Here is a 64,181-nt window from a genome sequence, read left to right on the forward strand (position 1 = left end):
CTCAGAAACTGGGAGAGTAAATGAAATAAGTCATATATATATGTTTTATCAGCAAGAGCCTTTCTTCCGTTCATCAGTGCCTAAAAGCCCGTAAACAAAATAATTCATTAGGAATTGGAATGCACGATAAAGTGCACTTCCATTAAAGCCGAACTGACGCAAAAAGCAATTTAAGCAATTTAAGCACTGAGAAATATTTAAAACATGAGCGGTATTATACCAGTAATCCTGCCTACCACTTTTTGTCACTAATCGAATTCAGTTTTGATGCTTTTTTTCGAACGAATTTGCCTGACGTTCTGATAAGCGGAAAACAAAATGTTGTTTGTGTGACGGATCAATGCTCTCTCCTCAATTTCGTATTTCTAACACTCTCTCTCTGATAGCACCTGCCCTACACCGCTGTCAAATCGTGTCTAAATTGGAAGATTGGATTGCTCAACATTCATTGGAATTGGAGATGCAATTATTCACGGTCAACTGTGCTGACATCTATTGCCTGACTGTCAAACTAAAAATCGGCGTTGGTGATTATTAACCGCTCGCCCGAAAATTGGGAATATTGGCCCAATCAGTGATTGCTAAGATTACTTTTTTTAGATTGGGCAATTATCACGCAGTTGTTGTACTGGAAAATTGCAAAAATTATCAGTAATGAACACCAATTGCTCTCCCAAGCGTCACAGACATTACCAAGTGAACTCAATGCACACCAAGTCGCCACCTATTGAGAAACAGATTGTCTTACACTGCATTGTGCTTCCACCTATTGGCCAAATGGTGTACTACTTGTGAAAATGGAAATTCGTGCATCAAACTTTTCACAAAGATAAAAAATGGCGCATTTAGGGGGTCAGGGGGAGGGCACTCACCCCCCCCCCCTTCGGTTTCAGAAAACACACACACACACACACACACACACACCAATATATCCCTCGTGTAATTATAATATTGACTAGCTGAATCTTAGGGCGTATTCCCAGAGCTTTTAGATCGATCTATCCCCGTGGGGAGTCTCACTAGATTACTGTCAGATAATCCGGCTTAAATGTCCGTCCCGCCTACTACAAGCTGTAAGGTTGTAATTAACTTTCGTGCCCGCTCGGCTGACAGCTATTTAGCGTGAACCCCCAGGGAGTTAGGTTGATCTAAAGTAGATCGATCTAATCTCTGGGAATGGGGTCTTAATTCTAAACAGTAACAAATGGCACAGTTTGCCCTCCAAAGCACCAAATATTTTGGAGGCCCAATAGCAAACCCCGAACGCAACACCAATGGGGCCAAGGGTAGACTTTGTAGTGAAAGACTGTCATTCCTAAAAAAAAGTAATAATAATAATCAGATAACTAAACCCCCCCCCCCCCCCCAACAGTCAAATTAGCCTGTATCCACCCGTGTCATACCAGCTGTAAACAGCTTTCAGAAGTCAAGTATGGTGTTTTCTCTGCGGAATTATTTGCCACACATGTTTTTCTCAAAATTCGCATCGTCACAATTGCTTGAATGGAAAGCGCAACAGCTTTGAAACACTTTCGAACGTTTTGTAATGATTCCCTCTTCCGGGGGGTATGCTAAAACCGTCCAGACGTGATACGCTGTAATAGGAATGCAATTCCTAGGAATGGAAGGAATCGAATTCAAGCAAGTCCACTGAAATTTTTGTTGTTAGGAATCATTTCTAAAAATTGGTGTTTAACTATAAGAGGAACTCGTAACAACGATGACGGGCGGATCAAACAAAGCACAGACGGCTGCTTGCACGGCACGACTGCCTAAAAAAAGGTTCCTGGCTCATAATTAGAGTAGGTAGGACTTATATTACTGTCGGACTTTTATTCCTGTTACACCTATGACAGTAATAAAAGTCCGGCCAGTTGAATGTCCTATCCTTAGGCAATAATATGGTTAAATGATAAAACTATAAATGTATATGAAATCCTTCTGGTGAGCCATAAATCAGACAAAAAATGAGAGGTTTGCAACTTCAGCTCGTCTCTGTAGTGGTTAACGTGCAAGACCACAAGGTAAGAATTCATGAATCGTTCTGTTACATCTATGGGTTCGAGACCTACCTTTGACATAACCTTACCCCCCTTCCCCTTATTTATTACTTGTAGCAAAATGTGTAATGGTGTTTTTAATGTCTAACATGTGTTCGAAATTCCGTGCTCATTACATTTACAACTTTTTTGTTTTGTCTTTTAGTTGTCAAAGCACCAAAATAACAAAGGGTTTTTACAGAACATTATATACATATATTGCAATTTTCAATTTTTAAACTGGCTTGATATGTCTTAAATCTCAGCCCATACTTTCCATCGAGTTTGAGTTTTTTTTTTTTTTTTTAATTTCAGCGAGTGTAAACCGAAAAATAAATCTAAGAACGGAGATCCCGCGTTTTGTGTAAAGTGACTTTTCTCTTAGGAATAAGGTTTTGAAAAAAAGAGAGGGAGAAAAAATAAGAATTTCGTCGCAAAACACAAAAGGTACACCCCAGTAGAAAAGGACTTGAAATAATATACACTGTACATATACCTCAAAGGATGAAAATAAGGGATGCCTTTGGATGGTGCCTTATTTTGTTAAAAAAATATCAGGCAAACCAGGCTCATACATATTGTGCAATGAGGGAGGAGTACGCCAAAAATATGCGTTAACAAGTCAAAATTTGCGTTTACTAGATGAAAAATACACATAAAATAAATAAATTGTTTTTGTTTCTTCATTTTAAAATATGCATATAAACTGCCTATCGGAAAACATTGTAAAATATAAAGATAAAATGTCATATAAATAGAATAAAGCAAACGTTTATTATATCTTTAAAACTAGTATGTCTCTATATCTATGTATTCATGTCATTTCTTAGTGTAAACTACATAGGACATGCGTTACTAAAATGTTAGTAACGCACGTCCCATTAGGACGTGCATTACTATACGTAGGACTTGCATTACTTGGGAGCCTTCGTCCTACGGACATTGAATCCTAGTAACGTATGTCCTAGGACTTCCATTTCTAGCAATGCATTTCCTAGGACTTGCATTCCCAGGACTTAGTGTCCGGACGGACTTGCGTTATTAGGACGTGCTATCCTGCCACACCGGCCCCGGAATCAGGAAGCCGCGAAAATGAATATATCGTGGGTCCAGGAAAATTACCTTTTGCATAAAAACGGTATACTTAAGAATAAATAATCGATTTGAGAACAATTTATTGCTGGTCATTATCATAAAATCTGCGTCGTCAATAATATGTCCTTTCTCTTCACTAAAAAGTCTTTAAGATTATGCTTAGGCGGGGATAGTCATTGATCTCTATGTTTTACCAGCTACGCCACAGATCATGGATGTCATACTGCCCTTTCATCAACAAGTCCTATCTTCTATCAGCAAGAAGTTTTTTTTTTTTTAAGTAACCTCGGCACTATTGCTTTACCTAAACATACATTTTGTTTTTATGCCCCCTCCCTTTTTGGGCCCCTGCCTATCAAGACTGTTTGTATGGCCATATACATACCACGGGGCTGATATCTAAACAAAAGGATTGCAGGGACTGATATCATTGTTACTGCCCAACCAACCGCATGGTTAAGTTCACACAAACAATGCTGTTAACTCGACCCGCTATCAAAAAGTGCTCGCTTTCGCTCGCACTTTATGATAGCGTGTCTCATGGTGACTCGGTAAAATCCTCGAAAAAAATCTCGCTTTTTTTCTCGAATTTTACATTAATAGTCACTGAAAACAGAAAAACAAGAAGGAAACAACGTCAGGCATTTAATTTATATTTTAATGAAATTGGAAATTGCAATTCTGAAATACAACCGGCTGATTTGTTAAATCGATAAGTCTACTCAAAGAAGAATCTGTTTGTGTTACACTTTCATCACTGACGTCTGTCTGAGTGCGTATTTTCGGCGGCGTCGGACCATCATCACTCCCGTCAAGGATTCTGCTGATGTGTTGTTCCTGTTGTTCAGACGGCCGTTTACATGAACGAACGCCTAGAAACATATCCGAAAGAAACGAAATAATACTAAAGGATAATATACTGGTAAAATATGAGCCCCTTTCCCTTATAAATGAGTAAATGAAAATAACATCACAATTGATTGTAACCACAGTGCATGTTGTAAAATCTGTGCATAAACTCATTAGTACTATAAAATAAAATAATACTTAAAAAGACATGGGGAGTGGGGATCTTCGTGGCAAAATGAATTTGCCTGGAGTCTAGGCCTACAGCAGTTGAGAGACAATTAAGAATTAATCTAAATTATTGTGAAATTTTAGATTAATACAAAACAGTTACACGCACTTAAATTTTGCTGTCTATGTATGGTATTGATGATATTTACCTTCGACTGAACGATGCCCTGTTTTGGTCATAATTAGCTGCTCATCGACACCTCTCCGAAAGAGACGCGTCGCAGTAGTTGCCCGCAGAGAGTGGTTGGTGTAGAATCCTTTCAGGCCAGCCTTTTCACACGTTTCTCGGGTGAAGTTTGACAGGGTATTCACACCAATCGGCTGTCGACTAAACCATACGTTTTCCCGCCATTTCTGCAAAGGCTGGAGGTAAAAAGAATCGTCTCTGTTATCTTTGGGGGATAATTCCATATATTTCTTGTAAATCCTTACATGGCATCGCTACGGGCAGTCTGCGTTAGCAAAATGGGTCACTTGCTTTGGTACTAATTTGCGATGTTTTAGGCCACCTTGACACGTTTTAGAGACGTCCTCTGAATATTTCAAATAAGCAATTTCACCTTCAGGTTCGTGGAGCGTAATTTGAGGTGATTTATATCGCAGTCGTCGATGTTCCTGTCCACCTCGTAATCCGAATTTTTTGCCATTCAAATAGTGCAGTGTACGCACGAGTACTTTGGGATTATAGTCGCCCAGCGCTTTCGATGACCACAGCTTGCTTTCATCCTCCAAAGAAATTGCTTGGGCCTTTTTGGTGTTACATCCAAGGCCAGTATGAGAAAGACGTTTCATCTCAGAATCTAATACTTGTCGGAGACCCACAAATTGATCAGAATTTAATAAATCAATCCCTCGCTTCGACTCAGTGCGAATGTAACTCTGCAGTCCCATCACAAGGGACAGGAGTGTCCTTGGAGGATATTCCGTACCGTTCTCTTTTCTCACCTCCAGTATAAATTTGGATATCCAGTACTGAAGTTCCTCGTCAGATAGATTTGTCAGTGGTTTCTTTATTTTATTCCATTTATTAATGGCAATGTCGTTTCCTTGATAACCGTGCAACCGTGTGTTGTTTCGCGCCACTGCCCACTTATTCCATGTATTAAGTGCCCACATGTTACGACGCAACGTGTTCTTAGGTAAGCTTGCTTTTGAGCGCAACTCCATTTCCTCATCTGTTACTGGGATAGCGAACCTTTTACTGCCATTCCCCTCCTAAAAACAGGATAATATCATAAGAAAACGCATTTTGTCAAATATGTCAATTTTCACGTTTTTCGAAAGCAATGAATCTCATCCGTTCAAATGTCAAGGTACAAATGCATTTTGTCGTATAATTATGTAGTGGAAATACATATGGAAAAGATAAACATAAATGAAAAATGTGTATTTTTGTTATACGCACCTTCATCTCAGCCGAGAAAGCCTGCTGCTCCTGCTGCTGCTTCGCGTCTAAATAACACATTTCTGCATTTTGACTTGCGCTTATAAGTTCGTCGTCCGAAATGTCAGAAAATTGTTGCTCAGTTTCATAATGAGATTTCTCTGCCGTTTGACTTGCGCTCACGAGTTCGTCGTCCGATACATCAGAAAACAGCATTTCTGCAATGTCGCTGTCAGCTTTGCCGAAAAATGAATGAGAGTGACTGCCACGTGCGGGAGATGGGCAGGAAACTGCCACGTGCGGGAGATGGGCAGCCAACTTCTCACAGAAAACCACTGACCCATATCTCTGCCAAAGCACACGCAACCACAAACCATTCACACAAATGAAAATAATTGGACGGTGACCACAATTAGACAGAAACTATCGGCGTAAGCGCGGGAAAAGTCCATTCTTTGATATCACCCCATGCGCGGTGATATCAGCGTGTTCTATTCAAAGTTAGGGGGTTTGGGTGAGGAACATGCACGATTTCCCTTAGTATGTATGACAAATAATGCACTGTTACCCCCTCGCCCGATATCCACGATAGCATGCCTCGCTGACGCTCGGCTTGCTATCGTGGATATCGGGCTCGTGGACAGTGCATTATTTACTACATAGTACCCCAGGCATTTGAAATGGCAAAGACTACTCAAAACTAAAACCGACAAGGTGTGAACCACTTCGAACTCTATGACGTCACAGGTGAGGTCGAACGTAATCTCAGTGTAAAACAAAATGAAAATAAAAAAAATCTTAAGTTATCTTAATAGGAACGCTTCGGGTAGGTATATCAATAAAAGCGACTGAACTGGAATTGATTCAGTGGCTTTCCAGCCATAACATCACGTCATACAGTGGCGGGTTTAGATTTGTGGAAAAAACCACACTATTATATATTCCTCTCTAGAGATAAGAAGTTTGACTAGCTGAATCATAGTTCTAAACCGTACCAAAAGGCACCATTTGCTCTCCAAAACACCAAAAAAATTCAGGGCCCTTCGGCGGGCCCCGAACCCGACGCTAATAGTGGCCAGGTCTGTCATTAAAAAAAAACGACCACCCCTTCAAATAATCCTGGATCCAGCCCTGAAAAATCACTTTGTCGAAAAATAATAGATTTGTTTTAGAAATGCCTTTTGGCTCTTGAAACAGGGTGAAGGAACACACAGATGTAATGTAAGATGATGTCAAGAAAGCGTTCCTTTATTGATGAAATAAGGCCACGTACATGTCTTGTACTCCTGTAAAAAGCAGCCTTGATAGTTTTTTTTATTTGATTTATGTCGGTGATTTTCATCAACTTGGGTTTATTATTATTATTATTATTACAGACTTGACATTTAATATGGAATATTTAAGTTTCTAAGGTAAACCTTGATAAAAATGCGTTCTTTTTTTAAAAAACTCAGACCTCATATCAGATATCTGACTAGAGAAGCATTTAGTCAGGTGTGTCGCTAACAATTTACTGACTACTATGTCTGTTGTACTGTTGCATTGTGTAGTATGCAGTAATTTAATTGGGTAGTGCTCCTTTGGAAAGGCCAAAGCTTGGCTTTGGCGAAGCATGGTTCTGTCAAAGAAGTATCCATATTTCGGCAACTACTGCATCTAAGAATTTGAATTTTTGCATGCAAGCGGTCGGTTTTGCAGTGTGTAAAATGAGTTAAGCAATGTTCTACAAAATTGTTAATTTATGCCAGAATGGAGCGAAATAGACAGACATTGCCAGACAGATTACTGTGTCACACAGAATGGTCCGTACATTTTAATAGAGTTATGCCAAATCTGATGTACCTACACAGAGGCCACGCCCATTGTATCAAAATCTTACCACCAGGGTACAGGACTCACTGTCCTTCCAGATATGCTGCTGCAACTAAACAAAATCCACCCAGTCCGTTCAGAATGAGGGGCAAATTGTCACCAAAACGCGTTTCTCAAGACTCTTAGAGAACACCAACCTGGTTTCAGCAGGTTAGGATACCAGACGACCTCTGAGGAAGCCACTGTAAACAGCAAAACAGCGTCGTCTGATTCTCTAGTGAATTGGAGCCATGGCCGTTTCTGGGTAGAACACTGAAACTGCGAGGCTTTCTTCATTGCGGTCAGATTTCACCTGTGCCGCTCAACTAGTCAAAACAGAGTTTACATACATCCTGAAGAAGCCTTCGACGGAGTGTGTGCTGCTTCTAAAGTGACTAGGGTCATTGACAGCGTTAGTATTTGGAGTGGATAGCACATTGGTCCCAAAACACCAATGGTAGTGCTCGGTGAAAACCTGAACCAGATCAAATAAAGGAATAATCTGGAAATTAATGTGTTTTCATTTGATAGGGGGCACCTTAGGAACAATTTTAGGTTGCACGATGAGATTGCTGGTTCACACAGAGCACTTTAAATAGCAGGTAACTTACAGAACCAAGGGAATGAGCAGTTACCTTGGTCATCAAAATCGCCATTTTTAATCACATAGACAATATGTGGGTAGGTCATTACTCGCCGAATCAACGGCCTGTATGCCCTACAACAAAACGGAACCAAATTGAACAAGTTCTGACCGTTGCCTGGAATTTTATTTCAGACTAAACTCTAAAAACCTATCCCAAGGAATGCCTTGCCGCTTGAAAGCTCTGGTAGCGGCCAGATGAAGTCAGGTATAACAGCAACTGTTGCTGTGACTAGACACTGACATGAGGGTCCTTTGTGGGGCGTGTAACTCTTTTAAAGACAATGATTTGGAAAATATGGAGATCCAAAATATCGCTTTCAATAGTTGTCGTATGACTTAGAATAGGCAATGTATTTTTGTTTGCTTCACTGGCGAATTCAATTAATGAACTGACATCACAATGACATCAAAGAGATTATTAAAAGTTATTAAAACACGATTTCAATCCTTATTTTCATTTATCAGTCAGCAAAACAGGAAAAAAGTAATGAATTATGCTTTGGAAAAAATATTCCATATTAAATGTCAAGTCAGTATTATTATTATTATTATTATTATTATTATTATTATTATTATTATTATTGACGACGTTAACTGACATGCAAGTCTGAAGGAAAATATGAAAATCTTCTCGTTAGTATCAAGAAACCCGCCCTACCCTTCGTAACCCCCACACATTCAACACATCGCGCTCAACATCGAAAATCGTTTACTATTGTTTTCATTCTTTTCAAGACTCCACCGCCATATTGATTGGTTTAAATTATTCATGTTTGTGCTCATACATTCGGATAATCGATTCTGCCGTTCGACACAATTATTTCTTCTGAGATGCAATAACTTCTCTATAACTCAACACCTCATAACTGGAATAATTATCATCTCGAATAAATGTTATGGAGCGATCTTTTGTGTTTTTCTTGAAATTAAAATGATTACTGCTTGGACCGAATGTTCACGGAACTCTAGTAGATATTCGGAACCCATATTGCCCGAGTTCTGCATGCTGTACAATGTTTTCAAAGATCGTACGTCAGACACCGACATGTACTTTTAACCACACTGTCCTTGGAACAGCGGCTGCACTATAAATATGTAAATAAATAAATAAATAACGTAACTTAAAAAGACGTGGAGCTTTAATCTTGTGAACGAAATACTAACAACTGTGTTCAACCACACCCACAGAGAATGTATGAATGTGAGGTTAACAAATTCTTTTTTTCTTTTAAAATGTGAAGTAACCGCACCAACACTGGAACAAAAACCTCACGCCATTTTCATCTGTGTGCACAAGCCCTCAACGTAAATGTTCATTTATTTAACAAGATAACGTTTATTGTTATAGCTTGTTCATGTACAAAGCTCAAATATTTGTGTGTATCCAAGGTACAATATGCTAACTGCGCTGGATTTATGTATAAGCAAATTAAACACGGTCTTAGGGCAGCGTGACAAAGCAAGTCCAATGTCAGGGTGTAAAAGAAATTATATAAAAAAGGAAACAAGGTTTAGGAAAAATATATCTTGGGACAACAGAGAAAAAGGATAAAAACCCGGAACGAGAATGAGAAGCATGTTTGTATGTTGAAATCACGTTTTCCGCAAGTACCCTGTTCCGGTATGGGGGGGGGGGGGGGTACAGAGGAGCTGGGAGTGCTTAGGGCACTATGAGATTTGAATCCCGTCCTGGGTGTATGGTATAAGTTCCCTTCCTTTTATAGTCTGATATTTAAAAGATATTGTTCCCAACACACAGTTATACAACAATGGTACATTTCCTCAAAATTGCTGAGTTGTAATAATGTTCACCGAAACAATTGTCAAAAATGGTGACGAAAAAAGAAATAATAATAATAATAAACTCAGGGGTTCATTTTATCAGTTATATTCCTTCTATTTTGCCATCTTTCCGCCTCCTTTCTTTCTTGACGCTTTTTCTTAATCGCTTCCAGTTTCGCTTTCAGTTTGTCTTGTTTGGGATCGTGTACTGTAGCCTGACTCTGCAGGGGGTGCTCTGCTGGGGGCGGCTTGTTGTCAAACGCTTTCTTTATCTTTATCTCGATATCTTCGGGTATAACCGTGTCTGCTACCTTGCGTCTGTAATTCTTGGTAAGAGCCAGCGGTAGAGGATGTTCTTCGAGTATGGACGCCAGGGCTGGGTCTGGCTTTCTTCTGTTATCTTGTGGTCTCGCGCCCGCACGAGATCTGGCGCTCATTCGAGAATTCCGTCCCGCTGCAGACGGCGGACGCAGACCAAGCTTCACTTCCTTGTCGCGTCTCTTGGACGCCGACCTGAAGGCGGACCTCATATTGAACGCGTCTTGGTCAATGGCGCTCTCCGGTCGGATCGGTTTCGGTTTCGGTTTCGGTTTGGGCATGATTGGCTCCTTTAACTTGGCTATGCTGACTGGGGTATCTTTCTGCGATGGATGTGACCAGGAGTTTGACCGAGGACGGCTTTCCATCTCATCATATGGTTTACTAAATGCACTGAAATATTTCTTAAGACATCCCTCCACGTGCGCCTGGTCCACACGCTTGCGTTTATTTTGTTTCAGTTTTAAGGCAAGTTCGGCCAGTCTGTTGCGCTCATCTTCTAGCGTCTTTAAGTATTCTGCCTGTTTTTTCTCCCTTTCTTCCTTTTCTTTTAGTTTTCTCTTCTGGAGAAAATTGAGTTTTTTCTTCTTTTTCTTTTTCGGTGGCGGCAGTCCTGCGTTCTTCCTCTTCCAGGCCTTGATCACAAATCTACAAAGATGACAATAATGCTTCGATGAACTTCAGATAATAAGGGTGACATTATTTCATTTTATGATTAAAGTTAATTTGTAGACATGAACACTTCTTCATGACTCATATTGGTTTTAACATTCAACAACACACTTCCGGTATATATGTAAAAGAGTTATAAAATGGCAAGCTCATTGTATGGTTTGTTTTAAAATTATTAATATACATTGTATCGCAATGTAATGTTATCTACCCTTTTTAAGAGAAGATTCGATTAAATAGTAACGTTTCCTATACTTCAGAACTCAGTCTAGCCTGACCCCCCTACCCCCACCCCCCACCACCACCACCCCCCACCACCACCACCCCGGAACCCTCTCTAACCCATTCCAGGGTTTTATTTCCTTTCACAAAATAACAATATTTCCTTACGTACCGAAGCTCAAACAAAATCAGGCCAATCACATACACCAGCGCCGCCCCGATGTAGACGAAACAAAACAGCGGGATGATGACGTAGTTAGCCAGGTTGGCCTTCTTGTCTGCCATCATCCAATCATAGGCCGGTTGAAACCACGCCATCCAATCAGGGAGGTCCGAGGCCACTGTTGTCGTCACTTCCTGTGTGGTGGTCTGGACTGCTGACGTCATAGTGGTCAGGGCAGACGCTATCATTGTAGTCACCACTGACGTGGTCAAACCGTCCGTGGTCATTGTGAGATTACTGGACAGGGTTGTGAGGTTGTCGGCCATTGAGGTGGTGGTAAGGTTCGCCATGATTGATGACCACGTGATAGTCACGTGATGGTTATCTGTTAGTGTCTGGAAACATAAATAATAATAATAATAATATTTATCTAATCTTTGAAAAGGTAATAGAAGGAGGTCTTTCTGTAGTATACCTAATATTCAGAAACATGTCCAAAAAAGTTTTAACATCTAGTGTACGGTGTAGTAGTATTTACAGGCCTACCCATGCATTATGCCTGCCTCTGTCCCAATTAGCGGAGTTGACCAAGATTGAGAAAAATGGAGAACACTGCATCACACACGTGTTAGATTCAACTGCAAAACGGCAACTGTACTCTAGGACGGATTTGTTTATCAGTGTTTTTTTTTCCATATTCACGTGTTTAACGCATAAAAGCCTAGGTCCCAACGAGTAATTGGTGAAAAGTTTCTACGTGCTGTTTGCGTCCTCCAAAAGTCGCACGATGGACGTGCTCCTCACTCACGAACTCCCACGTTTTCCCCAATTTTTTGGCCGTAGACCACACCTAGCAGCCTTTACGTTCGGTTGGGACCTAGGCTTTACCCAATGGTAGATGTTACACCTAGTTATAAGTCTTATCCACAGCAACGCAATATCCTTGCGACAATAACCAGCAGCGAGTTTGTTATTTGTTTCTACTCTAGTCAGCGTCTATTCCTTAACTGGCGTCTAATAACTTGTGAAATAATTAGCAAACAAATCTCCAAGAGCAGCCATAATTCCCTGTCAACACTTTTCCTGTCAACTGCCAGAGAACGTTCCGGTCACTAATTGTTCTGATCCGCCATCTTTGTGCCTCGGAATCCAACCCCAATCCAGAGTGACCAGAAGACAGAATAAAGCCTTGGATAGAGACTTAATTAACTCTCGTTACTTATAAACACTCACCTTAGCTGTGCTGTTTAAGAGATTTATTTCATCTTTCACAACTTTTCCTTAACATACTGTAGTCTTTCCTTTGTCACCACCCAAAACGTCCCTAAACTACAGACCAAGTGAACCGATTATTTGCCTTGTCGCCTGACAGCAGAGCTAAGCTGTTTATATCATTGTAGCAACCGACCCCATACAACACAGCAGTGCTGCGTATCACCTTTTGTTTAGATTCGATAATCGATACAAGAAGCCCTATACGCTAAGCGGCCAACAACAAGCGTAGGATAGTTTACAGTGTGTATGGATATACGTTTTGGGGAAGATCAATAAAGTATGCTACTTGTCTATGGAGTGTATGGCATTAAGGTATTGATTCGATAATCGAAAATTATTGATTTGTTATAATTATGCACATACAGGCTACATTGGTCTCGTAAATGGCATCTTTTCTATATCTAGAAATAATCAGATTATATTACCATTGTGTTTAGAAGATAGAGTCAACATGGTGTCACTGAGGGGAGAGGATCTGATACACATGTAGAATGAATTTCGGAATGTGAAGTGAATTTTTTATTAATATTGAAACATGATAAAAATATTTCCATTGCGTGTTGTGAAGAATTTTTAAAAGGAAAAAGTTTTAAAATAATTTTTAAAAGAAAAAAAGCAAAATTTGAAATATTGCACCAAGCACAAATAACGAAATTATTTGGAGCTTCACCATCTTAGCGCAAAGGAAATGCAGCAGTTGGCTACTCCCTGTCAGTGATTGTGCTAGATGTGACCACGTTCACTGTCACACCTACCGCAATCTCACCCACTGACACCAGCTAAGTCAAGGATTTTCATGTCGATCTCCTTCCTGTGTGTACAGGGAAAAGACCATGATGTCACATCCTTCAAACGAGAATTCCTTCTTCTGAAAAATACGTGTTGCTATGGTAATGGAAAACATTGTTTTATTGACAAGTTTTGTAAAATCGAGAAATTTGGGTTACCTTAAAATCGACGGATTTTGATGCCGTATCTCCAACCCTCTAAATTATGTACTGGGAACATATCGCAAATAGACCATCGTTTAAGATTTAATGAGGTAGTTTTACATTTTTCCAAACTTTTCAGCCTATGAAGATTTTGCGAGAGGGGGATGAAATGACACTGGACAAGGTTGGCAGCTACATGTAGTTTAAAATATGTGTCGCTAACCTTAAGTCCATCTGTGGTGTTTAAAGTCTTGGTTTTCCTCGTCATTATCATTTTTTAAAAGTATTCTTTATCACGGGGACTTCGCGGTATGTTCTTTCTTCTTTCATTAACAATTCTATACCAAAGGCTGAACACTTATATTTTATCGAGGCTTAAATGGACACACGTGCACCAAGCCTCATCGAAACGAAAAATAGAGCTTTTTCCACAGAAGACGACACGTGAGAACAAAACCTCCCCACGGAGGATTTGGCAAAGGTTGACATCACATGGACCTTAGAATAGAGAAAACTCATGCGATATCTTACTGTTCACACGGGATACACACGGACCGGTTCTAATCAATACCTAAATCGGTCTCTATCGGTCTAGGTCTAGTGTGAACGCTGACATACCCCACTGTGCTCTGGGGAGGTGCTTGGGTCAGGCATCGGTCAGCTCGACTCGTGAGCGCTCGCTTGATTAGCGCTCGGCGGGGCGCGTGCTTGCGCGTGTTACATGGCCTGTTTATTATGCAATTATAAAGGCTAACGTCCAGATGTGCATTCCAATGTATTTGTATAGCTATGGGGAGTTGGAGCAGGTCTTAGCTTCTTCTGGGAAGTTTTATTTTGAATTGTAACAAGAGATGTTAGGAAGTTATTTGGAATGTTGTGAGTGATATGATAACGGGGTGGATGACGTCATAATCCCCAAACCAAAAACTTTCAACAACTTCCACAATTTCTTTTTTGCATTTTTTTTTTAATTTCTAAACGGACAACGTCTGTGTTTAGTTTGTGGTAGCTAGGGACCATTTCTCACCTACGTCCTATCACCTGGTGAAAATGGGAAAATTATTGAACCCTTGTCTGTGTGTGTGGGGGGGGGGGGGGGGGGGAGGGGGGGGAGCGGATCACCATGGCACAGATTTCTGATCGAATCTACCTCAAACCCCCTGAGGTTTACAGCCAGTGGTATACACACAGCCCTATAACCACTACATATGCTTGGAAAAGTTGACAGAGTCAAGAGGGTCGCTGTCATCCCCAGGGGGTGATAACATCTACACCCAGATAAAACCAGGGCCCAAAATCATGCCAGAAAAACTAGTACTGGCATTTATTGTACATCGCACTGAGACATGGAGTGAGGTATGTTAGAATCAGACTATGTCTTTTTTATTTTGCTATCATTACTCTAGATACTGAGCTCTTCAATCGGTTTGTACATCGATTTGACATTTTGAAGCCTGAATCGGTTTGGATAAGTTTCAAATCATAGCACAGTTTTGAAGTTATGCAAGACATCGACACTTAGACAGTATGTCAGGGGTTAAAACATATGTGGAACATTTGTCAATATTTATAGAAAATAAATTATCTGAAACTTGCCAGCCAGGAGTGCGTCTACTGACCGATTTATTTTACAAATTGAAGACGACTGAAAACAAAAACAAATATACCAAAAAAGATGAGGACCAGTCAGACTTCATCAGGGTATTGAGGTCTGATGAACAAATGTAGGTATTACCACCTATCGAACCACAGGTGTGTCGGTTCAGTCAGGTGCCCCCCCCCCCCCACCCCCCACCCCCCACCCCCTAAGGAATGGAAGATATTTTCTATTGCTATTGACAAATGGAAGTATTTTTGTAAAATAAAAACACAGAACTAAGGAAACTACTCACCATTATCCAGTTGGCGAAATGCCAATACAATGACCGCTGTCCCAGTGAGATAACATGATGTATATAGAAACTTATGATGTAAACAAATATTTTGTAACGCTTCACAGTAGGCCTCAGAGATGCCGCCATTTGTAAATATGCCAAGGATAATAAACACTTGACTCTTGACTGTTATGTAAGTATCTCAAGTGCATTTATTCCAATAGCCATAAAATGCCATAACTTGTCTTGTGAGTTGTTTGTAAACAAACGAATGCACACAGTTACTTCTGCCTGAGTTCTAGTGACAAATTACACAAAACAAGTTGATAGATCCGTATATCATTTATTAACAAATAAATGTAATGGAAATTGAAGCGACGCAGTTTAACAAACTGCGAGAAAAAACGATAATGACGTTGTTTTTGTTTGTATAGAAGGTTCTATTTATTTGAGACCGTCATTGGTGACGCTCGACTGTAACAAACCGCAAATGTCGTGCGAAACAGAAATGCATGGAAAAACAAAAACGTCGTGGATTGATTCATTGGTTCATTTATTTATTCATTTCTTTTCATTGTCCTTGGTTCGTGTTGGTTCGTATATCTAGATGTAGATAATTAGTGAAGGGGCAATTGTAGGGCAGATTATGTCATAGGTTAATTTTGTCAACGTCACTAAATGCCCGGACGTGAGTTTGTTAGGAAAAGCTCTGATGAATAAAACAAATGAATGAATGAGTAAATTGCCCAGTTAGTTAATGATTGTTAAACCAACAGCTTGATAAACCGGTAAATAGATGCTACTCGTTTAATAACGCAGATAAATTACTCCATTTATTAATATTCTGCAAGGGCGTGAGTAAATCCATTAAGTAAACTGCGGACTCATATTCCCGCCGTTATAATCGCTTCCTCGCCTGACTTCTGTTAATGTCTCCTGGGATTAAACATTTCCCACGAACGCATTATTGCATATGTTTGGGTGTCTGAACTCATCTTCGATAGCTGGTGATTAATATGCTTTCTGGGCTGGCACTGTGCCAGCAGGCGGCGATTAAGAGAGGATTAAGAGAGAGGATTAACCGTGATAAATGTATGAAGTTATAACTTTGGCAGCCTTCCATGTTTTGGTCTCGAATCCCAAGGAATGATAAATCCCTGATGAATAAATATTTCTTTCCCGCGGTGGTAAAAAGGTGAGTGGATGAAAAAGGTTAGGAATAAATACATAAAGGTAAATGGATGCTGAGAGTCACGTTTTCAGTAATAATTGAGCATAACAACATTTTTCATTCCATTCACTCTTTTATTAACGCACACGCTTGTCCAGTTACGTGTAAATTTGACCTTGTCTGTGAACTGTTCAAGATTCAATAAATCCATTCTAAATAAAATCGTCAGTAAAGTGGCAAGGAATGGAGAAGGACGTCAGCAATATAATGATGGCATATTACGTACTGTTACGTACTACTCACTCCCGCGGGAACACAGTAACCTTCAAAGAACGTAATCCTATGACGTCACCCATGATCATGACGTCATTGAGAGTTTCTTCCTGGAATTCCATTCGATTCCACTATTGATCCAGACACTATACTCGGCATTCTGAACCAGACTATTCTTGGTAATTGCATTAACAAACTTGGCAGCTTGCCAGCGCTATTTCTGGCTTTACACGTGACGAGAGGCTGAGTCGAATGTTTACAAACATCAGAGAACTGCGCCAGACAAGGTCAGCTGAGGACGTTTTCTTATTTGACCTCTTTGATAATGTTTTTGAACTCTTCTCAACAGCTTGTATTTGCTGCTTGCACTACATGGTGAAGAATCTTAAAATAATTAGTTCTATTTTTATATTTATTCAATTTCTCCATATCATTATGCGCTGACTTAATTAATGGTTTTGGTACGGACTGGAAAAGCACATTATAAGAGTACGGTATGAGTTAAATTGGCCACTGTCAATAGTGAATTATAGCTGGAGAAACAAAAACTCTCCGGGGGCGTTTGGAAGACGGTCGGAATTTTTAAGTTTACATTGATAGGCATCTAATTTTTTCCTGTCGGAAGACGTTAAAAATGGAAAAATGGAGGATGGATTAACAAAGATAATTTGCAAGACAGTCAGAAAATATATCTGGAGCCACTTCTATAATCAGTCATTTCACGGTGTATATCTATATAAAATTAAGCCAAATAAAATGATGAAAAGGGTAAACAAAAACTCCTCAACGGCAGCAGCTATTTGATAAGGAAAAAGTGTAAGGAAAAAAGAGGAGAAAGAGCTTGTCTTTCTCTTTTCATCCCAGCACGTTATCGTGGCATTAGCTCTGAGGGTAAAATGATAGCTGTTTTATCATAGGAACGTTTACATTCTCTGGTTAGAGCCGATATTGAACGCAGTTAAATCGATATTCTGAAGATGAAACATGACTTTTGTCTCATGGGAAAATATATATATCTAATTGTACGTGTAAATAATGAGCAAGGGTAGGGAAGAAATATTTTCTCTGAGTTATCTTTGTTGTGACTGCACATTGTTGAATCTGCTTTGATTTGTGCCCCTTGAGCACAAAATCGATCTATCCTGCAAGTGTAAATGTGTTCTCTTACATACTCAAGGTTTTAACCTTTACTAAAGTGATGTCTTTTATCTTTGAACACCAGGAATTCACGCCTAGGGGCCTCCGTATCACACCCTGTGGCCTCCGTATCACGCACTTATCATGTAGAGTAAGGAAAGAGAAAAAAGAAATAAAAAGAGCTACATTGTACTAATCACAGCTTCTAGGGTAAAGTGATTTTTCTTTTTTCTTTCTTTTTTAACACCCATCTCTTCAGTAAACACTATTTGTACTAGAAGCTGTGTTATATTGGAATTACACCAAAGCATATAATTGTCCCGTTATCACATCATTGAAGCGCAAATGATAACCAAATTTGAAAATGAAAAATGAGAAATTTTTTGGCATAATAAATGATAATAATAAGCCCTGCTAAGTGACCAGTTAACACATACTACTGCATTTAGTTTGTCACACAGTGTCATCTTTTCTTGCGATATGTCTCCATGCGTCACAATCTTTATTTCGCTTTCAAAAGTAAATACCTTTTCAGACGATTCAAACAAAAGTACAGTGAGAAGAATGAATTGTGTGTATGCACATCTCTTTATTCAGTAAGTCACCATTGTCCAGTGCTACAACATTTTGTTCTACAGATTAAATAACTAGACAAATCATGCGCGTGACGACACAGGTACAAGCATGCATGTTTCACGTGAACTCCACGCCACCGTGCTTTATAAATTCTGTGCGTGGAGTAACCTCGCACTTCAAAGTGAGACAAACGTCTGAAAGGTGGCATTGCCACTGTCACGGACCTTTCACCAAGAGAAATATGACATATGACATGATCAAAGCGACGTGGGAAGCGCACCTGTGTATACAGGCCTATACCAGTTGTTTATGGGACTGTCACTTGTGACGGTTCTTCACAGTGCAAAACTAACCTCACTGATGACAAAAATTCCACATGTTGCATTGCACAACCGCCCTTTTTCGGTCACAGAAGAGGTGACGAATTCGAATCAAACACGAAAAAAAAAAAGAAAAAGAAAGAAAGAAAAAACACTTCAATCCCAATAGTTCGAAAATTTTCAGGTTTTGATAACCTAATGACACATTCGGGATCTTTTTAATATAAATCGTTTTAAGACACAATAGAAAAAGTAACAGGTGCATTTTGTGTCCTCAATTACACGTCTGTACACAACCTTCAGTTGCGTGTACTTAATGAGTGATACCACTGAAATTCATAGAAAAAGAGAGAACTCTTTGTTGCTGAATACACTAAGGATGTCGTAAGAAAATACTAAATATCAATTAAAGCTTAAAGCTAACCTTCAATTTTATGTAATGTTAAAGGACCACTTCTGTTGTATAAGAATACTTGAGTGTATTTATTCAATCAATTATAATCGTGTGTTTACGTACCGTACATGTGTGTGTGTCAGAGAGAGAGAGAGAGAGAGAGAGAGAGAGAGAGAGAGAGAGAGAGAGAGAGAGAAATTGCATTCAGGCGTCGACTAAAACACAAGCGGTCTAAATAAAAACTTAAACGCAGCACAGTGTCATGCTGTCAGACCGGTAACCTTCCTGGTTAAAACAATACAAACAATAACATACTGTAGACTTGTTCCATACATGATAAAGTATTGTGACTGCCACCACGATATCAAAGTACATTAGTGCAGATGTTAGTGTGTAACAGCCAGCTGTGATGTATAATCTGTACAGCCAGATATCTTACCTAGAATGACATGTAACAGCCTCTTAAGGCGTGGTCATTTTTGTAATACAAACAGTTATATTTTGGGAAAAAGGTAATAAAGCCTTTATGTGAATTTATTTTCAATATGGAGGAAATTCGTGCCGCTGCCAGTACATAGCTTGTTTGTTAAGAAGGTGCGCGTCTCCCTCTCTCTCTCTCTCTCTCTCTCTCTCTCCTTCGCTCTCTCTCTCTCTCTCTCTCTCTCTCTCTCTCTCTCTCTCTCTCTCAGACACACACGTACGTACATATTGACCTAATCACGTGGTATCACGCCCAGCACGTGACTCTCAGACAGGATTTCCAGACATCAGTAATGACAACCATGTGTAGTAACCAGCCCCGTTCACGAGACCGACGCACACTACTCATCTTATTAATTTTTTTTCATTGGGGGACTGCCTTAAAATCTGCAAAACCAATCCAGACACATATACACCGCCTACTATTCAACAGTTACACGTTTTACCTGCCGACATCACTCCAACAAGCCGTTCATCATTTCACGGTCTAGACCATTCATTTGGTTTCCGCTATCCGGAATTCTGAAGTTCCCGTGTACCTGGGAGAAAAGCTCTAAGGTCTACACGCCTAGCAATCGTGTCATTTCCTTCATTTTACAAATAGTTTGTCAGATTAAGGTTACACAGTACGGCATTGGTAAGTTATAATAATAATAATAATAATAATAATAATAATAATAATAATAAACAATGATTATCCATACAATAATGTTGCAATGTGACATGTTTCCCGCTATGAGAAGATAGTGGAAAAAATTCAGTGGTTTTGGTTTCTGTGCAACAGTAGCACGCGCGCACAGACACACGTGTACACACACTCACACATGCACGCACGCACGCACACGCATACATTCCTATGCAGCACATGCGGTGCACTAGTAACCCACATTTCACTAATATTATAGCCATCAGAAGCGTCCCAGGTGCAGTAATCTCTCTCCACACCTGCTCTCTCTCTCTGTACAGCAGAATTTCCTGACTGGTTCTAAATATCCTCTCTCTGCAGACACCTGCCGGGGTAGATTGAATTAAGACACATGAAGTGCATCAAGGGTCGCTGACTGAATACATACTTCATATTCAATATAGGCCCATAGGATTACATGGTAGTACCTTGTTATAATAAATAATGTAATATGAAAATGAAAATAATAGCATCATTTATGTGTATAGTAATGACAACAACAACAACAACAACAACAATAATAATAATAATAATAGTGATGATGATAACAACATTATTATAATTATTATTTTCATATACTACATATTCTGTGCTTTTGCCGTCTATTCACCCTTTAAGATCTGGAGTTCAACCGATGTCTTTACTTTACGGAGAAGTGAGTAATGAGTCAACAAATCACAAGGACACGGCTTGACATGCCTCCATCGTGAGATTATGACTGATGTGCTTTGACAGCTACTCATCGTCAAGTTTTATGAGCAAATTTTCTACAAGACTTGGACAGATTAATATATTGCTGCTGCAGTGGAGAGCTCACGATACTTGTTATAACCTTTATCTTAAGTCAAAAACACCCTACCGCCAACACACACACACACACACACACACACACACACACACACACACACAAAATCATGCACACACAATCATGCACACACACACACACACACACATACACAATCACACAATTGTTAACGCAATCTTTTGTAAACCAGGGCTCCGTATCTCGAAAGGTTCGCTATGTTGCGCACGTGCGCAAGTGTCTCGATTCCATGGCCCCGTATTTCGAAATAGAATCGGTTATGGAATCGAGACACTAACGCTCGTGCGCAACATAGCGAACCTTTCGAGATACAGAGCCCACATCATCCATAAGCACAGGAAGCAAGAGGTAAAGGAGACCCCCCCATGTCGCTATTCTTTGCTGCCCCTTCACCCCCCCCCTTCTCAACCACACACAAAAACAAACACATAAACAAACACTTAAATGTGCTTCCTATCCACACTTACGTCATGTTTTGTCTTTTTATTTGATATATTACACACGAAGTTACAATTTCAATTACGAGCTTGTCATGAATGAAGGGCATTTAGGTGACAAAAACACACACACGGGAAAAGTGAAACCTACCTGAATTTTGGACAACACACGGTACGCTTTACATAATATTGCAGGGTTATGTCGTCGTTTGCCAAATAAAAACAAGGAGAGAATTTGACATACCTTTATCTCAACGTATTATATACCAATTTTATGACGCAATTTAGGATATGACAACAAGAATTAGGGGACCACGTGTGCGCCACGGTATTTACATCCCAGATCGGATTTCCCCCAAGATTTAAATTATCTTGAGTAGTTTGCTTTAGAATCTTATCTTTAAGGAGTTCTTTTCTTTCGTCACAATATTTTGATATTATCTGCGAAAACCCCCTTATTGGACGGCCGGTTATTTGGTGAATCATATTATACAAATACATATTTAGCGCACCCTTCAATGTTTCGATTTCCAATCTATTTTTCCTTGGGTCTAAATATAGCGTGGTAAAAAAAGAACATTGATATTATCTGCGTAATATCTTATTTACTGGCGGAAATCGTCTACATTTCTACAACATTTGTGAATGGTAAAACATGCTGAACACGTGTATATCTCAGGTACCAGGCTGTGTACCTGTACTAACACATTGCCGGGGGAATTGATATTTGTACCGACATGGAGTTACACTCAGTGTTGATTATCATTGGATTTATTGCCTTTCATTATTATTAATATTATCATCATTATTATTCTTAGCCGTTGCACAAAAGCCTGGGTAGAAGTTTGGCATATAGGCTGTTTTCCATGAAACAAACTTTCTCTCTCACCGTATATAACGAAATACATACACGTATTTCATATTGATTAAAGATCAATACATGTAGGTTTGCATGGGGTATTTTATAATAAAAAGTAATACAAAAATGAAAACAATAACATCGGTGATGTTACCAATGCATCACACCTTCCCTCTCCACGTAAATTATTATTATTATTATTATTATTATTATTATTATTATTATTATTATTATTGTTGTTGTTGTTGTTGTTGTTGTTGTTATCTGCCATGTACACATTTATCTAATAATTTAAACCTTCATTAAACTGTCAGAAACCGTGTTACGTTTTTCTTATAGATGAACATTAATAACTTCCGCTGATGAACAAGAAAACTCGAGTAATCTGCAGGCAGACGCTTAAACAAAAACTAACGTGTGTGTAAAAAAATTCCTATCACGCACTGCACCGCGTGACCAATAAAACACAATCATATGAAATGTCAACACTTGAGTTATCTCGTGAGTCAGATATCAAAGTACAATCAACTGTGATCAAGTACGTTGTAATCGGCGAGTATATTGCATTGTTTGATGGCTGAAACCAGAGGGGGAAACAGAGTGAACCCCCACCCCCTCCCCTCAGCTTCGAAGGCACTCTCATCCCACCTAACAAATGTCTTTTCCCGTGCCTTGAATATTGTGTTGACATAATTTATGTTGAAATATTAGGATTGTATTATATTTGCCGAGCAAAAGCAGGCGATGTTTTATCCTCCACACCCCTCCCCGACTCCAATGTTTTCCATGGATGTGAGTAAATTTTTGGGTTATTTTTAAAGGATGATTCGTATTATTTATTATTTATTTTTATATGGCCTCTCTCTCTCTTTCTCTGTCTCTCTGTCTCTCTCTCTCTCTCTCACACACACACACACACACACACACGAACAAACATATTCAAACACGCACTCACGCGCACAAACACGCAAAAAACCACCATTCACGGCACTACATGTATCAACATTACATTTGTGTATCAGATCAATTTTCTTTCAATTCGTCACGCTTTCACCTCATTCAGTCTCATTTCATCATCTCCCATGTCATAAGAATGAGGCCACGGATTTAGATTTCTAACGGAAACGTAACAGTTTGATTAAGATAAGCCATTAGTCACGCAGCACGCACCCAGTTATTAAGTCCTTCTATATACCAGTGTCAATATTGATATTTAGATAATAATGTCGCATTGTTGAATTGTGTCAAGATCCCCGTCTGTTTCTCTATGTTACGAGACGAAATGTGTCAATGAATGGGAGTTAGGGCGCACTCGGTGACTGATTAGAAATCTGCTGTGAATCATTCATCAAATCTCTCTCTCTCTCTCACACACACACACACAGACACAAACATTTAAGTATTTCCTTTTAAACGAAGTCATTATAAAATTGTCTTTAGACGGTCTGTTCAACAGAAATGATCTACGTAAAAATACCACAGAATACAGTTCAAAATAATAATAATAATAATAATAATAATAATAATATCAGTAACATTAGTTTACAAATCATAACGCTCTGGAACATTCAATAAGGGGAGAGTGATCATTTATAAATATCATTGGGTGGAAGTCGTAGAACAGTTTCTTGTCTTCAAAGAGAGCCTGCTAAATTCTGCCCACGCCAGCTTATGACTGTCTCACTCAGCTGTTCACAATTCAAACAGCGTGTATTTGTTGCTTCGATATTTTAACCCCCCTAGTCAGAATATATATATGTGTGAGTCAGGAATCAAAGTACGTTAAAATCATAATCACGAGTACTTTACCAAGGCAATCTTCCTGACGTGTCGTCTGATTCGATTAAGTAGAAAAGTGCAAACTACCACCAGTGACAACAGAATTGCTGTGGTATTGTCTCATCTCAGCGGCGGTGCTCAAATCATGTTTAAAGTGACAGGGAAATTTTAATGTTTTTCTGGTATTTTACTTCCTTGTTTGTATAAGACAGTACATTATTTATTAGATTTCGTAAGTCATACATTAGGTTTCATTATTGGTTCTGACAGGAATACTTCCTCAATATTTTTTCAGCAGAGACAATGTTTTCTATGATACATTTTGCATAATTCAAGAACCCGTTCTAACTGCGGCCTTTTTCCACTTAATGTTCCCTTATTCAGCTTCGTACTGGTCAATTACTATTTCAGTTGCAGATACAGACATTTTGCAAGGGGTATGTGTGTGTGTGTGGGGGGGGGGGGGGGGGGGTGGACGGGGGCGCGTCTTCCCTAAAGTAGACATAGTATTCACAGCAGGGTCCTGCCTTACATGGGAGATATTATTATGTTTTTCTGACATTTTACTTCCTTGTTTGTGTAAGCCAGTATATTATTTATTAGGTTTCGTAAGTCATACATTAGGTTTCATTCTTAGTTCTGACAGGAACAGGAATACTTCCTCGGGGGGAAGGGGGGGCGTCTTCCCTAATGTAGGCATTGTATTCACAGCAGGGTCCTGAGTTACATGAGAGATGTCTTCTACAGTCAGTTACACGTGACTGGTAATACGCCACAAGAATAATCAGCTTCGCACAAAAGAGAGAGAGAGAGAGAGAGAGAGGGGGTGGCATGACCTGGTATCGGGATTGTGCAAGCTGGTGAATTTAATTCAGTACCGTCTACAAATGCCAATGACACAAAAAATTCTTAGGTGGACCAAATTGTGATAGTTATTTGTAAAGAGAACGGGGGGGAGGTATGAAAATAGACTGCTTCGCTCAGATAAAAAGAGTTAGTGGCATGACGTCCCTGAAGTGCGTAAGCTAATGAATTTAATGAATTTGTGTTGGTTATTCGTACAATGTGTATGTAAAGAATAGATGGTATGAACTCTCTACGACACTGTCTCCAGTAGAGAAGATAGAAGTGGGCTGGATAGCAGGTTGCCAAGTCCCTAGGAGAGCCAGAGCACTGAATGACGTACGACACTGCGGGAGATGCACGTGAGCAGCCCTGGGTTGTCTGTTTGTCTGCGGACAGTGCCTCCAAGAACCACCCTGACTTGAAGGGTTCACAGTAACTGCCCTCCTGTCACATACTGGTATAGATATGTGTAAAAAGAGATCTTCAGTAGTCTCGGAGTTGCAGGGTACCCAAAGCTCACGTGTTAGGAAAGTTTGGGTGCTGCATGAGAGATACCGTTAAGAAACTGAGAAACAGGAACGGACTCGGGGTTTTGGGGAGAGAGAAGGGGTGGGGGTGGGTGGGGGACATGACTTCCATGTAACATGATTAAAATGTGACCCTTCTTTTTGTCAGTTTTATATTCTTTTTTCAAAATTCTTACAGTTAGTCTGGGAGTTGCAGGGTTCCTGAAGCTCACGTGTTGGTGAAGTTTACCTTCTGAGAGATGACGTTAAGAAACAGGAGCGGATTCTGGGCTTCGGGGGGTTAGCAGGAGTTAATAGGAGGAGGAGGGGGGCATTGCTTCCAATGAGTAACAACAAAAAAACTATGACCCCGATATTAGTCAATGTTATGTCTTTCTCAAAATCCGCACATGCATACGTAATTTCGGACCGTTTTCATCCCCTCTGCCTACTGCTTCTACTTCCCGCTAGATGGTAGATGGTTGTTGATCAGCAGCACTTTCACCGCTGTAATATTGCTTTGGTCTGTATACAGTGATCAGTGTACATGTACTTTAGTTATATGTCTGCAAGCCTGGGTAAAAATCGATATAAGTCTACGATTTGCCGCCGCTACTATAATACACGCGATAACGCCGTAGACGGAAAGGGCGTGCCGCGGTCATTAGGGCTTTGAGAATATACTACAGTGATTGTGTGTGTGTGTGTATGTGTGTGTGTGTGTGAGAGAGAGAGAGAGAGAGAGAGAGAAAGAGAGACGGAGTCTGTGCATGTGTTTGTTTGTATTTATTTATTAACGTGACAGGTATATCACCCGGTCTTATTGGCCTTTAAGTCACCGTCTTTCTACATTTATCAACAAAAAACATAATTTTATAAATTCTAACAATTAAGAGCAATGATAAAACGGCATAGTTACAGTATTTATGTCTTTTATTAGCCTCAACATTAACTATACAGGCGCTGTATAGAAATATGAAGTATATACACCGGTATATGCTGATGGCAATAACACATCATAAAACCTCAGGCGGTGATACTATACTGGGTGCAAGGTTTTATTACATTCAACACAACTTATATGATTCCCTTGTGATTCAGATCCGAATGACAAACAGGACAAACAGGGAACATTCCTAGTTTCAGTATTATAACGCAATATAACGTAGACCCGTCCCAAGATTACCACGCCTGAAACCCACAGTCGGATGAGGCCTTATCGCCATCTAATCTTCTTACTGTTATCGGGGTAGTCTTGTTTGGATTGCCCGAGATGACCGCTCTACGGGGGTGGGGATGTTTCTGATTCTCGATTTTGGAATTTTACTACGACCAGTGGAAAAAAACCCTTTGCATCTTGAAAAATTCCCTATATTTATACCATATATTATATCTCCCTGTTGTCAATAAGAGGTCGTGTTTAAAAACAGTTGTGTATATATTTTGAAAATATTAACAATAATAACTGGTTAATATAAAATTGCGTTCATAGCCAAGAATATTATCAGGAAAGAGTTTGCTATGAGTCTACATGTATAACGGAATCCACCGGGGGAAATATCAAAACTAAAGTCAACAAACTATCTCCTGAACGTCATGTCCATTCTCTTCCTCTATTCTTATCCTAATTACTCAAATCCATTTCCATCAAGCACACCAAGCTAGCTGTCTATCTATCAACCATAGCCGTCTATACACCCATGTATTTATCTGTATATCCCTCTATATCTGGGTGGACGGGGGCTATCTCACCCTCGGGCAGTCATCCACCAAGGAATAAAAAAATGTAGAAGAGAGAATTAGAGGGAGGCAGAGAAAGAAAAGGGCAGACAACATTGTTGTGTGGACCATGGAGACCTTTAATTGTTATGACCAAAGAATAAGTCCACGAACATATCTAACCGTTATCAAAACAACAATATACGGAGACTTCGGGTTCAAACAGTGTCGGTATCATCTGACCAGTTCTGATGATTGCTTTTTATCAAGCTCTATCATTTTCATTCGTCATATATGCCTCGTATTCATTTGTGTACCTGTATTTTCAAGTGCAAATACTGGTACCTGAAACGAGACTACAAAGCGTGGGAAGCGACGGGGCACCTGCAGACCTTTTTGTCCTTGGAATATTTCCTTCCTTGACCTCTCGATTCCGGGTCACTAGAATTGCTTGAATAAAACACAATGGTTCGCAAAGTGAAAGTAGGGCAACAGGTTTCGACCCTGGAGGGTTAATTCTTGCCTTTTGTTCAAATTCATGGTTGCGTACAAAAAAATTGCGGTTAGTGCGCAAAATAAGAGTTGTTGATGCTTTCAATAAAAATTGACGGAGGAAGTCTTTAACGGGAAACTAGGAGATGGTTCGTCCGCCTGTGTGATTTTAAGTTGGTGGCGAAATTTCTAGCTCCCCTTACGCCATAGAGAATATAATAATTAAAGAAGATGATAGTAATATAAACAGGAAATTGAAATTGAACAAAATAGAAGAAAAACAATGAGTTAAAACTCATTACTGACACGCGTTCAATGCACAGACCATACACAGACATCCAAGATTTCGCAATTGACAACATCTGATTCTCGTCTAAATATACAGGGGAGCTTAATTTATTGCTATGCACGTGGCATATAATCACAAATGCGCGTGACAGCACATGTATAAACTGCTCATCTGCGGCGTGTTAAAAAACGCCATAAAAATGTACAGAACTCAATTAGCGAGGTCACGGTGACATTAGGCGAATTCACAACCTGGTGACACTGGAGTTAATGAATGACCGACTGACACACGTTTTCGCGCTAGGTGAGATTCCTAGCTTCTCGTTTCATTTTCTTGTTACACTTCGCAGTCGAATACTTCTAACACGTACTCGACTCGGTAGCGGGATATCAAATAAGCAAAAAAAAAAAAAATAAATAAATAAATAAATAAATAAATAATAATAATAATAATAATAATAATAATAATAATAATAATAAATAAATAAATAAATAATAAGAAAGAATTATGTAAAAGAAAATTTTATTTTGGATACTGGACAACAGCAGAGTGATGTATCACGTCGTTAAAGCAGTATATACGAGACCAGTCAAAATAACATCTATCGACCTTGGTTATGTGCACATGATCAACAGGGACTCTCGCTGATTGCAATCAGATTACTAGCAACAGAAAAACAACCCCCACTGTTTTCAATGTACTTGTATTAATCACCCTCCTTTCTGCATTCTACAGTGTACGCAACATCGGGGGAGGGGGGGGGGCACGTTAGTCTGTTAATCTGATAGCATTCAGCAAGAGTCCCCATGGAGTTAGTATCCATCAGGCAGGTCGATAGATTTCAATATAAACGGCCCCTTACATTTTTTTCTATTGTTATTATTCTAGCATTTGCACAGTCCTGTTGCTGTAACCCAGAATGTCTGAGCCCAATAGAGATTCCACTTTATCATCAGGGCCAGAGACAAGCTGGTGGTAATACTGTCCTGTTCCCAGTGACCCTCAACATTCAGGGTACCTATAATTTCAGTCATTGAACTCCCCACAGCAATGACTCATGCCATGAAACAAGTGTGCACCAAATCTCCCGTTTTTATTTTCATTTTCACAGTTCTTAGAGCCTTACAACGAAATTACATCATAAATTTCCCCTTTTCGTGGAAAAGAGAACTTGAAGCAGGCTAATTGCTTCCATGTCATCAATACACTCTTGATCCTTAGCCAACTTACAGAGTCTGCTGTATATCGTCAAGATATGGCGGAGGTTTAATAGTGCATAAGCTTGGTATAAACCATCGGATTAAACGGAGACTAGAACTCCATTCACATATACACCATCGGTCTATGCAGATCGATCCAACTTTGCGGGGACTCTCACTAAGTGCAATCAGCCTAACTGAATGACACGCCTCCTCTTGTTTCCAACGTAGGCCTACTCGTGCAAACACTAGTTTTTGGGTATTTTATTTAACGCCAGGCGGAGGCGTGTTAATCTTTTAAAACTGATTGCACTCGGCAAGAGTCCCCACAGAGTTGGATCGGTCTAAGTAGGGCAGCGGTGGTTATGGAAACGGGACCCGGTTCGCACTTCGCGTCGTTGAACAACCGCGTCAATTCAACTGGGGTTTGAAATGTCTGCGTCGCCGAGAAGTCTTTTAATGCACTCATTTAGTTTCAGGATTTTCAGCAGTGTAAATGCTAACTTAAGTGTTTTCAGAACATTCTTTGCACTAAGTCTCAACTGTTGTATTGATACCATGTGCACTTAGGTTCACGACGTACATGTCAATGACCGGCGTTAATAACTAGGACGAAAATGACAACATTTTAATGAGCATTTTGCATGTATTTTTCATCTTTGCATTGATATGGCAAACTATAAACATTTACACTATTTCAAATAACTAGCCACCAGATTATAACATTAAAGACACCTTTAAATAATCTAACTTGACGACTTAAAAACATCGAAAATATATACATAATTGATTATAAACGTCCAGAAGTAGACCATTGCAAACAGTATCATTCCTAAATGTGGGGTTGAACGGAGGTGGCGTGAGTGGTTAACTCACTGAGTTTAAAATACCTCTTAATAACGAGAGGTTAAAACGAGATTGAGCAGTTAAGCACATGCACCCCAAACTCTCTGAACAGAGTATTTGCATGCACATGTGTAAAATAGGACGTTCACTTCACTTGCGTGTTTGTCTTATTATGGACGCTATCCCAGCGGTTAAGAAGTTGCTCTGATCCTTTAACCCCCAGACACATTATAATTCTAATCCCTGGTTAGATATAAAGTACAAGTGTAACTGAATTGAACTTCTCCCCATTTGGACACCTACCACCTAATTGCAAACATATTAAAATACAGGGCTCACAGAATGTCTGCGACTAGAGCTCGTGATAGTATTGTCTACAGGTAAAAAAAAAGGGAAACCAAAGAAAAGCTACATACGGAGATTTACAGATTTGTGCAGAAGGGTCCTTTTAGAAATAATAAGAGTAATACAGCTGACTTGAGTAAATCAGGCCTAGAAAGTTTCTTATCTTCACAACGGAGATTTAACACTTAAAATTTAGCCCCATTCAGCCAGGGTACAAATAAGGAGAAGTCCTACGCCCTGTTGACCAAACGACCTTGACGCCGAAAACTGGTCCAAACTTCTAGCCCACGTTTTTAGTCTACTAAGATCCACGAGAAATGGGTAAAAGATTCAGGTGAGTTTCACAGACAATCCAAAAAACCTCTTTTTTGCGGTCTTTAAAAAAGCCTCAAGAGAGAATTAAAATTGTCAAAACATTTTTTGTGCCTATTGGCGACTGTAGCCCATTTAGGCATGTTAACCGCATTTCTACCAGTGCCAATCCTTTGCAAAACGCCCTTAGACAAATATCTCAATGGTTTCGTCAATCCAATTTTAGCAGTCTGATCTAATCCTTCAACAATTTGACTTTTTGTGCCGTAGTCCCCGTGAAAGGAAAGCACCAGACAACAGTATATTCGATTCTCTTGGGCTTGTAGGCTGCCTGTGCAATAAAAAAAAGAGAAAGAAACCGCAAACCGATGGAATTACCATCATATAACATTCTGTGTTGGCGTATAGTGATGGTGTTACAGATAGATCTTTCCGTAGTTGCTACAGGAAGCGTTTCCTATAACATCCCAAAGCCGATGCTGGTAGACTTCTACATATTTATAGCAATCTAAACGCTCCTCTTACGTCAGAGATCGGCGCCCACGTCAGCATAGTTAATCTCTAGAAATTTACTCAATCTATTTCAACTTAACCGATATTAAATGATAATAATTATTGTTGTCAGCTAATCAATAATGACGATCCTCATCGATAATAATTAAACATTATTATTCCTTCTGACTTAATGGCTTTTTGACTATGAGGAACATTTTACAGAGTTCACAAGTACCCAGAAAAGCTTTTAACAATTTAACGTTTAGAGACCCGCATCTACGCCTACGGAGTCCATTAACACACGAAAATAATACAGCACAAATATTATAATAAATTAATCTCAAATAAATTAAGAATCAACATGGAATTAAGTGAGAACAATATCAAGTTTATCAAATAACAATGAGATCGTAGGAGACTACTGCATTCTTGATGTGATTTCGAGCGCAATATTTTGGTGTACTGTCTAGACTAGGAAGAGCGCTTCAGGCTCTGTTTTAGACGCACCCGGCCGGAAGTCGTTTCCATCAGGTCACGTAAGGGCGTGTAGCATAGCACACATTATAATAGTCAAAAAATGGCACAGTTCCAGTCCCATAACATCTCCTAGACGACTTATAGGCTCGTCTATGTTGACAAGAAGAAGTATTTAATTCTGCTTTGACTTAATAGGTCAGTATAAACACTGGAAGATAAATTATCGGACCACTCTACTACACATAAATAATCCTCATCATTTTTGTCCGCACGATTTTTCTATAACATATTGTTCTGATATCGTTTCTGGCGGTGAGAGAGACAATGAAGAAGATGGCGAGTCTGCTGTCGGGTCTATAGACAAAACATCCCCGGAGCCCTGTTCGCTTTCCTCAGCTATCGACTCCATGGCGCTATAAGTCCGTGAGCGAAGGGAATCCCCTCGAAATCGTTTCGGTTTTGGGGGAAAGCTCGAGCTGGGGCTGCTCCCGCTAGTGGGGGAGTGTTTCCTCGGGCTCGAGTTAGTAGGACTGTCCGTGAGGTCCTCGTGTCCATTTTGTAACTTCCTAACGTTGTTTGGAATTAAAATTGGACTGGACTCCGTCCGTCCGTTTTCGTCCTTTGATGTCACCGTCTCCTGCGACTTCGATTTCTTTTTCTTGCTGAATAAATTTAAGAAGGAAGACATGAGTGACTTCTCCTTTGGTGAACTTTCTTTGGTATCGTCGAGATTGGGAAGAGACATGAATTTAGCGTTCACTTTTGTCTTACCGCTGTCTGTAAGAACGGGCATGGACACTACTCCCGGACCATGCGGTCGGTGTTGGCGAATTATGATCGTTGCCGTCTCGTGGCGACTCGGGTCACTTTTGTGCCTCAATCGTTCGTGTTCCTTCTTTCGTTGTTCGTAGTTAGGAGCGAAGGGCATGTAGCCCTTGTGAGCGTTTGGGAACATCATGATTTGAAGTCAGTTAAAGACGTCCTTTCGCTTTGTTGGACGTCTTTTCTCTGTGGCAAGTGCCACGCGGGATTCTGCCTTCAGACAACACACCAAAACAAACCGTCGTGGAAATTTGCCAAGAATCTTCCCGTCAGTTCGTGAGTGGAAACTGTTCTGAAACCCAACACAATCACCTCAAATTTATAGTCCTGTGATCCCACTGTATCTTCCTCTTATCTTTGCGTAAGAATCCACTCGAAATGTTAGAGATAAAGCGAGAAATCCGACCACTTCGTGCCTCTGTCAACCTTTTCACAAGTCATAGTAGGAAGTAGGTCATGCGCACTGATAGTAAGAATTCAGGCGGAACATCCGTGACGTCACGCTGACGCAAATGCAAGTGTCTAGTGAGCGTAATTCCAACCAGATGTCTATGAAAATGGAAATCTTTTGCGAGAATGACTTTTAAAAATGACACAGAATGAATGAAAACTGGTAAAATTTATAATCTTGGACATTATTTTAAAATGTTTAAATTAAAGTTTAAGATTATGACGTAATGCTGATTTGGCCTGGTTAATCCGCTAGCCTATGAATGAACCGACTTACACGTATGTAAATACAGCCGCAGAGAAAGAGGCGGACTACGTGCACGTCAATACTACCTGGAATGCTGCCAGGTTATCTCATAGGGAGAACCTGCGGAAAATAAATAATAAGAAAATGTCTGCAGGTTATATAATTCTGTGAGCAATATTGACAAAATAATGCATTACATGTAATATAGGAGTAGCAGACATACCAAATAAGGACTGATTCATTTTTTTTTCGTGTAATAATCGCCAAAATAACAAATATATAATTTCCATCTTATATCTCCCTAAAAATTTCGACCATGCTTAGAAGTTGCCGCCAATATTCAGCTGTTTCACATAGTAATGACGTAGAGATATTTCATTTGACCACCCAGAATTCCTAAGCGGCGCGGCAAATGGATTTCTCCCATACAAGGTATTGCGACTACGATAAGTTTAGATCGATCGATACTTCGTATCAAATATAACAGGCGGTGTACTCCGCCCTAGCGACTGTTGTGACAGCAGCTACTTGAACTAGATTAAGGACATTATAGTACGGATTCGAAGGCGGGGATACAAATTAATTGGGTTAAGAGGGGGGGGGGGGGGGATGTGCAGCTCTTCTTTCTTTCTTTCTTTCGTTCTTTTATATGAACTGTCACTGGAGTTAACAATAACGCGGAATATTTCTAAATGTCCTAAATATCAATGTGTTTTTTTTATTATTTTCAATTAATTTTCATCATTTTTTGTTTAATTTATAATTGAATATGTGATTTGGTGGAAAATTGACAAATAAAATAACAACGTTTTATATAAGGCAGTTTTTCTGACATGATACAATTTTATAATTCGTATAGGAGCAGCTTATGGCAAGCACATTAAGGTCACGCTGTTATATTTACATATTCAGGGGCGGATTTAGGCCGTCTTCTGGGTCTTCCAGAAGACGGTCAGATTTTCAAGTTTACATTGAGGGGTATCTAATTTTTTCTGTCGGAAGACGGTCAAAAATGGAGGACGGATCAACAAAGATAATTTGGAAGACTGTCAGAAAATATCTCTGAATCCGCCCCTCCATATTTATACTGATATTCATGCTCATAGTTTCCTTCAGTCGCTCTATTTATCGAGCGCAAATATACTTAACAACGCATACCAGCGCTGACTTCCATATTGCTATATATGATGGTCCTTTTATAATGAAATGTGGAGCATTCTACATAGCCATTATTTTGATTTATAGCCAGTAAGTCGTCTGGTAATCAGTCATAAGAGGAGAGATAACGGCGTTGTGAGGAGAACCGGTACACGGGCACGCGGAGTGCACTTGGGGCGCGTTCACACTGAGATTAGATACATCGATCCAAGTGAGCGTAGTCATAGGCAACCTCTGGATAAATTGATCTCTCTCTCTCTCTCTCTCTCTCTCTCTCTCTCTCTCCCCATTTAGTCGAACAAACCTCATTCAAACTATAATATACTATTTAAATCGCGCCAGGGATTAAAAGAGCTAGGACACAAGTTTTTAATGTCACCGTAAATATTGCGGTCTTCTGAGACCCAGGTTTGCAGTTTCGATAATTAATTACTTTGCCGTGACTTTTTACGTCCATCAGAGAAAGTCTGTTTTTAAATTTAATGTTTGTTCACTACTTGTCGAAATTTTTTTGTCTCTGCTTCTGATAATCAACCTCTTTAAATATAGACTTAGACAAAGAAGCATTTGTGTGTTAATCCTAAAAATAAGGAAACAAGGAAATGCAAGGTAGGCAGAATTTACACAAAGCAACAGAGGTCAAATTATGATAAATTAACCATTACTCACGTCCACTTGAATTTAAGAACTTATGTAAAATTAACGGAATGTACGTCATTTAAAACTAGTCTCCACACTGTTTAGAACGCTCCATTTTAAGACAGTGTGAACGCTGCAGTCTATGGAATGTGATTTAGCAGTCTGCGGTTTTAAAATAAGTCGATGTATTCTCGTTACGCCTCCTCTTTTACATAATTAGGAATTTCAAGAACAGAGTTCTTTTTTCTTGTGGGCCTTTGATTTTCTTTTCATCTAGAGTGACCTATAATTTACAACTTTTCTTTTTTTCCCATCGCCATCGCAATATGCAGGTGGACACGCTAGTTTTCCCTTGTCGTGCTGTATTGGGCAATCAATGTGCAATGGAAATGCTAGATATTATTTGAAATATATAGATAAATCATAAGCAATTGGTGATATAATTAATAGCAACAGTTTGTTGGTAGTTTTACCACCTAGTCAAGAACCGTTACAGTTGATCTAAAAGAACGTTTTATTATGCATGTATTTCACATGAAACCTCATAATTATGAATACCTCTAATGTTCCAGAAACAGATTGAAATCGCCTAACTCAAAAAGCACCGTTTTTTTCTTCACATTAAGGGAATATATTTTATACTCGTGCCAATTTCAGAAACATCACACACTTTACATAGCATTGTTATCATATTTCTTTAGCAATGATGGCGTCTCAAGGATCAAGTTTGTTCACTGTACTGGCAGATACATTGAAATCAGTGTGCTTGACACTAAACAATCACGTCGCACGCACACGGCATTCTGGCGCCTTACACTTATTATATATGCAATATTACAACACGCGATGTGTGCAGTAAAGTCATTAATGTAGTAAAGTAATAAAATGGAGAAAAAATGATAGGCCTACGTGTATCTCGTTGTTGTATTCCGATTACTACCAGTAATGTTAATATATCATGAAAAATGTTGTAATGGTGTGAGACTGATTCAGGGTTGCAAACTGGGCACACACTCACGCACACACACACACACACACACACACACACACACACAAACACACACATACAAAGAAAGGAAAGAAAGAAAGACGCTAAGGTCTTTTATACTCAATTCTATAAAATTAGTCTACTAGCACCCAGACTTAATGGGGCCGTAGCGATAGTCCGAAGGTTCAATAGTCCGAAGGTTCATTGGTCCGAATGTTCACTATAGAACCTTCGGACCAATGAACCCTTGATTAAAAAATCGATAAAAATGTTACCGCTTTTCGGACCAATGAACCTTCGGACCAATGAACCTTCGGACCAATGAACCTTCGGACTATCGAGACGCCCCCGACTTAATAACAGGCAGGACACTGGGAATAGAGAATGCTGCAATCCTTTCTTTGTAAGAGATCTACGAGTAGTAAAATAATTTTAATTCTCCCTTTAAAAATGAATTTTATACTTCAGTATCAAAACAGTGTTCAACTGTCGACAGAGATTTTATTCCTTATGAAACCCTACCCAAAGCAAATTGTTCGGTCAACAAGTCGATTATTATTATCTCAAGTTGACCGTGGCTATCAAACAAGTTTTCCTTTTCATAAGCGAATTATCGGACCAGAAATAATTCAAGACGATGGGCAATTATGGGACTTTGAATGCTTGTTAATAACCCGCAATATGCTATGCGACTAGAGCTGCGACCAAAGCTGCTTATTACCATCGGTAATTACTAGAAGGCTGACCACAAACGACCTCCAGAAGTCATGGCGAGGTCAGTGAACTGAACTGAACTGAATCTTTGTTAAGGGGTCAAACACCCTGAGTTTCTTAGGCTTTAACAGCGTCAGCCACTGCAGTGGTGGATTTAGAGAGTGTGGGTGTCAGGGGGGTCCTGCATCCCCCCCCCCCCCCTTTGATTTCTGAAAAAAAAACAACATCAATTAGAATTTTGACTAACCGAGTCATAGTTCTAACCCGAACCAAATGCCATTGTTCTCCCTCTAAAATATCAGTTTTTCGGGGCCCTTCACCCCTTTTTTTTTCGCTGAAACGATATTTTCCCACAATATAACGTTTTACGGGGACCTATATGCTGGCAGAGATTAGGGTCAGTCGATGAATTTGAACTTCTGGGTGAGGTCATTGCAGTTCAGAGAAATTAGCCTCAGCACATAAGTCAGTCATAAATGAATAATTAATCATAGTACTGACATTAAGTGTTTTATTTCTTGGTCTTTACTGAGCGCTGACCTCTCTCCAAGAATGAACTTATCACCTCTCTTTCAAGCAGGTATTTCTAGTCCAATGAAGAATATTTGAATATAAAACAAAACAAAAGAGACAGAGAAAAGTGGGTATGTCCTCACAGACTGAATATGTATACTTCCTTAAGCAACCACAAAACCGCAAAACGCTGACAATGAAATTGCACTGTGAATAGCAACCGCTGTTCAAATTTTTTTTTGCTAGTCTAGACCATCTTGTATATATTTTGCTATATTGTTTATGGATAGTTTGGATTTATTTATTTAAATCAAACATGTGAAATGCTTTTTTTTTTCAACTGTAGCTGTTTTTTCACTTTGAACGTGATATTAAAGGTCAATTTTTTTTCAAGACAGAGGAGGAACAAAGACATTGTGTTAACAGCGATTGCACAACAAAATTATGAAATCTCAACAGCCGCAATATGAGACAACAAATATGGCTGCGCCCACGAAGACCTCGAGTTTGATCCTATTGTATATAAAAACAGCATCATGTGAGCAATTATGAAGAAGAACACGATTCATTTGTTGAGTCAAAGAGAATATGGTGTAAAATGTAGTTACAGACATAATTGCAATATTATGAGAGAGCTGGTTTTGCAGGTAAACTTCTACTGTACTTTACCCCACCGAACTTTTTAACTTAGTACTGAGTAAGCTGCATGAGGTCACTGGGAAAATAATGTATTGGAAAGACCGAAAACTGTGGAAAGAATTATCTCAGATTAGAAGATGCACTTATCTTAGCAGTTTGTAGCTGAAATTATTGACAAAGAATTGGTGTAAAAAGCATATTCGAACAATATACTTAGTACTTTCTATTCTTTTCATGTGTACTGCATGCAATTGCATTTGTATACTATTGATTCACCATGACATTAATTTACTGTGAATTTTGACTTTTCAGCCAGATGCTAAATTTAAGAAGATTTGGCAGCGTAGAGCCAAGCATCCCATTTTGTGTGAGGGGTAAGTATCATGGATGCTTGATCCCTCTCTCTCCTTCTCTCTCTCTATCTCTCTCTCTCTCTCTCTCTCTCTCTCTCTCTCTCGTGCACACACACACACACACACACACACACATATGTTTAGGCATAACCAGCATACATGTACATGTTTCCAATTCTGAAATTTTAATGAAAAAAATTACTAATTTTGTAATCCTTATTTGATATTTCAGAGGGAAGCTGTACTTTGACCAGTATCGGACATGCTTCACCAAGTAAGTGAATAGTTTGAACTGTGCAGTAAATAGGTTATCTTTCATCATTAGTGTATTGATGTTAATTGATACCAATTGTTTTGCCTTGTCATTTGGATGAGCTGTTCAAGCAGAGGACGGAATATTTTAGGGATAGACAATTAATCACTGGTTTTCAAGATATCATCTAATGCTAGTAACCTCTGTCAACAAATGTGTTAAGTTTTCATTGCATTGATTTGGCTTTTTGTCAGTAAAATATTTCAGTCAGTATTTTTTCTCTCTTCCAGCTACGGCATGAATGGTGTTCCAATGCAACTGTATAAACTGCCACATTGCACCTCAGCACAGAAGATAGAAGAGGGCATCATATGTCAGTCCACTTTGGTAAGATGATGTTCATTCTGTGCTAAAACTTTCAGTGCACCAGAATCTGCAGGGGAATCTGTGGACGCAAAGCAGAAATTTTGTCAAGTAACAAAATATTATTGACCCAGGGATGCCAGTATCTGACAACATGAATTCTTGTAAGCAAGTTCATTCTCTATTTCTACAACTCTATCAAGATCAGTAATAAGCAGTAGTTTTGATTAATTTCACACACACACACACACGCACGCACGCACGCACGCACGCACACACACACACACACACATACACACACACACATGTGCATGCACCCACATACTAGTATACACTTTTGAAGCATAAAATTTGTCTTAGAATTATATTTCATAGTAATTTGTAGATTTGATCTTAAGAGCAGCTGTTTCTTGATCTTAAAGCATACAAACCCTTTTTCCCTTCCTGTATGCTCATAAGCACAGATGTTCCCTATTTAAGCATAAAATTGTCTTAGAATTCATACTGATTTGTGCTATGTATTTACATATATCTCAGGAGGACCTGTGTCTTGAACACAAGGGCTACAAACCTGCCTTCCTGGCGCTGACTGCTGACAACTGGTTGGTAAGACATGACCTGGAGACGGGAGACAAACTGCAGGAGGTCTTCCTGTCCAACAAGTACAAGTTTAGGTAGTGACAGCTTATCATTTGATTGAATTAAATTGAACTATTGAATTACTGATTGGATTTTATCAAGTGATTAATCTATATATATATTTATTTATTCATTTATTCATCAGTTAATTGAAAGAATATATAAATGTTTATATTACTCTATTATTTATTTATTTATTTATTCTTATGATATTGAATGAAATTAGGTAACTAGGTTGCACTCTGGTGATATTTTTACTCGCTCACTCAGCTCTGTGCATTAGATACACTTGGAATGCATGCATGGTTTCAAAAAGAAGTCTCAAAGCAGGTTTATATTGCAGACACCTGTCCTGGGAGTCCGACCTTTATACCATTGTTCTGCGCTCAACACACAGCAAATTAGCAAGTGTGGCCCGTCAGGTAAGTGCTACTTGATGACATACAGTAACATTTTATGAAAAGTTTGTACAAATTAATATTGAAATCACTTTTGCTTATATTTGAATCATTTCTGTTGGGTGATTTCTGTTATGGAAAAAGAGATTCTTGAATTGTAGTCATGATGGTAAAAATAGACCTTTAGAACTTGAAAACGGGTCTGAATAAAGTCATTTTATATCTTGGTTTTGGCAGTATAAAATAAATTTGGATGATGATGATAGATTTGGCAGACCTGAATGACTGGATGGGAGAGTGTTCAATTACCTGGAAATTTAGATTTGTGCCATGTACAGGTCTGATTCTCATGATTGTGTTTGTTGTGACAGGCAGGGTTCACACACTCTCCCCTGATGTCTCTGGCTGTGTTCACAGTCTTTCCTCTCAACATTGTAGCTGTAATGGAGGTCAGTAAGCAGGTGGGTAGCTGAAAATTATAAGATAAAAGAGATCAGTATTTCTCAGTCTGAATAATTGTTCAAACATGGTTGCAGTACATGAATGGTTACTATGCTTTGAAAGTTCTTAGATATAGATATATCTTTGTGAATTGTTTATACAATTTGTTCTCATTATATATAATATTTGCTTCAGTAAATTATTTGTGGTCAAAATTAAGAAATCTGTTCATTCCATCCTGCTCTGTTCTCTACTTTTTCTCTTTTGGAATTTTTGGAATAGAAAATTCAAGATTTGAAAGATTCTCCACTCCAGTCCAAATTATTCTATTCTCTAGGTGTTTGGTCATGATGTGACAGATGCTATGATATCTCAGGGACTTCTAGTTGTCATGCACCAGGGCGGTGGAGTCAGATTGTACAGCTTTGAAACCGTCCTGCTGGAGGTAGAGTATTGGGGCTGGCCTGTCTTGCTTAAGACTCCCTCTTTCATTATACTCTTAACCCCCCCCTCTCTCTCTCACACACACACACATACATACACTTGTACACACACATTCAGATACACTCATATAGAATGGTATTTTGCAAAATTGGTGCGACAAATCTTAACAGTTTACACATTTAATTTATTAAATAATTATGTATCTGCCACAGAGATGGCACAAGTAAATAAATGTACACATTTCCATGATTTAGTGTGTATGATTTTCCTGTTTATTATTAGACAAATGACAACAAGTAAAATCTCATTTTGGATCTAAACTGGTTCAAGATACAGTCATTGTCTGAACAAACAGACATTCAGCCATGGTTATACCTCAGGACTACATTCTCTATAATTATAATTATCCTCTCCCCAGGGAAAACAGTTTAACCTCAGTCTTCAGAGCACACATTCTGGTGGAAGAGGAAAGACAGGGTCTTACCCAGACGGCATTCCTTGTAATGTTAATCTGAAAGGTAAGAACATGTGTGTTATAGTTGTACAGTGGGTAACTTAGCTTAGAGGGCAGTTATAAACAGGTTACCAGAAGCTTTGCATTTCTTTGTGAAACTGCTTATGCATTTTTCTGACACAGTTCATGCTGTTGTCTCAGAGATCGAGGTTGTAATAAATTTGAAAGTGATGAGCTTTTTTGATTTTATAATTTACTTCAAATTTGTTATCCATTGTTTCCTTGACTAATTATAAAAATATTTATTTATTCATAATTTTTGATGCATTTTAAACAGTTTTGCAGAAAAAAAAAACAATTATTGTTCTAAAACTTTGAAATTACATTATTTTTAGCATAATATTCATGAAATATATATGTAGTGAAACCAAAAGCAAAGTCACTGACAAGCATACAAAGATATATTAAAAAAAACATGTTATAGAATACCACTAGTAAGGCAAACACAAACAACTGAGTAGATACAAAGTATTTTCTTTATTTTAAAATATTGATGTGTATTTCCACAGAGGCGCCCCCTGTGTTGTTCCATGTGCGATGTTCGGAGCACAACCTACAGCTGGGTGGAATACCCTGGCATTACATGCTCTGCCCCCAGGGACAGAGAGGCTTCTTCCACGTCTACTCCCTCGACAAACAGCACTTGGTAATTAAGATACAGATATGTTAGCAAATTCAAGAGTCAGGTGCATGGTTTAGTAATGATCCGATGGGGAGAGTTGTGAATTTATAGATGATACACTAACTGTAATTTTAAGTCACAAATTCTTTAGATTAGAACATCTCTATTGAGCAGTAGCAACAAAATTGAAAATCAGGCTACCCTTTAGTTTTACTCTATCTGGTAAACACATGACTAATGCTATATAGGGGAAAAAAATGACATCAGAATAATGTTTGTAAAAGATAGATATTTTCCCCCATTGGAAAGATCAAGTCATTATCATACATGAATGATTTATATTTGTTTGGGTATTTCTTTTTCATTATAAGAAGTTCCCATAAAAGTCAGTTAATCCACTTATCTGCTAAAATCTTTCTGCAAAATTGTTATAATTAATGAGTTATAAGCATTATACACTCTTGCCCAAAATGGTTGGTACACGGAAAGTTGGGGATACATATCGCCCTGTTTCTTTCATTATTATTGATATTATCAAATTAATACTGTTTATATTGTTAAATGTGTGAAGCTGGAGGATTGGTGAAGTCAAGGAGAAACAAACAATGCAAATGTGAAAAAAGCATTAATTTATTTGGTTTTTTTTTCTCATGCCCCCCAAAAGAGTACTTTTTTTACATAACAGTACCAAGGGAAAAATTAAACATAAATTTACACTGTGATTGACAATTAATATGAAATTAGGAAAAATTGTCAAGAAACATCTTCAGAGTTCATTTTTAATCTAAGTAGCGGGTATGCCCACCCCGAGCTTGGATAATGGCCTCCAAATGGCGTGGCATACAGTGAACTAGAGTTACAGCGCTTTGGAGAGGAATTCTGGTCCATTCATCTTGAAGGGCATCTCGCAGTTCATCTAGATTTGTAGGGGGAGGGTTTCTCCTTTGAATAGCACGACCAAGTTTGTCCCACATGTGCTCAATTGGGTTTGCATCTGGGCTTCTTGCTGGCTGTGGCATCAGCTGGATGTTGTTTTGTCGGATATAGACTGCAATTAAGCGGGCTGTGTGGAGAGTTGGGTTGTCATGTTGCAATCTAAAATTGTCTCTGTATATCCCTCTTGCAAACGGCTCCAGGTATTGCTGGAGAATGTCTCTGTATCTGGCAGCGTTAAGGTTTTCATCCAAAAGAGGCAATGGGCAAATACCGTTGCTGCAAATGGCACCCCAAACATGTACAGAACCACCTCCTCCAGCTATTGTTTCCTGAATATTTTCAGTTAATAGCCTCTCCCCAGGGAGCCTACGCACTCTCATAGCTGGAGGAGGTGGTTCTGTACATGTTTGGGGTGCCATTTGCAGCAACGGTATTTGCCCATTGCTTACTCTGGACGAAAACCTTAACGCTGCCAGATACAGAGACATTCTCCAGCAGAACCTGGAGCCGTTCGGAAGAGGGATATACAGAGACAATTTTGGATTGCAACATGACAACCCAACTCTCCACACAGCCCGCTTAATTGCAGACTATATCCGACAAAACAACATTCAGCTGATGCCACAGCCAGCAAGAAGCCCAGATGCAAACCCAATTGAGCACATGTGGGATGAACTTGGTCGTGCTATTCAGAGGAGAAACCCTCCCCCTGCAAATCTAGATGAACTGCGAGATGCCCTTTAAGATGAATAGACCAGAATTCCTTTCCAAAAAGCTGTAACTCTAGTTCACAGTATGCCTCGCCGTCTGGCGGCCATTATCCAAGCTCGGGGTGGGCATACCCGCTATTTAGATTAATAATGAACTCTGAAGATGTTTCTTAACATTTTCCCCTAATTTCATATTAATTGTCAATCACAGTATAAATTTATGTTTAATTTTTCCCTTGGTACTGTTATGTAAAAAAAGTACTCTTTTTGGGGGCATGAGAAAAAATAACCTAAATAAATTAACGCTCTTTTCACATTTGCATTGGTTGTTTCTCCTTGACTTAACCTATCCTCCAGCTCCACATATTTAACAATATAAACAGTATTATTTTGGTAATATCAATAAAAATGAAAGAAACAGGGTGATATGCATCCCAAAATTTCCGTGTACCAACCATTTTGGACAAGAGTGTACTTCAACACCTAAATATCAATCTTTGAATAATACTGTATAAAAAAAACACATGCACAGGCATTTTATTTGGCCATGAAAGTACAACTTCAGTAATTTTCTATTGGTCTCTGCAGGCTGAGGAGGGGGTCCTGGACATGGAGATCCTCTCTGTGGAACCTGACAAAGCTTTCTTCCATCCTGATGACTCAGGTAGAATAGTACATGTAGGACCTAACCAGCTCAGGTGAGATAAAGGATGCCACACACATACATATATATATATATATATATATGCAGCCTCATACACACACATTTACACAAACACATACACAAGAATGCATATGTACACGCATGCATGTATGCAAATTCACACAAGCACATGAACACATACACACACACATACACACATACACACACACACACACATACACATACACACACACATACACATACACACACACACATACATACACACACACACACACACATATACTTGTCTATGTGTACCAACCGAGGACATCAGCACAACACCATACAACCGAGGACATCTTATTCCTTGGTTAAATCAAAATAAAAACATTCAATTTAGGGTAAAATCTATTCGAGTATGAATGTTATAAATTAATTTTTTATAAAAACTAATTTTTTGCTGACAAGAATTTTACATTCTAACCGAGGACACACAGGGACACACACACGGACAGACACTACACATTACAACCGAGGACATGCATGCATCTACATGTAATAATGATTGTACTTTTAATGCAAAGCAAATTTTATATAGCGTTACTTTGCAGCAATTCACATTTTTATGAAATTCTTTCATATTTAAGGTAAATTCCAAAATAACACCAGAGGTGATGATTAAATGAACAGTTATACAATATTTAATGCTGGGCTTTGCCACTTTTTTAGAATTGAAGATTATGAGATAAAACATCAATTAATTTAGGAAAAGAAAGGATACTGATGAAATAAAATAAAAGACCAAAGAAATTCGTTTTCAAACATTTTATTTTCATAATGCTTATTTTCTATTTAGCACTCTTTTATTATCATGAATTTTATATTTTGATAACACAAAGTGTCGTCCATTGGATACAGACTTGCACAGTACACAATTTTACAATTGAGGACATCATGCCAGCAGCACCCAAAATTGTGCTTTCTTCCAATTTGATGCAATATTATATAATGCTTAACAGCATAATGATCATCAATTTTTTATAATAAAATATTAGTATCATGAATATTCAGAAAATGTGACTAGCAAAGGTTTTCAGGTTCATGGAACTCCAAAGTCATACTTTGAAAATGCTAAATGTATACAAGACAGCACTGTACTGAAATGGGTTTCTTTCCATTTTTAACTTTTTTACATAAAATAATACAGTTTACTGCCATTTCACATGATCAACTAAGAAAATTGTTGAGATGGCAAAAATATCAATATAACAAGTTTAAATGTCCAATTTCCTCCATTCCGAACATTGTGAATGATTGAATCTGACAAACTACAATGATACGAGTTCATTTCCATTTTGGCACTTTTTTTACACAATACAAGATAACAGGTTTACCACCATTTTTATATAATCAACTAGCAATATTGTCAAGACGCAGAAATTGTCAAACAACCCATTTTACATATCTAGTAAATTCAATAATGAGACTTGTTACATGCCTGACAATCAAATCTGAGGAAAACCACTTATATACAAATAAAAGCTGAAGTCCCTCAAAACTCAACCAATCAATCTTATTTTTAAATTTGATTTGTATATAGATAACATTGATCACTCTTGTGAGTTTAATGACAACAGGCCTATCGGTTCTCCCTGAAATGTGCTTACAGTGTTACTAATATGCTTTTACTAATAATCATCAGTTCTGTGAGTTTCATGAAAACAGGCTTTAAGTTATTAGTTCTCCCTGAAATGTGCTTACAGTGTTACATATATGTTGAAAAAAAAAAAAAAAAACAGCATAAAATTTGAAAGAAAAGGGCCTGGTCTTGCTGATTTTCAATCTTGACCATTCTTTTACTAATAATCATCAGTTCTGTGAGTTTCATGAAAACAGGCTTATTGGTTCTCCTTGAAATATGTTAACAGTGTTGCATGTACACTGAAAAAAGGAGAAAAAAATGCAAAACTTTTGAAAATAATCACCCCATTTCCTCCATTTTGAGACACTGTATTACACAGTACATGATAACATGTTTACCGTCATATTTATATAATCAACTAGCAATGTTGTAAAGATGCAGACAATTTCAGAGAAACACTAACATATTTACATATCTAGTTAATTCAATAGTGGACTGTTTACATGCCTGACAATCAAATCTGAGGAAAACCACTTATATACAAATAAAAGCTGAAGTCCCTCAAACCTCAACCAATCAATCTTATTTTTAAATTTGATTTGTATATAGATAACATTGATCACTCTTGTGAGTTTAATGACAACAGGCCTATCTGTTCTCCCTGAAATGTGCTTACAGTGTTACTAATATGCTTTTACTAATAATCATCAGTTCTGTGAGTTTCATGAAAACAGGCTTTAAGTCATTGGTTCTCCCTGAAATGTGCTTACAGTGTTACATATATGCTGAAAACAAAAAAAAAAAAAAAAAAAAAAAAACAGCATAAAATTTGAAAGAAAAGGGCCTGGTCATGCGGATTTTCAATCTTGACCATTCTTTTACTAATAATCATCAGTTCTGTGAGTTTCATGAAAACAGGCTTATTGGTTCTCCTTGAAATGTGCTTACAGTGTTACATATATGCTGAAAAAAAAACAGCATAACATTTGAAAGAAAAGGGCCTGGTCATGCTGATTTTCAATCTTGATAATTCTTTTTAATTTACTAATAATCATCAGTTCTCTGAGTTTCATGAAAACAGGCTTATTGGTTCTCCCTGAAATGTGCTTACAGTGTTACTTATATGCTAAAAAAAAAAAAAACAGCATAACATTTGAAAGAAAAGGGCCTGGTCATGCTGATTTTCAATCTTGACCATTCTTTTACTTATAATCATCAGTTCTGTGAGTTTTATGAAAAGGGGCCTATTGGTTCTCCTTGAAATGTGTTAACAGTGTTGCATGTACAATGAAAAGAGGAGAAAAAATGCAAAACTTTTGAAAATAATCACCCAATTGCCTCCATTTTGAGACACTGTATTACACAGTACATGATAACATGTTTACCGTCATATTTATATAATCAACTAGCAATGTTGTAAAGATGCAGAAAATTTCAGACAAACACTAACATATTTACATATCTAGTTAGTTCAATAACCAAACTGTCAACATGCCTGACAATCAAATCTGAGGAAAACCACTTATATATATCAAAACAAGGCACAACTTCCACAAAACTCAACCAATCAATCCTATTTTCAAACTTGATTTGTATATTGGTAACATTGATCACTCCTGTGAGTTTAATGACAACAGGCCTATCGGTTCTCCCTGAAATGTGCTTACAGTGTTACTTATATGCTGAAAATGGCAGAAAAAAAACAGCATAACTTTTGACAAAAAATGGCCCGGATATGCCGATTTTTGATCTTGACAACCCTTTTACTAATAATCATCAGTTCTGTGAGTTTCATGACAATAGACCTATTGCTTCTCCTTGAACTGTGTTTACAGTGTTGCATGTATGCTGAAAAAAGCAAAAACAACAGCAAATTTTCTGAAAAAAAAAGCAGCCCATTATGAAGATTTTCAAACTTGACCTGCGTTTAACTAATATTCATCAGTTCTGTGAGTTTCATGAAAATAGACCTATCGGTTCTCTTTAAAATGTTGCATCGCATATAATATTATGCTGAGAAAAGGGAAAAACAGCAACTTTGTAAAATTGGCCAGATCACACTGATTACTTTGATTGCAATTTATATAGCATTCCTTCTGGGAGAGATCGATCCATAGTTAGTACGATAGGATCTGGGAACGGTCCCTTAATCGTTTTTGCCGTGTGCATATCCGAACTGTAGGCCTATATATCAGGACGCGTAATTGTCGGGGCGTCTTTTTTTTTTTCTTTTTTTATTTCACAAAGCGGTTCTTGCAAATGCGGTGTTTATGAATATGTGTGCTCTGTGTTAGCGACATGGACCGACAGGGGCCCATTCAAAATATAATTTCACTTCAGTTGTTAGATTTAGTATTTATTCTAGCAGCCAGGTGTATAACAAACAGGTCAGATCTACAGGTGAAAAGAAGTGACTGTAGTTCGCAGAGCCATTATGTAATAATAAATGTTTCATAATGTCATAGCCTTCTTCAAACTGTCAGGGGTAGATTAATTCATAGTTAGCTAAGGGGCCCTTTACACTGGACGGCGTCCTTTCTGCGTCCTGTAGTACGGATCCATTTGAGAGTACAAAATTATAATACTTAACTTTCTGACAACTGGCCAATCACCAAATATTCATTTTTTTCAACCAAAGCAATGCTTGTACCTCCTTTCTACGACCACAGTGATGCCAGTTTCTTGGTCGCACAAAGGACGCCGCCCCAGTGTAAAGGGGGTTTACGGACGATCCATTTACCCTTTTCATTTACTCTGAAGTATCGAATAAAAGAACTGATGGAATAAAAGTACTGGGTGGAAAAAATCTCAAAATTTAATAAAAGTACTGATGGAATAAAAGTACTGGGTGTAAAAAATCTCGAAATTTAATAAAAGTACTAGATGGAATAAAAGTACTGGGTGGAAAAAACCTTTGCACCACTCCCCCCCCCAAAAAAAAAAAAAATGAAATAAATAATTATAAATAAAAGTAAAGAAGAAGAAGAGAAAGAAAAAAGCTAGCTATTGATCATTGTAAAAAAAAAAAATTCACCAGGTAAAATTCACTCAGTATTATAATTTATCTTAATATATATATATATATATATATTTGCCATGAGTTAAATTTCATAATCGTCAGGGGCCGAAGACCCAGATATGTCGCACCTAAGCCGCCTCCGAGTGCCATACGGAGACGTTATTCATAGTAAATTTATTCTCAGATATAAGGTTCGTTTTGCATACCTGTAAACTCCTAAGGGTTTATCTTACATAGAAATGTGATTTAACATCGTTTAAATCATAAATCGGCATGAAATAATTGACGTTTGAAAACAGGCACAACTTCTTTGCTGCACTTGAAATGATCTCCTTAGCTATAAATATGATCCTATCACCTTGCGACATTGCATCATTCGATCGATGTACATGAGTAGTTGTCACTGTTGAAGGGAAAGCACGTCTATTTATAGGAACTGAAATCAGGTGACGCATGTACTGTTGTGTTCAGAGAGCGACTTCCGCTTGACCTACTTTCCAGTGCTGTTGGTAGAACAGTCGGTAATGAGTTGAGATCTCAATTTTCTTCTCATTATACTTCAATTTAAGAAAATAAAAAGCGTGACTTGTACTTGTGTAATTTCCCACCGGTACAATATGTATTTAATAAACATACCGGGTGGAAGATTTTTGAAAAATTAATAAGCGTACTGGGTGAAAATGGAGCGTACCGGCGGGAAGAAATTTGGAAAATTAATTAACGTACCGGTACGTTTATTTGATACTTCAGAGTAATTCTTGCACCCTCAAAAGATTGTCGGTCCTAAGATCTACCGAGTGAGCCACAAATTCAGACAGTTCTTCTTTATTTAAACCACACCAAGTCAGTTGTACTAATAAAGAAGCGTGCCGTAATATGTAGGTGCGATGATAGTTATGTAGTTACGTAACGGCCTAGGAGAGCTTAATTTGATAAAAAAGACCTTTAGTTTAAAAATATGAACTTACTGAATATATAGACATCTGAGATATAACATTAGTTTCAGTTTAGTCTGCCCTTTACAGCACAACCGAGGACGCGGAATTTGGTCCGCCCTTAACAGCACAACCGAGGACGCGTGTGTATAGCCCGATTTCAGATAAAAAGTTGGACAGTATTTCTGATACACTCGTGGCGGGAATTTGGCCCGCGCTATACAGCATAACCGAGGACTGGCTCAGAATAGCGTCAAATTTCACCACCTAACTTGAAATGGGCCCCTTTATGCATTCCACTGCTTATGTCAACCGAGGACGTCCTCGGTTGGAGGTGTGTCCTCGGTTAGTGGGTTTCGGGCGGGTGTGTGTCCTCGGTTAGAATGCGTGCACAAGAGCACATACACACACACACACACACATACATACACACATACACACACACACATACACACACATACACACATACACACACACACACACACACACATACACACATACACATACACACACACACACACACACACATACACACACACACACACACACACACATACACACATTCACTCAGTTGTACACAAGTATTATACACACCAATGTGCATGCACACACACAAATATATGCACACCCAACCACACACACACGCACACACGCACACGCATGCACACCCTTACGAAAAAGTCCTATAGGATCCTATAAGATCCTATAGGATCCTATAGGACTTTAGGATCCTATAGGCCCAATTATAGGATCCTATAGGCCCATATCCTATAGGACTTTTTCGTAAGGGCACACACACACTTGTTATACATGTATATATAAGCTATTAATGTGAATGATACCTTCTACCTCCTAATTTCAAACATTGCAGGGTGTTAAAACTCACCCCAGGTCACATGGCAGAGAGATCCCGGGTCACACGATGTTACACCATCCATTCCAAGGATAATAAGACCGCCAACCAGGTGCAGTAGATCTCAGTTCTTTATTTCCAGTGTGCTGTTGTTATGAAAGTGCAGTTAAAGAATTTAAAAATTGATTAACTGTTAACATTAAGATTACCTAATTTACAAACAGTGACTGTCATTTACTTTGCTAATTATATTCCAATATATAGCTCTCATGTCACATGAGCTGCAGACTTTGACCTAATGTTGACATTGTCCTCATTTATACATTGACCTTGATCTAAATAGATTCTTTTTTTTATAATTTTATTGACATCACAAAACAAAACATACAAAACTACAGCACTAAACACATATTACAACATATATACAACAGACATAAACTAGCATACAGTAGACTCATTGAACATTAACAGCACTAAAGAGGGGAGTGACAGCATACATTGCACAAAATAACAGTGAATATAAAACCTGAATAAAGCTACACATTACACAAACTGATTAACATATATCTTAACATATAAACAAACAAACCAGCTTATAAGCATATATAAGTCGTACCGGAAGTTACACATTACAAAACTAACATTTATAATATACCATAGTCACATTGGACACTTAACTCAATATACATTATTATGCCAATTGTCGGGACTAGCAGAAAGCATCACTTCCATTGTCACACATAACAACTAACTACACATTATAAACCAACATATAAAGGTACAATAGTACATAGTAAATGGATTCTATTCCAGGATTCAGTGACATTTACGTCCTCAGGGAGAGTGGTGAAGAAGAGAATTAGTGAGGATATGTACTCTGACTGTATATTGGAGGTGAGAGGAGAGGAGTTTTGACACCTGCCCCCCCCCCTCTCCCCCCCCCCCCCCCCAGCACCACAACCACTGAAGGGTCCTGAACTGTCATTAGTCATCACCTGTACTCTCCCTCAAAGATGGAATAGGATTTTAAAAAAAATTTAAATTTGCACAGCATTAAGCTGCAATCAATGAAACTAGGACATCTGTAGAATAATACATTTTACTTTACATTTTACTTTACTATTTAATTTATATGATTGTGGAATGAAAAGTTGAAGATATTCATCTTACCTGACATTCAAAAGCAAAATTTACTATAAACACAACTCTGTGCTTGTTGAATATTATATTAGTTTCAAATATAACCATAAAAATTCAAATTGTAATGAATATAATGATGTATATTTTCACAGACAATACAGTCAGTCAACTATGAAAATGACCTTGACCTACTTATTGTGACCTCTGTCCATCAAGATGATGAGGGTCTGAGTGGGCGTGTCTGTTTCCATGACAACCAGACTGGCAAGCTGCTGAAAGAAGTCCTGCTGGAAGAACCTTGGAAAGAGGTGACCTGTTTTGAAAAAAAAAATGATGCAAAAAATATCTAAAAATATAAAAAAAATATTGTTACTTATGTACAAAGAGTGAGACATTAAGAATGAGAGATATTAAACCCTAGTCATAAATCATAATAAATTGAAATAATTTTGTTTTGAATTAAAGTTAAAAATTAAACAACTGAAAAACACTTTTGCAAAATCTCACTGAATCATAATATTCAACATGAATAAAGACACCAACGCAATGTTAAAGCAAGCTTGATTGAACTCCATTTTTAAATATTCATAATTTACATTCTTTCTTTTTATTTCCAGTTCTGTGATCATGTAATTGAGGTAGACATGGACACAATAGTTCACACAGTGAAAGGTCCAATGAGGCTGTTTGGTTGTTATATGTACAGACTGGTTAGAGACACTGCCAAGGATGACGATAACAAAGATGATACGATAAAAACAAAACCAAAAAGAAATGTTGGGGTATCAAGGACTAGGCAAAGGACTAATTTACGAACCAGCTCTAGGTAGCAAATGATGGATTTGAAATTGTTTTAGTATGTTAGCCTCATGGCAGAAACATATCAACTGTGAGATTTGGTCTCATTTCATTTAAAAAGTGCATTTTTCAGAGTTGCTAGCCTTACTGAAATAGTATCTATTTGAGTTGATTGAATTACCTTTTTCTGTCTGGTTTATTAAGTTCAGCCTAATAACTTTCTAGTATGGTGCTCTTGTTGTCTTAATGACCAGTTAACTGAAAACTGAGGTGCAGAAAAACCCGTTTGCACAGTAGGTGTTTCTGCATACATTCAAAAAAGTTAACCTTTGATTATACCTCCATTTTCAGGAAGTCTTACAGATTTTTCAAGACCATGTTATCCATACGTTTACATATATTTTGAGCTGAAATATTGGCAACCTTGAACCTAAAATATTTTCTAAACACTGGCGTGACCAGTGTAAGTGAGGTTGCATTAGATATTTTATTTTTATTGTTTATATAAACGGCAGTTTCTAAGACAAAATAGGTTAATTGTTGTCTCATTCACAGTTATGCTAAAAATGTTGATCACGTGATCAGTAAGGTCCTTCAGTGAAGGGTTCAGCCATCTTGCATTGTAGGTAAAACATGTTCAATCTCTTTGAACCATTTAATTACATTTAACTTGCAATTTTCACCTTTTTCAAGCCACTACTCTGATAACATCAAAATCGCGGGTGCGCTCTATGGTATTAATTCTATCAAAAAAAAAAAAAGGGAGGTATTTAGTGCAGAACGTGGATTGCAAAGGTGATGTCTTGGTCATTGCGTTAGAGAAGCAGAGTCTGCGTCACATCTAACACAATGTGGCTGTGTTTTGACCAGGTGTGTCGCACCAGTGCAATTATCAACACAAGTCTCTGTCACTGATCATGGACATACATAGCCACCTGTTCAAGGGAAATTTATACACATTCATTTTGTGCATATAACATACAGTGTAATTTTATAATTGACATTATTTGCACGTCAAAGCTGATTAAAAAAATTGTTACCAAAAAGTTTTCTTTTTTTTGCTGTTGTTGAAATATTCTTATGTAAAGCACCTCAAATTTATAAATGTAATTAAGCAAGGGCCCAAAGGCGCGGCTGAACTAAGTCAGTATATGTATATTTATATGAAAGTGATAAAACTGTTCATGTTTTTTCGAAAATGTTAGTTTTCATGAATAGAGAGTTTATCATGTACTGATATTGTAGACAACTACACGTGTCATTCTGACAGTCCGGCAGCTCATAGAGTCTGAAGTTTGGTTGCCCGAAGGTCTCATGGCTATTCTTATCAAGATATGCCTTTCAAACAGCGTTGCTGTCAAAGTAATTTTCGGTCTAAGTTTGAGTAGCGATATCGAATATTTAGGAAAAAAATCACCAGCCATCTTTTTTTCGTCATTTCCGGACCAGTAAACCTCCAAGCCGATGAACTTTCTGCTTGTCGAAGCGTTCACTTAAAGACTCTTTATACCATAAAAGAAGCACGTGTAAAGCCGTTCTGATACCGCGACGGAACGATCGTCTTTCGCTGTGTAATTTGAGGACCAAGCTATGATCCCACTGAGTATATGTACTGTGTTGTGCTTGTGATATCAGAGATAGTCCCAAAGAGGAGCAACCTTTAGAAAAGCCCACCCACAATGACAATTTTTTGGCGGGGGGCATAGTTGGTCGTGTGCCTTCCGTATCTTCGGTCCCATTTCACCCATACCAGCCAATATCATCAACAAAATGAAAAAAAGTAATTTCCCAATTCCTATACCGCAATTATTATAGATAAAGTGTACTTGTATGCCTTTTGACATTTGCTCATTGCAGCGAGGCTACAATATAAAATGTCCGCGTCGCGGCACCTCTGTAGAAAAAATATACATTCCAGTGCAGTGGCTTCAAGGCTTGTATTAAAACATAATCTGTTCATGCCACTGGGACCGTGACGAACAAGAATTGGACACCACTGCACTGGCTGTTTCAGCACCCTCTCTATCTCTTCATTTGCCTCACCCTAAGACGCAAGCCTGTAAACAAACAAATACGCACAGGCATGCTATTATGCATACGCGCGCCAGCTGTAAAACACGCTCACGCGCCAGCCAACAACCCCAAGTTTGAACCCAAGTCAATGTTTAGTTGTTAGAACAGAATACTATTGTATCTTTTACAAAGACGGAAAATCCCTGTAAGCTAAAACTCGCGATTTATTATGTGAGATTGAATAAAGTTTTGCCCCGAGGGTTATTTGCTGTTAGTTTTGATATCGGAACTCACTGACTGAATATACTGAACAAAGGTAGGATTACGTTTATTTGAGTCAAATAAAAATCAGATTCCAAAGGTCGGGAATGTTTGAGTGGCACTTGTGAAGGTAATCTAGAGTCGGGGAAGATCTTACTTCAAATTCTGCAATTGTTACATAGAAATAACCAATCTCGTCGTATACAGTGTCCTGTCATGACAGCGTTGAACTTCTCCAAGCAGGCGACATCCTTTGTAATGCCTTCCAGAAATATTAAGTTGGCCTTTTCACTCCAATTAGACGTAATACATTTATTTGAACAGTCGCAATCTATCACAAAAGATCACAGTGACAATTTAAAACAGGGTTATACCATTTGTTATCAATGTCTCTATCATTTGTATTGGAACGCTTTCTCTTCGGTCTCGGGTCATTGGACTGCGTCAGCTTAGCGTGGTCAGTCAAACACTTTGTCCGTGGACTTTGTTATATTTAGATAAACATTGATTAAAAGTATTTGATATTAATTATCACCGCAAACATGGGTCATACGCAACGATTAAAACGATCGACTTAGAAGACCCCGCCACTCTAGGCGATCTGAGAAGTAGTAACATTGCATTTTCACACTTACTAATGTTATATATGATACCACTGAGTTGCAATCATGCACCTCCGAAGTTTAAGCAGTATTTATTGAGAGTCTGTTTTAGTTGAAAATAAATATATATTCAGGGCGTGATAACTAGACCTTCCAAAAATATAAACTTTTTTCGATTATTTTATATTTTGCCACAATCAACAATTTTTTCTGAAACAAAAAGAAGTCTGAGGAAACATTTATATAATGAGTTTGTTAGTTTGTTAATTAGTTAATAAGTTAGTTTGTGATTATGATTTCATGCATACTAGACAACCAATACTATCCTTCCTAATTTTTAAAGTGAACTGTTTCCAGTGTTGAAAATATCCGTGTCCAATATTCACGTATTTTTTAATAAGATAGATAAACTAAGTTCATTTCATGTTTGAACCATATCTTGTTTTATTCTCATTTTGCTTCTGTTTTTGTATCTTTTTTACATCTAACTTTAAGCGGACTGTTTCTTTTCCTTATCATTACGAACACTTTCAGTGGAAATGCTATTTAAAATCCCCACGACTTTAATTTCCTCTATGAAGTAAAAAAGGGCGGAAATAGTTTGAGACCCGCATGTGCTTTGTGGTCCGACCCCTACATTTTGTTGACACCTTCTGCAATATGTGGTCGATGTTTGCCTCCCTGTACAACTATTCCTCCAAAACAAGACTGTTATGCCTCTTTCTATTATTTCTTAAAATCATATTTTCGCGTAATTGATATTTGCGACTCTTTCGACCATCTTGCGATTCCTTTTTTGAATATGTCAACATAATTACTTGTTTGACAATCGGATAATACGATTTAATGGACTTTTTCGAGCACACGGCATGTTTTTCCGTCCCAGATACGATAATATTTCTTCTCCAGGCAGGATTTGTCTGATATTTAATCTTTTATTTATTTGAGCAAATAAAGGAAAGTAATTCAAAACTCTAGTTCTACACACTGCAATATTAGTATGGAGCTGATATGTAATGGGTTTTGGCCGAGGGCATTGCAAAGCTGAGATTCCCTGACCGAGCAAATAACGAGCACACCAGGTTTTTGCAGGTCAGCGGAAACATAGCTATAGCATAATATCAACTTAGGGCCTATTCCCATTGAAATGATCGATCTACATAGATCGATCCAACTCCGCAGGGACTCTGGCTGATTGCAATCAGTTTAACCGAGTAATATGCCTCCTCCTGACATTGAGAGCAATTCAGAAAAGCTGGTGATTCTACGACTACGTTGGTAACAAGGAAGGACGTGTTAACTACTGGTAGTTTGTTAAACTGATTGTATTCAGCGAGATGAATTATGTGCATGTGTTCGTGTGTCTATGTGTTCGTGAGTGTGTGTGCATGTGTGCGTGTGGGGGGGTGGGTGTGTCTATGTTCGCGCTCGCGTGATTGTGTGTGATAAAAATGGGGGTCCGTCATTACTTTCTGTTGCAAGACTAACAATGTCAAATTTGATGACGACAGTCAACACATTTGATTCACTTTTACTTCATTTATCAACTCTAAGTTTTTTTCTATATTTTTCGTTCATTTATTATTTTCATTGTCATCAACAATTCATTTGCCAGCTTTCTGGTGTCTTTTTCTTGTTTCTTTTCTTTCCTTTTTTTCATTCTGTTTTTTAAATATATTTTCACTGCTGTCAAGTCCGTTCTCATTATGAACCTACCTAGACACTGCACCGATGCCATCTTGTCAAAATAATTATTCAGATCAAACTCTAATCCTGAGATTAAATATGCACTTATCTAAACCCTTCTCAAATCTTTTTCAATGCCTGCCAACAAATCACCCGGGCCATGCTACTTCAGGAACAGAGGAGCGGTGGTCGACATTGTGGTCGTTTGTAGAAAGTGGATGAAGCCACAAGGAACGCACTTGAGATCGTTATTCCAGCGGGGACAAACTCCTACATCATTATTGACAAACATAGTTACACTTGTCCCCCAATGAGAGATGATGTGACAAAGAATGAAATCCGTGTCGTGTAAACTGTATATCAACAAAGACTAACATGGCGTCCCTTGTTCTCTTCTCTGGGGACTGTCACCTGTCACATTGTCCCTCTCGCTCTCAATGTCCTGTCATACTGAGAGTACAGCTATCATAACAACACTGCAAATCCTTCTTTCCTTAACAGTTACAGTTTGAACGACTTTCTAATCCGCCACCTGACTCTGGGTGGTCTAAGTAATGGGAAATATTACAGATATCCGATTTTTTTTGTTGGTAGTGAGACTCAACTTTAATTGGTTTTTGGACATTAATCCTGCACCTGTGGCTCTTCAAATGCAACACTTGAGTGGATCTTTAAGTGGTACAAGACGGTGATTCCGTACAGATGAAAGTGAAATCTAAACTCATGGATTGGGGGACATGGGAGGAGTCTACAGTGCACCTGCACATTGCATCATGGTTTATTTCGTAACCGACTGCTGATGTGACGACGTTACTGACTTTGTCTTGGTGGCGCGAGGTAATAACTAAACAATTCCATGTTTTCCCATATCCTTTATTATCGCTTTCTAACTACGCTATCTATAGTTTATTCCTCTACGTTCAACTTCTTACATCGTTCTCCCCGTCTACATTACATTCTTCGCTTAAGTACAATAAGGTCGTGTCAATCAACTAAAGTGACACTACAAAACACTCCCCGCTCTTATTCGCTGCACGCTGTCACTTACTAACGTTACATTATCTCCCGGGGACGATATGCCTGTCCCCAGGCATATTTAAAATTAAAATATACATTAATTTAAAATAAACTTTCTTAAACACTGCATTTGTCTTTTATCATAAATTCATGCAAAACAAAACTAAGTACATAGATTTTGTATTATAAACCTACTATAAGATAGAAATAAAATTGACATGAAACCCCAAATATAACTTAAAGGAAGATAGATTGATAAATTTTTATGAAAATACAAGTGTTCGTGGATATATTTCGTATCGGCATTTACACCTTTCAATGTGCGGCTCAAGAGCACAGATGTTTTTATTTGTTTTCTCCGCGCGGATGTTTAAATCTGTTACTCTCTTATTGTGGCTCTGACACATTTTATTATATAATTTCTCTCTTTCGTTTGCCATATGAGATGTTCTTGGGATGCACTACGTGAGACAATAGGGCCGATCACTCCCTGTCCAATGAACAGCAGTCACCACAACGTTGCGACCAGCGCATCGTTCATGATGAAGTACTTGTTCATCATCATATTTGTCCACACTGTAGCGCTCTCTTTTGATGGTTATAAGAGAAACAATTGTTTTATAGCAAATTCAATCCACGATTAAACAAAACGTACCGAAAAAATAATTAAGTAAGAATCTTCCTTAATGCATATCATCAGTTTCACGTCATCATCTTTATAAAAGTTAAGTACATTGTTCCTATACCAATAACTGTATAGTTAAATACCAATAACTAATAATTATAAGACCGACAAACTGAACAAAGATGTATTATTAATACTAAAATTTAATATTTAATATTTAATATTCAACATACAATACTTAACGTGTCATTATAACCACATGCAATAACATATAAATCAAAGTTAACTCGTAAAATTTAAAGTTCATATCCATTCAAATGAAAAGTTCCATTTGGTATAGTCCGTTATATCCTCCATTTTTGAATTTTAGCACAAAAGTTCAGTTAGCATATAATGTCAAATCCGTCCTTCTAGACAGTGCATAGCGATTGTCATCTGCCACTCATTGTATATGGATAAAGGTCTTATTCGCGCACGTTGGCATACGTGTAGATAAATGTTCACAGATTCCTGTGTATCCACGAATGTTCATGTCCAGCGTTTACGAATTTATCCAAATGAATGAAGCAGAAATGCATGTCAATAAAAACTTAACTACTTATATTATAACAATCATCATCAAACTTGAATACAGTCACATTTAACAGGCAAGATTTTAACTTGCCATGGTATTATCCATCCAAAATATTATGATAACAATAAAACATATATGGAACCATGCTAATAATACGATAATTTTTCCAACAATAATACTTATGCTAATAATAAAAATAATAATAACGCAATCTGGCGTCCCAGATGCTAATATTTATCTGGCGTCCCAGATTTTAGTATTTATATGACGACATGCGCACACTTTTATACCTCAACTCCACATATTCAGTTATCCATAACCACATTGACATCCGTCACATCTTAATCATTTTATTCATCACAATATATCAAATAATATTCAAATAAGGTCATTTATCCTTGCAACATTTATACTCATTAACTCATTTGTTCCACTCGATCTTTTGATTGCCAATATAACCACATTATCAACTGACAAGATCATTTTAAGAAGATCATTGAAATGCCAGTGATTAGGACTTTAATTAAGGCAATTGATCGAGAAACTATTCTCCAATTTTATTCTTCGCAACTCAAAAACATAATTTTATTGAAGGGACTTCCAATAACGTAGATTAATCATAATCTTAATATTTGCTTGTCACCTTCAAAGGTGCATGCGCATTATCGATGATGTTTGACATTGCAAGGGGGTAGTGGGCGAAACAGAAGGGGTATTCTTATGAAAAGAATTATGATTCATCATCTGAAATTACGCAGACTGTAAGTCCAGGAGCCCTAAACCGAAAAAAAGGTGCAATAATAATTAGTATTGCCTGAAATTAAAATGAATGCCATTTAAGTGTCGTATCCTGTAAAAGAAAATTAAAAACTCGTTAAGATGGATATCAAAATTACAAGGGTAGGCAAACAACGAAAAATTCATTCGCTGCCTGGCTAACCTGAAAAAAAAACTATTTTATCAATATTGATTAGTGCAACATTTTTGTTCAAGTCTACAACAAAATATTTTCAAATGCAGTTCTCCGTCTTGTCACGAATTTTTCAACAGTGAAGTGAGATATCTCAGTTGTTGGAATCTCTTCAAACATTCCGCAACCTGTAAAATTCTTAAGGTCAATAGATGCATAAAATGTAAACGGAAACGAATTTACTTTATAAACATTAGACGTATAAAAAATGAATAATGTTTACATTTATCTAAATTAGCAGGTATCGGAAAATATAAGACATACAATATATATTCACCAAACAAATTTTACGTGTTGTTTCATAACAAGTCTACAACCACTTCAAATTATTTCTTTAATCAATACTCACACTTACTTACGTGAATCTTTTACGGAATCTGAGGGAAAATGAGGGACAGCCATATAGCCGCTGAACTCCTAATAGTATTGGCCTTCCATTTTATGTTTGTCCAATACCAATCTCCCATCTAGATACTTTAGCCTGTTCGCCTGCGTATTTTCGTCTAGTGATCGTTCTCTCTCTTTCCGACAAGACTCATGATGTCAAACATCTATGTTTATATTTCGCATCCTCCACCATTTGTGACGACGTTACTGACTTTGTCTTGGTGGCGCGAGGTAATAACTAAACAATTCCATGTTTTCCCATATCCTTTATTATCGCTTTCTAACTACGCTATCTATAGTTTATTCCTCTACGTTCAACTTCTTACATCGTTCTCCCCGTCTACATTACATTCTTCGCTTAAGTACAATAAGGTCGTGTCAATCAACTAAAGTGACACTACAAAACACTCCCCGCTCTTATTCGCTGCACGCTGTCACTTACTAACGTTACACTGATAACTACTTCTACACTCACTAGAGAAATGAACTTCTAATTATTTTCGAGCTTGTATAAATACATAATTAAATAAATAAATAAATAAATAAATAAATAAATAAATAAATAAATAGAAAAAAGTATTATAAGGTAAACATTCATTTTGCCAATAAAGATATAAAATATAAATATCGGGGAAATTCTATGGTAAAAACTTGTTTTAAAAGAAGTAAGAATTGAATAAGTTGAAGACTTTGTATTTAAAAGAGACTTTGTATTAAAAAGTGAAGCCTAAAGAAGTAAATAAAGAAAAAGAATTACAAGGAAGCAGATAGATAAACAAACGTGTAAACTAACAACAGGAATTGACAAATGATTTGATAAATGAAGAAGACAAGGGGAGAAACTATGGACAGACACACGAGATTAATTTTTTAAACCAGTTAATATTATGAAACGTTTGTGAGATGTTGTGACCTCCTATTTGCTGCAATTGCTAATTCGGGCCAATTTTTGGTTCATTCTAATAATACATTAATTTCTTACCTTTCATGCGTTTATCAATAAGCATTTCGCACCACAATTATCTGTGTATATCTTATGTCATAAAATGAAGATATCTCGAACTGATGTAAGGGTATACCTCGTTCTGTCGACCACCCAGAGTCAGGTGGCGGATTAGAAAGTCGTTCAAACTGTAACTGTTAAGGAAAGAAGGATTTGCAGTGTTGTTATGATAGCTGTACTCTCAGTATGACAGGACATTGAGAGGAAGAGGGACAATGTGACAGGTGACAGTCCCCAGAGAAGAGGACAAGGGACGCCATGTTAGTCTTTGTTGATATACAGTTTACACGACACGGATTTCATTCTTTGTCACATCATCTCTCATTGGGGGACAAGTGTAACTATGTTTGTCAATAATGATGTAGGAGTTTGTCCCTACTGGAATAACGATCTCAAGTGCGTTCCTTGTGACAATATCCCGAAGTGCGTTGTAGGGCCACCAAGGGTTCTTTAGTTTCTGAAGAAGGCTAACGGGGGCGAACTATCTGAGATTGTTGAAAGAAACACAGTATGGGTTTGAATACGTGCAGATTTAATCTCGGGATTATATTTTGATCTGGATAATTAATGTGAAAAGATACAACTATTGTGGAGTTCGGTGCAATACATTGCTGGTAATTCTTATTTGTTCAAATATTTTCTGTATAAGTGCATTTCTCAATGTTTATAACGTAACAATATTTGTTAACAATAAAATTTAAAACTACATAACAAAAACTATAGTAGAAATAGCAGAAATATAGTAAATGGTGCACGTCGACGTTAACACTTCTGTTATAAAAACACCTTGTCCAGTAAAGATTTTTCCAAATAAATGGATATAGACATTAAACCTCAAGTTTATTTTATAATAAAATGAAATAATGATATGTAAAATTTTCAAGACAAAAAAAAAATATCGCTGCACAAAGCTTTTCATTACTGTGTGCAAATTACCAGTGGCGCACGTCGAAAGAGAAAATTAATTTACAAAGATTAGCCCACTGGGGGAAGAAATACCCATAATAACCTGACTTACACATATTTTTCCGAGATTATACATTTAGAAATGCATTTTAAATTTCAATCAAGCAAACACGACTATAGGTATAAACCAAGTAGTTAACCTGGGCACAAATACAAAAACTTACAAAAATATTTTATCAAATGAATGTAATTCCTTTCACAAACGGCCCAAACTTTCATTATTACAAAAAAAAAAAAAAAAAAAAAAAAAAAGGGGGGGGCTTGCAAGACATTCTTGTGAGGAAATCATTATTATTGGTGTAGGGTTAATCTTTTTGTGTTCCATTAAAGCCAAAAACATCCCGTCTATTAATTCTCAATAGCAGGGTGGACCCGGGGGGCAGAGATTCCATTAACTGGGACATTAGACGTGCCATTGTGAAACACCCGCCGTCAGGACGCTTCCTTTTACTTATTTAATCAACCCGGATAACCCTGCGCCCTCTCTGTACGCCGTCACTCCCTTCCTCTCACTCCATCTACTCCACACAGTGGCACGAGCCGAAATCATTTACAAATAAAAAAGAATAATGTTTTTGTTCTCGTTTTTCAACCAGTTAATTGTTTTTCTTCAGCTTCCTCCCTCTGGCATGTGTTGTGTTAAAAGAAAGGATAATCGCAAAATAATATTGGTATTATGAAGATTTGCCTTCTCTTTTCATTCAATTATTCTAGAACTTGTTTTCCCTTTTCAGTTTTCACTTTCAAACTTTCCGACAGGGACTAGAAACTATGGAACGAAAATGTGTTATTTTAAACCAGTAAACAATTCAGAAATATACTGAGTTTTTTTATGACGGTAAATTGGTAAATTTTGCATTACGCTTGTTTTTATCTGCTATCTATAATACTTTGTTTGGTCTATGATAAACCGTTTGTCCAACATTTGTCAGATTGTCTGCAATGTGTAATAGCTGATCTGATGTTTCAGATTTTCAAAAAAAACAAAAAAAAGTCTTCCTTATGATAGGAAAGACCACGAATTGCACTGAATGCCATCGAAGCAGACAAAAGATGGCGACGCACGCGGCACGTCAATGAGACCACGTGGCACCCACGCGCCTTGCTTACCGCCAACCTGAGAGCAGTGGCGGATTTGGGGGGGGGGGGGGGGGGGGACGAGGATCAACTTTGCATTCGAGGCCTGTCATTCCAAATAACGGGACCCCTCCCCCCTTCAAATAATCTTGGATCCAGCTGGAGCGAATGTACATATAGAAACTTCCACACAATAGATCATGCCACGAGATTTTACAGATATTTATTGAATAATTTTCCTGTGTCCTTTAGCTATTCTTTAACCAGTTTAACTACCAATTTTATGGACAAAATTCTTTAACTTTCCTTACTCTTCTTTGTTGGTATGTTCAAGCTT

At 38.0% G+C, this 64,181-nt stretch overlaps 4 protein-coding genes and 1 pseudogene across 4 annotated transcripts; 3 read left to right on the forward strand and 2 right to left on the reverse strand.

Annotated features, from left to right (window-relative positions):
• Positions 1-3,774: 3,774 nt before the first annotated feature.
• On the reverse strand, positions 3,775-6,125 carry LOC147760012 (zinc finger MYM-type protein 3-like; annotated as a pseudogene).
• A 3,075-nt stretch (positions 6,126-9,200) lies between these two features.
• LOC106175227 (uncharacterized) lies at positions 9,201-15,477 on the reverse strand. Its single transcript, XM_086996287.1, has 3 exons — positions 15,349-15,477; positions 11,259-11,644; positions 9,201-10,840 (listed from the first exon to the last, which is right to left on the reverse strand). Exons 1-3 carry the CDS (start codon positions 15,475-15,477, stop codon positions 9,958-9,960), a joined length of 1,398 nt encoding a protein of 465 aa, XP_086852413.1. The 3' UTR covers positions 9,201-9,957.
• Positions 15,478-37,739: 22,262 nt separating this feature from the next.
• On the forward strand, positions 37,740-41,434 carry LOC106175226 (DDB1- and CUL4-associated factor 17). The gene is made up of 9 exons (XM_086994824.1): positions 37,740-37,968; positions 38,273-38,334; positions 38,546-38,587; positions 38,857-38,953; positions 39,467-39,603; positions 39,912-39,990; positions 40,338-40,427; positions 40,745-40,852; positions 41,270-41,434. The coding sequence occupies exons 1-9, from the start codon at positions 37,870-37,872 to the stop codon at positions 41,408-41,410; spliced, it is 855 nt and encodes a 284-aa protein (XP_086850950.1). The 5' UTR covers positions 37,740-37,869; the 3' UTR covers positions 41,411-41,434.
• Positions 41,435-41,843: 409 nt separating this feature from the next.
• Positions 41,844-50,890, forward strand: LOC147760013 (DDB1- and CUL4-associated factor 17-like). The gene is made up of 3 exons (XM_086996097.1): positions 41,844-42,011; positions 44,222-44,331; positions 50,744-50,890. Exons 1-3 carry the CDS (start codon positions 41,859-41,861, stop codon positions 50,844-50,846), a joined length of 366 nt encoding a protein of 121 aa, XP_086852223.1. The 5' UTR covers positions 41,844-41,858; the 3' UTR covers positions 50,847-50,890.
• A 600-nt stretch (positions 50,891-51,490) lies between these two features.
• Positions 51,491-53,194, forward strand: LOC147760014 (DDB1- and CUL4-associated factor 17-like). Its single transcript, XM_086996096.1, has 3 exons — positions 51,491-51,619; positions 52,018-52,173; positions 52,483-53,194. Exons 1-3 carry the CDS (start codon positions 51,596-51,598, stop codon positions 52,693-52,695), a joined length of 393 nt encoding a protein of 130 aa, XP_086852222.1. The 5' UTR covers positions 51,491-51,595; the 3' UTR covers positions 52,696-53,194.
• The last annotated feature ends 10,987 nt before the right edge of the window (positions 53,195-64,181 follow it).

The sequence above is a fragment of the Lingula anatina genome, chromosome 9, assembly GCF_051362555.1.
Source record: "Lingula anatina isolate TDL-2025a chromosome 9, LinAna3.0, whole genome shotgun sequence".
NCBI lineage: Eukaryota > Metazoa > Brachiopoda > Lingulata > Lingulida > Lingulidae > Lingula > Lingula anatina.

Bases quoted from the DNA above. Each gene is read 5' to 3' on its own strand.
- LOC106175227 (XM_086996287.1), bottom strand. From the start codon at position 15,477: ATGGCGGCATCTCTGAGGCCTACTGTGAAGCGTTACAAAATATTTGTT. The intron at 11,645-15,348 runs GTGAGTAGTTTC...TTATGTTTCCAG, and splicing joins ATTTCGCCAACTGGATAATG to ACACTAACAGATAACCATCA. The intron at 10,841-11,258 runs GTACGTAAGGAA...TCATCTTTGTAG, and splicing joins CTGATTTTGTTTGAGCTTCG to ATTTGTGATCAAGGCCTGGA.
- LOC106175226 (XM_086994824.1), top strand. From the start codon at position 37,870: ATGAAGAAGAACACGATTCATTTGTTGAGTCAAAGAGAATATGGTGTA. The intron at 39,604-39,911 runs GTAGTGACAGCT...TTTATATTGCAG, and splicing joins TCCAACAAGTACAAGTTTAG to ACACCTGTCCTGGGAGTCCG. The intron at 40,428-40,744 runs GTGGGTAGCTGA...TCTATTCTCTAG, and splicing joins TAATGGAGGTCAGTAAGCAG to GTGTTTGGTCATGATGTGAC.
- LOC147760013 (XM_086996097.1), top strand. From the start codon at position 41,859: ATGTGTATTTCCACAGAGGCGCCCCCTGTGTTGTTCCATGTGCGATGT. The intron at 42,012-44,221 runs GTAATTAAGATA...TGGTCTCTGCAG, and splicing joins CCCTCGACAAACAGCACTTG to GCTGAGGAGGGGGTCCTGGA. The intron at 44,332-50,743 runs GTGAGATAAAGG...CAAACATTGCAG, and splicing joins GTAGGACCTAACCAGCTCAG to GGTGTTAAAACTCACCCCAG.
- LOC147760014 (XM_086996096.1), top strand. From the start codon at position 51,596: ATGTACTCTGACTGTATATTGGAG. The intron at 51,620-52,017 runs GTGAGAGGAGAG...ATATTTTCACAG, and splicing joins ACTCTGACTGTATATTGGAG to ACAATACAGTCAGTCAACTA. The intron at 52,174-52,482 runs GTGACCTGTTTT...TTTTATTTCCAG, and splicing joins TGGAAGAACCTTGGAAAGAG to TTCTGTGATCATGTAATTGA.